The sequence below is a fragment of the Cibotium barometz genome, chromosome 59, assembly GCF_041138505.1.
Source record: "Cibotium barometz isolate CiBa-2024 chromosome 59, ASM4113850v1, whole genome shotgun sequence".
Classification (NCBI taxonomy): Eukaryota; Viridiplantae; Streptophyta; class Polypodiopsida; order Cyatheales; family Cibotiaceae; genus Cibotium; species Cibotium barometz.
The window spans coordinates 27,555,478-27,627,566 of record NC_141104.1 but is presented as its reverse complement, the minus strand read 5'-3'; the positions used below and the strand labels follow the sequence as shown (position 1 = coordinate 27,627,566).

The window sequence follows — 72,089 nt, the reverse complement described above, 5'->3', positions numbered from 1 at the left end:
TGATGAGTAGTTCAAAAAGTTATGGCTAGCTCCATCATCGATAAAAACTATGACTCTACGGCCACCTATGGTGCCATACATGTGCACCAAGTCATGCGGACCTACAATAGGCTGCCACATCACTGGTGTCACCGAACAAGCGTGATGCTCATCACAATGACACACTGTCACCTCTCTGAACTCTGCGAAACTGAGAGAGAGTCTCTGCACTGTATGCAACTGCCTAGAGGATTATATGCAACTGCCTAGAGGATTTACCATCTCTTTTGGGCTCGTTTGCCGCTCGTGCTGGCTTTAAGCTTTGGACACTCAGCCTTCATGTGCCCTACATCGTTGCAATTAAAGCAGTGATTTTCCTTTCGCGCTTTAATATACTCCTCTTTTTTTTGAACTACGCTATCTCTTTTCTTCCTGGATGGTCACGGTTTTTTAGACCAATGACCACCCTGTCCTCCCTGGTCCACCCTATCCCCCGGCTTATCACTACGGAACCCTTTTCTTTTAAGGCCTGACCTCCTTTTCTCACTACCCTTGGCCCTGCTCGAATCACCACGCACACTACGGCACTTGATGTCATCGAATATTTGCGCATACTTAATTGCCTCTGCAAGTCTTTAGGCTGTAAGGGCTCTACATACTCAAGGTAATCATCTTTGAGGCCTCTTTTAAAGCCTCGCAATGTCTGGAATTCATCGATCCCCTTTAGCTTGAGTTCTATCTCCCCATAATCTGAGATGTACTGAGTCAGGGATTTGTTCTCCATCTGAGCACTTGTCCATTGAGCACTTGTCTCATAACTCCCAGCTTCTCTCCACCTCATTAACAGGCAAAAACTCTTTTCGAAACATCGTTTCAAACTCTGTCCAAGTGGCAGGACGAGTTGTCAAACTCATCCACCACTTGTACGCTTTGCCGATTAATGAGAGGCTAGCCTCTATGGGGGCTGCACCCAGCTAGGCTGCTGTCGCAGTGCATGCAAGTCTGACCACTTTGCTAGAAACATGTTGACCGAGTCCTTGTTTCTCTCCTTCTCCTCACCACAAAAACTAGGCAGCTTCAAGTCGTTCAATAACGATGAAGCTGTCTCTACGGATGGCCTTACAGGCGCATCGGCCTGTACTCCTGCAACCACTGGCGAGGCTACGCTCATCCGTGCCGTAGGAGCTCGTCTATCACGAGGAGTCGGAGTACTAGCCGAGGCAGCTGTCAGTGCATCTAACCGTGTGTGGAGATGCTCTGTAGCATCGTGACTAAGCCAGCCTGGACTTTACCCATATTGTTCAGTTTTGCATTAAGATATTTAAAAAGTCCACTAAAGAGCTCCGTCTCTATCAGGACATCGGAAGGGTCCAATAGGTCATAATCGTCGTCGTCGTCATATTCCAAGAGGTCCTCCTCGGTCCCCTCGATGACGTCGGTGTTCATGTCACTTGGCTCATCGGCCAGAAAGGGGTCATTTACTACTGCGGTCGCTGCGGGCTCGCTGGGTCCTAAGGCGGGGTCAACAGATGAGGAGGGTGCTGGCGGATCACACGTGATCGACGAGCGCACTCCGGACCGGACAATGGTCGGGCGTATACGACCTGACAATTCGACCGGGGTCAAACTCGCGACCGAGGACAAGAGACCTGAAAACCCTAGAGAAGTAGAAGGCGGTGGGGACACACTACCCCTAGCAGACATATTTTAATTCTTGCACAAATAAAAATGCGAGAACTTGAAAATTACAAAAAAAACGCTAATAAAATGAGTAGTGGAGAGAGAATAGTCACCCCCCTTACGGTTGCCTACGACTGTTGTCGACTGCCGATTTGTGTTGCGCTGCGAGCCTCTACAAGCGTCGCTACTCCGGGATGATCTGAGAGAAAGGTGCATGCAACTCATAAAAAAATTATTCCCCATGGGAACCTGTGCTGTCTGAATCACCCTGGATTATCCCTCGCCGGGATTATCCCTCCACTGCCGGGACAGTGGTGTTCGTGGATTTAAAAAAAAACAAAACAAAAAAAATTTCTAGCTGGCCGCCGGCACTAGTTTGGCTGGTCTGGCTGGCCGCCGGCTGCGCTGGCCTGGCTGGCCGTCGGCTGCACCAGGTAGGCCGCCCCGCTGGGCAGCAGGCCGCAGCCCTTACAATGTTTGCTCCATAGAGTCGACAGCACCAAACAGCCGCCATTACAAGGTTCGCTAGGCAAGCCGCCGGTTCCCTCCACATACGACCTCTTCTACCGCAGACAAGCTCCAAAGCAAAAAAAAAAACACAGAAATTGCTTACCTACAATGGAGAGCTTGGGTGTGTGCAAGAGAGAGAGAGAGAGAGAGAGAGAGAGAGAGAGAGAGAGAGAGAGAGAGAGAGAGAGAGAGAGAGAGAGAGAGAGAGAGAGAGAGAGAGAGGAAAACCTTCCTTCCAGCTGTGGCCGCCTCCCTCCACACAGTCAATTGTACCCTGTAGAGAGATAAGGATAAGATTTTTTATTGATGGTTGAAAACCATTGAGTGGGCTCCGGTCCCCGATCACGCACAGACCCTGACCAAATGGAACTGATGCTCTGATACCAATGTTAGATCACCGTAACACCACTCTACGGGCGCTACCACAGGAGGGGATGGCCTCTAGCTCACCACCTAGCCACAGAGGAAGAATGAGGATTGCCCCTCATCCCCCAGGCTATATAAACAAAACAAAAAAAAAATTCTAGCTGGCCGCCGACACTAGTTTGGCTGGTCTGGCTAGCCGCTTGTAGGCTGGCCGCTGGTTGCGCTGGCCTGGCTGGCCGTCGGCTGCACCAGGTAGGCCGCCCCGCTGGGCAGCAGGCCGCAGCCCTTACAATGTTCGCTCCATAGAGTCGACAGCACCAAACAGCCGCCATTACAAGGTTTGCTAGGCAAGCCGCCGGTTCCCTCCACATACGACCTCTTCTACCGCGTAGACAAGCTCCAAAGCAAAAAAAAAAACACAGAAATTGCTTACCCACAATGGAGAGCTTGGGTGTGTGCAACACAGAGAGAGAGAGAGAGAGAGAGAGAGAGAGAGAGAGAGAGAGAGAGAGAGAGAGAGAGAGAGAGAGAGAGAGAGAGAGAGAGGAAAACCTTCCTTCCAGCTGTGGCCGCCTCCCTCCACACAGTCAATTGTACCCTGTAGAGAGATAAGGATAAGATTTTTTATTGATGGTTGAAAACCATTGAGTGGGCTCCGGTCCCCGATCACGCACAGACCCTGACCAAATGGAACTGATGCTCTGATACCAATGTTAGATCACCGTAACACCACTACGGGCGCTACCACAGGAGGGGATGGCCTCTAGCTCACCACCTAGCCACAGAGGAAGAATGAGGATTGCCCCTCATCCCCCAGGCTATATAGTGTGTGGGTTGCCGTCCACACTAGCCTGGCCGCCCATGACTCCGCATGGGTGTCCTCTCCCACTAAAGCCCAGATGGCCACGTCCTCGAGGCGTTGACGCTAAAGCCCCATTTGGCCATCCAGTTTGTCGTCCGTCAGGCGTTACAGCTTACGTGACATGGACAAAGTAAATGTGTACCTCAAATAAAAAGAGGAGACCAATCAAAAGCTTAACATAGAGTTAAACAAGGCCAAGGATGTTGTGGGTAGGGTTGACCATTCAATTAAAGACTCTGCAAAAATCTCTCAACAACGAGCATGAAGGCTCATTTGGATGCAAAGGATGAAAGAATCAGAAGACTAGATGCTAAGGTGGTAGCGCTAAAGAAAAGAGAAGTAGGAAGCCCCTCAACACTCTCCTCTCAAAGAGACAATTTTAAGCCAAATAGCCACATAGCTCCCAAACCTCATTCACCAAAACCAATGCCCAATAAAATTTCTAAAGTTAGTAAGGCATGCACTCAGCCTCATGGTCTTATATAAAAATATATCATTGGGAGTTCCTCAGTTTGTCAGCTTGGAAATCATTAAGAAGTAGGTGCCAGTGTTGATGGACAACTATATCACCATGCTGGTGTTTCAAGGGTCCATGTCACTGCTGCAAGATCCCATGGACATCTACACTTATGACCAACACCCGGATGCTCACCAACTACGTAGCTTGGTTTTGTCTCTTTGATAATGTAAGCCCATAGAAGTCAGATCAAAACTGACAATAGAGTTAGAAGCAGAGATACCATGTCACTGTAAGATCCCATGGACATTTACACATTTGAGACCAACACCCGATCCTCACTAACTATGTAGCTTGGTTTTGTCTCTTTGATAATGTAACCCCGGAGAATTCAAATCAAGAACAAAGAATAGAACTAGAAGCAGATATCCCATGTCACTATAAGATCCCATGGTCGTCACACTAATTAGATGACGAGGCATTTAGCTACCTTAAGAGAGTCATAGTTACTCCCGCCATTTACCCGTGCTTGGTTGAATTTCTTCATTTTGACATTCAGAGCACTGGGTAGAAATCACATTGCGTCAACATCCATGGGGACCATCACAATGCTTTGTTTTAATTAAGCAGTTGAATTCCCCTTGTCCGTAACTGTTCACCGCCTAGGGAGGGCCGCCCTCGAGGGGTGACGTTCTGCGCCCGTCGCCCGGTGGGCACGCGGAGGCCCACCCTCACACCCAATCCTCACTAACTACATAGCTTGGTTTTTTCTCTTTGATAATGTAACCCTAGAGAAGCCATATCAAGAATAGAGAATAGAGCTAGAAGCTGAGGTATACAGACAAAGGGCACCGTTTCAAGCAGAGCAGTGTAATAAAGATGTTGAGTGGCTAGCACACCGAGTCAAAAGGATGGAGATCACAAGTTATCAAAAGATAAATATACTTAAGTACCCATCCTAACCCCCTAAACTATTCCTCATGTTGTATTTAAGGATTTACAAGCAGATGGGAACAAAAATCCTACTTCTTCGACATAGAGCGCGTTGCCTACCTAGACCATCTAGAGCTTGATGAGCATAATGATATTGATGACCTACTGACAAAAATTAAAAATGCGACAACACCAAAGAAGGACAAGGATTCAGAGGGGGAGAAATTAGACAAAGATTAGATGCAGACAGTCATATGGCTCTTCCTCAAGAACATCAAAATTTAGAAGACTTCCATGTGTAGATGACCTGCAAATTTTTTGCAACCCTTCTAATCTACCTTGAGAATTTTGAAGATGTAAAGCATAACAAAGGTTGACACATTTACTATGGGCACCCTTGATTTCACCATCGATGTGACATATCGCTAGATTTATGGCTAGTACTAGCGAGCTCAATGCCTTCCAGCACACTGTATGTGGACCTTTGAAGAGTGTTTTTTGACATACTTTTTCAAATTTGGGATGTCCAGAATTATCCAATCCTTTTTTGTTAATCCACTCTCCGATTTGAAGCTCTCCGTAATTTTGTTACCAACCCAATGGTATTCAAATACCACTTATGAGGACAGAAGCTAGGGTAGGCAGCAAGGGAGGTTGTTACTCTTTTTCTAAACACTCTTTGAAATCCCCACCCTAGCTTAGATGTTTCACGTTATATATGGCCAAAGGCCCACCGTTGTAATGAGGACAGAAGCTAGGCTAGGCAAGGGAGGTTGTTAGTCTTTTTCTAAACACTCTTTGAAATCCCCACCCTAGCTTAGATGTTTCACGTTATATATGGCCAAAGGCCCACCGTTGTAATGAAAGTTGGCCAAATAAGGCTTGAGCATATAATGAGAACATGTTTTTGGCACCCCATAAGTGTGGGCAGTCATGCAAAGCTACAGTTGCATATAAGTGACTTACATTCTTGGTAGTACAATCAACATTGATCTCTAGCTTGGAGAGCTTCTCTACTACGTTATCTTGTGATTTCATGTCTTTTTGTGCTTCCATATCTTGTATATCTATGGCTATGAGTCTTGATTACATGCTTGTGTGAGTGTGTGTGTGTGTGTGTGTGTGTGTGTGCATGTTGAGAGCTTGATGCTTGCATAATTGTGTGAATGTGTGTGTGTGTGTGTGCATGTTGAGAGCTTGATGCTTGCATGATTCGTGTCTTATGATTAGCTATTTGTGGAGAGAGAGAGAGAGAGAGAGAGAGAGAGAGAGAGAGAGAGAGAGAGAGAGAGAGAGAGAGAGAGAGAGAGAGAGAGAGAGAGAGAGAGTAGGTGGAGAGAAAGCTTTCTAGCTTCCCTCTCGTGAGTTTGGATAATAAAGAGTCCAAGCAATTAGATTGGTAGAGCTTGAGGGTTGGCACCCCTTGAGGCTTCCATTCATGTGATCAATACACTTTCATGCTTTAGATGGGTTCATAATTTTGATGTAATATAGACAATGCTTGTTGTGAAGCTGCAACTTCCCTAAACACAAATATATGGGTAAGTACCTCCTCCTTTGATAGTAAATATGCCTTTTATTATTGGAGAGAGCTAGTGAGATGTGTTACCACTTGTTGGAGGCTATTCATTTACCATGGCCAACTGCTTTTTGTTTTCTATAAGTCTTGCATTATGTGCTTTATTACTTGTGCATGCTGCCTATTTAATTCCTCTTGCTCCTTCTCAAGATACTCAATCCTTTATTTCTTGACCTCCTCATCTTTGTGCAATTCTAAAATCCTCTCTTTCGCTAGATTCTTGCTTACTCGTAGTCTTTTATTTTGTTGTAATTTATCTTGAAACTCTTGGGCGCTCATCACACCTCCTATTTTGCAGTCTATGTTCACATTCTTTCTCTTACTTTGTAGCTCTTTGATGTGCACTAACTTGGGCTTGTAGCCTTTGAGACTCTTCTTCATGAGCCATAAATTTTGAAACCTTTTTGTCAAAATTTGCTTTTATAGCATCCATATGGCTATTGATCTCCAGCAAAGTTGTTTGATATACATGCTTCTATGCTTGGAGATTATGTTTGACTTCTTTCCTCCTTATGGCTTCTTCAAGCAACTCCTCTTTGGCCTTCTAGAATTCTTCTTCACAAAAGTAGATAGCCTTTGTCTGTGGAGTGTCTAAATCTTCACAGTTAGAAAGATTTACTGAGGAAAATTTTCATACTTGGCAGACTAGGCAAAGGTTTATCCTTCAAAAGAAAGATTTGTGGAAAGTAATTACTACATCTAAAAATGATAGACCCACCATAAGGGAAGGAAAAGCACAATGGGAACTCTCTGACACTAAGGCACTTGCTATTCTAGCACTTGGGCTTGGCGATCAATATTTACATCACATTTCAAACATAGAGTCAGCTAAAATAGCATGGCAAACTCTTAATAGACTTTTTGGTACTAGTGGAAAAAATTCAAAGATAAATGTGAAGCTACAAAGCTTTAGGCTCACTATGAAGACCGGTGGCTCCTTTCCCAATCGTCTTAATAAGATGAAAAGTCTACTTACACAATTAGAAGATATCAAGGCAATAGCTTTATTGCTAAACACTGAAACACTATGGCTGAAGGATATTATAATATTGTAACTACACTTCCGAATGTTCCGGATCTGAAAATTCAAGATGTGGAGTCCTCTCTTATGGGTGGAAGAATATAAAAAGAAACAACTACGACAGGAAGCCTCTGAAGAGAAGTTGATGGATTAAGCATATCTCACTTAAAAGAAGAATATTAAACCTCCTCAATGCACTCATTGTGGTAGGATTGGCCATCTTGCAAAGAATTGTTATCACAAGGATAAACCAAAGCTTCAATGCACAACATGTGGAAAGCTAGGACATCTTGCAGAAAAATGCTACAACAAAGGTGTAGCAAACGTTGCTAGTGCGTCTACACTTGAAGAAAACATTGCACTATGCAACCATGTAAATGCCAGGCTTATGATGATGAAGAGGAATCATGGGCTTTTTAAAAAGCCATGTACTACTCTCCATTTCCCATATGTAAAATCACCTCTAACCACCGATGATGTAGGTTATGTGATATGTCTATTCCCACATTGTCTCTCACTTGGCCATATAGCCCTCAAAGGGGAGATTGATGGGAGTGTTGGGTCTATATGCCCAACTCATGATAGTGCACATGAGGCACTATGTTTCATGGAGTGATTGTGTGAGGATATAAGTGATCACCATAGTCTGACACTAGCTTTTCACTCTCTTCATCCTCTTGAACTTTACCTTTGTATGAGATTTCATCTTTCTATCATTCTCCTAAACACATTATCCTAAACAATGCTCTAATTCTGACATATAGCTAAGGGAGCTTGGCTCAGTTTGTCACGGAGATAACATATGTATGGTTTTCAAGCTCTTTTAGTAAGGTATTTGTAAACGTGAGGTCCTTCAGCTAGAACATCCTTTGTGCCTTTCTTGGTCTTGTTTCCTCCTCGTCTATAACCTTATCATACTTCCTGGTGGATGGGCCAACTCATCTGATGCTATTGGGGTTGAGGCTTTGTCTTCCTTTAACAAGGGCACGGCCTCTGTCATCTTGATGTTGTTGAGGTTGAGGCTTTGACTTCCTTTGGCAAGGGCATGGCCTCTGTTTCACACGTTGGGGTTTTTCTTCTTGTGGTACGCCATCCTCTATCTTCTTCTCCTCTTTGTTTGGTATCTATACTTCCACAAATGAATCTTGGGGTAGGGAAGATACATGTTCTCTTGTATCTCTATGGGAGTGTCTTGGACAAAAGCTTCTTGAAATAAAAATGCTACCCTATTCTTGTACCATTTGTACATCTCCGACAAAGCATGGGTGGTGAAGGTGACAAACACAATCCCTATGCTAAACTCCGAGCCAAGGACCATGATTGGGGAGGGAGGGATTTCTAGGTTCTTCCCCTGTATCCTCTTGGCTAGACTTGGTTTTTTGAGGGCTTGGCTTGGCTTAATCGGGGTTTTCTTCATCTTGGGACCTTTTTTCTTTTTCTCTGAGTCCATCCATGCCAATAACTTCTTTTGTAGTTGCAATGAGCAAGTCTACTCCTCTAGTACATCCTCTTGTGTGCCTCGTTGGTGGCTTTATTATGACTTTCTCTTCTTTTGGGAGTGGTGTCTCTGTGATATGGCTTTAATATGACCTTCTCTTCTTGGTGAGGAGTTATGGATTGACCACTTTGTTATGATGCTAAGGTAATTAGATATAAAGGTCCTTGTGCAGATAGTACGCCTAGTCATTCTTCAAATTTATATGAACTTTTTGAAGTTTACATATGTCAATTTTGTTGTACTTGTCCATCGGCTTTATCTCCATGATCGTGGATATTGCTCGTCCGGTCATCTCATCTACTTTCCCCACATTTTTATATCTCACCCCATTGTTGTTGAATATCTTTTCCTTCAGCATGGTATTGAATGACACATCTTTCTTTTTTACTCAATGAGTGTGGGTGGAAGGGAGTAGTTGCACATGGTCATTTTCTCGGATCATAACCCTTTTTGTGCTTCCATTTGGCATGTTCACCTCCCTTGTTTTTCGTCCTCTTGACATATGACTTGACGAACTTGGCACAGAGAGGGGGGCATAGATATTTCGTGGGAGGTCTTAAGTGTATTGGTCCGAGCCAATAACTTATAGTTTCTCTTTTACCTACTCGATTTGCCTCCAAGAAAAGCAAGCACTCTGGGAGTGGTATTGGAAAAGCAACTTTCCCCTTTTATGAAGATACCTCCCTGTTGATGATAGTCCCGGCCACATCTCATAAGTATGGCCTAAGATGAGTGAGATTTTGGGACTAAGACACCTTCTTCTTTGTAGGGGTAGTGCTAGTGCCTGCTGAAGCCTATGGATTTGAAGATGCACAGTTAAAATCTTCAGTCTCTTTAGTAGGGGGAGCCATCTTGTAACATTAAACATCAATTATGTCAGCCTTCATTGGTTGGTAGGGAATCCTCCTTAGTTGTATACCTTGATTTTCTTATCTTCTTCTTCTTTTCTCTCTTTTCTTCTTTTCTCTCTTTTCTTCTTTTAAGGGAGTTAGTATGTTAGTTGGTGCAAATTTTTGGAACATGGAGCTACTTTGGACTTTGTTTGGTTAGGCATGGAAAAAGCAGTATGGTTTTTCATGGTTGTGAATATCACAGATATCCACATTGTGTTTGCTATTGTTAGTAAAATGCTACTAGTATGATTCTAATTTAATGATGTATGTAAAGTGAAGATTAAGCACTCTTGAACCATCTGAGGAAACTTGAGGTGGTGTGAAAAACCAATCTGGTTTTTTATAGCTATAAATATCATGAGATATTCACGCTAAAACAATATAAGTGTTAATGGCAAATGAGTTAGCTTTAAGAGCATGGAACTAGTAGAAAACCAAGCAATTAAGCATACTTTTTTCTGGCATGAAAAACCAGCCTGGTTTTTCATGGCCGTGAATTTCAAGAGATATTCACGGTAGAAAAATGGTTTCTTTTCTACATAAGTAATGCATAATAGTTGCAATGATTACTTATTGGAAAGATGAAGTTAAGAACTAATGCAAAGTTTAGAGATTTTAGGGGTGTGAAAAACCAGACTAGTTTTTCATGTGTGAATTTCGCGACTAAGGAAAGTCTATTTTATGGTAAGAGATGATGTTAATAAGAGTGTAGAGGTGTCAAAAGGCTTTTTTGTTGCTTTTTGGTTGGTCAGTCGTGCGGCATGAGAAACTAGTCATTAGTTCTTCTTGGACATGAGTATTAGAGATATTCATGCCAAAATTTGAGGGATAAAAACACCATATTTATATGGGGAGTGCTAATGGTTGATTTAGGTCATTTTCCCTCTTTATATTCATGCCAATATTTGAGGGATAAAAGCAAGATATTTATGCTCTGGGGGGTGCTAATGGTTGATTTAGGTCATTTTCCCTCTTTCTAAGGATGGTTGATTTGGCATAAAAAACTAGTCTGGTGTAAAACCCATGCTAGTTTTTCACAGGTGTGAAAAACCATACTAGTTTTTCATGGCCAAGATGATTTTTTACATAATTGTTTTTGGTTACAGAGGGGGTGCACAAAGACATCCCCTATGTGTTATAACGACAAATATAGCTTTTTATGGGGTACATCTACACGACTGTTATTATGGTTTTGCTCCCTTTTTAGTTATTGAAGCAAGACACGGTGGCCAAGATTTTTGGGTAGGTTTAAGCAAGAAGTAAGGGAGTATGGACAAGTTAATGCAAGAACCAAGGGTGCATGGTTATGAGAGAGTAGATTAGCATGGTGTGCATGAAAGATGGGGATAAGGAATACAGAGCACAAACATTGCAACCATTGTAAATAGAATATGCATGAAAAGGAGATGAACCCCTACCTTGCTATGAACAAGGGGCGCTTTGGTGCACGCAATAGAGGAGCATTGTAAAGCCACCAGCAATGGAGGAGTGTTGGTGGCGAGCAAGAAGCCAAAAAAGTAGTTTTGAAAAAGATAGCTAAAAAGAGGAGGACAAGCGGGTTTAAATACAAGTAATGAGTGATAAGTATGGGTAGCTAAGTCGTCATAAATAAGGGTGACATGTGTCAACTTGTCAGTGGTGGTTAGTTTTTCCATACATGAAAAAATGCTTTCACGGCCATGACAATCTAGGTTTTTCATGATCGTGAAAAGGTTAGATTTCACGCCAAAATTTTATCATTTTATTCTCTTTTTAAACTAATATAGAGCTTTCCCACACCCTATGGAATCCTCTTGTTACCTGCGATCATTGTTTTGATGCATTTTTAGGCGTGAAAAAACTTAAATTTTTAAGGTCATAAGTATCTACTTGTTTTTCATGGTCAAATAATATTTTGATTTTTCTTAATCTAATCTCAGCTTATGAATTCCAATGTCACACTGAAGCATCTTGCATGATTTTTTTTGCCTTTAAAACCAACTTTTTTAGGTGTGAAAAATTGGAGTCACGGTCTGGTTTTTTGCGTTAAACAATCTTTTAAGTTTTCATATTTTAAAGTGATTACACTTTGGGATATGAATGGTGGGTATCATGACATCAATGATTGCAGCTTGACTTACATCACCAATTCTCAAACAAATTACATTGCGTATTCACTCTAGTGTAGCGAAACTACTAACTTCTTGAGTTCATCCCAAGATGATGGAATGGATATAGGCACAAATCCACTCCAACTCACTAGGTACTCCACTCTCTCTCGTAAATTTCATCATCTCCTATAATCTCTCTCTCTCTCTCTCTCTCTCTCTCTCTCTCTCTCTCTCTCTCACACACACACACACACACACACACACACACACACACACACACACACACACACACACACACACACACACACGAAACTTCAAATTTTGTAAATGACCAAAATGATAATTAGAATTTTGAATAAACATTGTTCATAAAAGATAATACGTTTGAAAACTATACAAAAACGTGGTTCTTCTCAAAATGCTTTATATACAAAAGTCCCCATAAGCTATATAGTGGTCACCAAAAAATATCATATATAGTAAACTAAACTGAAATGTGGTAACCAAAATATTTCAAATAGAAAGTTCATCATAACCTATATAAGGACCACAAAAAAACCTTATATACAACAACCCTAAATTGGAATGTATAAAAAGACATAATACATCTAAGTAGAATTAAATGGCACCACAAAATCTTGGTGTATTTCAAATGTAGAGATTCTCTCGTAAAAAAGGTGATGTCTACACGTGCCTGCAATGCGCCTATACTCAAAATTGCTAACTCTACTCTAAAATTGACCTGTACCTAGGTAATACATAAAAAACCATTAAAAACTTTGGATTTTTGAGACAAAAGAGATTTACAATCATGATATTTAACATACCATGGTCAATAGCGACATACTTTCATGGACATGCATACAAGTAGGCCTCAAAAAGCTATACATATAGTCATCATCATAACCATGCCCAATAGCTTGCTAGATAGTAAGCTCTCGATAGCCTAAGTAAGACACAATGATGCAATTTGGATTGCTAGGGCGGCTTGCAACCCTATGAAGATATACCCCCTATAAAACCCAAGTGAAATATATTCTCCATCGAAGAACCAATAATGTATAGAGAGTTCCAATATAAACGTAGCCAGATCAAGAATAAACTTGTTAGAAAAATAACATCCCTCGTACTCACTCATGCATGAACCAAACAACACTCTCTTCTTCACAAATAATAATTAGCAATAAAAGATTAGAATATGTACCCTCAAAGACTTACTATCTTGTCAACTAACGATTGAGCAAAGACATGAGCTCTCCATCGAAAGGGATATACATATTTTCTTAGGTAAAGAACTTTAGTATTATTATTAAAAGCACATAAGCTACATGCTTAGCACTTACACAATTGTGTACCTTCAACTTGAGCAACAGAGTCAATGGGGACAAACATAAAAGATCTCATCATATTAATCCTATTTAAAGTAAACACGTGTCAATGTGTATGCACAAGAGCTAAAAGAGGAATCTTTATAAGCACAAGAAAAACTTCTTAAACTTAATCCATATCACACAAATAGCTAACAAAATAGATTGCCTATACTATGGACTTAACTTGTACTTAGCTACTAATACATAAAACCCATAGAAACTTTGAATTCTCAAAAACAAAGAGCTCTACAATCAAACAATCACGATATTTAACCAACATTGGTCAATGTGTATGCACAAAAATTGTAGAGGAAGGTCTTTCCAAATTCTCCAAGACCATCATTTAAGAATACATCAGTAATATTATTGTCAATTGTATTAAGAATATGATTGAAAGCATCATGACAATCGTTGAGAGTCATTTGCATCTGATTGGCCATTTTTGCTTATTGCATAAGATCAACCATTATCGTTTCTTGCAACAATCCATTCACAACTCTTACCCCATCCAATCTATCAATCAAATGCATTCTTGAACAACCTTCGCTCACTCGACTCTACTAAAGAATTTATAACAAACCCTCGTTTTTTTTGCCATAGCTTAGATATTAATATTTTGCATTGTACCTTCTAAATCATGGAAGATATCCTTCGAAAGATATGATGAAAAAGTTTCCCACAAATGCTCGAGAAATGCAGGCTCACTCACAAAAGACCTAAATTGTTGCAAATAACTATCTCGATTATTTGGCACTTTGATGAAATGCGACCTCTCGCATATCCACTCCTTCTCACTTTCCAATAGACCTTTGGCTATGCAAGTAGCCTTGAAAGTCGGATAAAGTAGATCGTTAACAGTATGTAAGTCATTAAAAGACTTGCAACCTCTACAAATAGTAAGCAAGATACACAAAAAATTACTTCTCGTCGCTAGCACATGGAGAAACATTGTACATGCGGCCAATGATATTACCCACCTTTCTTATAGTCCACTTTTTTGTGCATTTGTTCCAAACCCAATTGCAAGGGAAGTCACTATACATCAGATTGTTTGCATCGGCATGAAGCTCATTAGTTACAAACCACATTGTAAGAGTAGTTTTCTTATTGTTATCCTCCTCAACTACATCGCAAGTTATTAGTATCTCGAAACATCATGTTATTTTGCAACGACAGATGAACTTGCAATCTTTGGATATCCGGCTTCTCCTTATGCAAATCACATTAACAGATTCTCCAGCATGCATCTAATGTTGATACATACTGTGCATCCAAGTACATAGCAAATGGATGCACAACTTGGTGTGCAAGAATGGGAAGCCAATGGTCAATCTCAAAACTAAGGATTGGAGCAAATGAATTCACCTAGAGTAAGCTAGCTCTCCCAACAATTGTTAGCAAATGGAAATCTAGGGATCCATTAATGTTGCAAGAATCGATTAAACTAGAGTTTGTAAGGCCATAAAAATCGCTAAACCAAACCTCCTCCTTTGGGTGGCAAGTCCTACACCAGAAGCTTTCTTCTAGAGAGAGAATAAAGAAGTGGGTCGATGACATGTTCTGGGAATGTTATGTTGCCAAAGGTGTATGGAGAAGCATCTAGACTTTGGCACACATAATTGACTCAATCGGAAGCATGCCCCTTTTGGGAGATGTTAAGGATCTTATCTTGGCTTTAGTGACATCGTGTCAATTGATCCAAGGTTGTGCCATTGATAGCATATGGGCCGCGCGAAACAACTTGGTGTTTGGCACTTCCTTGAAAACTTAAGTGTAGAACTCCTTAGCATCAAGACGATTCAAAAGATGTTCAAAGAGCTATCAACTACGAAGACCCACTCACGTGAGTGTGAGGAACCTATCCCTCCCTCCAGCTTTTCAAGAGCTAAGATAGCTGATGGGAATGTATATGACCATGTACGTTTAATTCAATCATATCCTTTTCTATGCTATTTTTTTGACACGTGGGCACTAAGAAATGCCTGTGGCCGTCCGATAGCAGAGATCGACGGCGTCAAAGAGGGAAAATAAAATTGGGCGGGAAACATCCAGTTGTGAAAAATTAGCACTGATTGATGCTATTCGGAAATCGCATTCGGCATACAACAAAATTGAGGGCGAAATCCTGCCTCTTCTGTGTCGATCTACCACAGCTGGCTGAGTTTCGAAGCAATTAGAGAGTCAAGGTATGTGTTTTCTAGTGCACTCTTTGCTGTGTCAGCTGTCGATTAGGGTTTGGATTTCTGTCTGCTGTCTTCTGTTTCTTTGACATTGCCTGTGCTGCGGTATTAGGATTTTGATCTCTGCGGCTGCAAAACCTGCTCGCGGAGCTTTCCGATCCTTCCAGTAGATTGTTTGTCTCGCAACCCTTGGTTAGCTGGAAAACTTACACGGTAAGGGTTGCTTCTGTGCCATGGTTTACATTTCCAAGGTTTGCTTTTCCCTCTACACATGCGTAGGGTTTTACTGTCTTATTCTGTTGTTTGGATTGAGTTAGGTTCTTCATCTCACATGCATTTTCTAGAATTTTCCTGCTATACAGATTTTCTCCAGAGTTTTACTTTGCTGGGGTTTTCTTCCCTGCAGGGCTGCGTCTTATCTTCATTGTTTTCAACGCAGTCCCACACTTTGACCTCCCTAGCCCATGGCTCGTGGCCGTCGTTCCCCCTCTTATGAAGATGATGAGCCACCTGCTTCTGATGCTGCTGAAGAGGAAACCAGTGCTGATGACGAAGAGGAGCAAGAGGAACTGGATGCAGAAGAATTGGAAGCCATCGAAGCTGTAGGTGCTGATGAAGAGGAAGCACCTGCTGCAGAATCTCCTGCCAGTGACGAAGATATGGGCGAGGATGACGAGGATGATGCTGAGACTGATGATGAGGTATTGCTTTCAATTTTGATTTATGCAATGCATAGATCATACAGAATCTCACTGCAGGCATTTGGCTTCTATGTTTATGAATGCAGTCACATATCCACTGTAAGTCAAGTCATGACCTCTAGTGTAAGGGAAATTTGAAGCCATGAATAAAGAAGCTTGATTTTTTGGGTGGATATGGCTTGGGAAAATCTGCTTAAGGATATGTCCTTGGTCATAAGGGTTGTTCTTCTTTAACAAGTTAGGCATGCATGTGTTGACCTTTCATACAAGCACGGTGACATCAGATAGGCAAGGCAATTAAGGCTTTCATGGCTGGCCTACTCTTGGATTATGGGCATGCATGATTGTGTGCACCAGGGCAAGTCCTCAACTGTTCTCGACATGTCTTTGCAGAATCCCAAATCTCCTTCCAAGCGTGCAATTGCACGAAGAGAGAAACGACGACTTAGGGAGATGAAAAAGAAGAAGAAAGAAGAGCTTGATAAGTTTTACAAGGAACAAAATGCATCTGTGGATGCTGACATGGTAGTCTCTTTGACTGTATTTTCTACCTGGTGGAAAGCCAACTCTTTCTGGCATCCCTTTATGGCTGAGCAATGTGTTGATAAATGTTTGCAGAATAGCAAAGCTAAGGGCCGTTTAAAGTTTCTTCTTCAGCAGACTGAAATATTTGCTCATTTTGCCCAAGGTGCCCAAGCAGCTTCAGGTTCCAAAGCACCGAAGGGCAGGTAAACACTCTATTCCACGCCATTTTTTACCGAGTATCTAATCAATCGGCGACCTTTGACCTTCCTAGCACTACGGTGATCTTTTTTGTGCAAGCAACCATTTGATATCACACAAAGTTAAAATTTACATTATGCTTCTCAACCCTAGATCTCTACTTTAGTGCTGGCTTCTGAGCCAAGAAGAGCAATGATAATGGAGGAGATGTATGTGTGTTGAGGAATTGAGCTCAGACATAGAAAGATTTGAGTATGATGCAGAAAACCATGAAGCTCTTGGTAATATGGTGGACACATGTTTGTTTCTTAGCATGGCAGTTTTCTCCATGCGGATTTCTCAAACTAGTGCATATTTGATACACATAGTTGCTTTGATAGACAAAATTTTGATGTTAAAGATACTACGGAAAGGAATCTTTAATAAAAGTTCTAGTTTATTCCTTTCAAAACACCTTTCGATGCAATGGTGGATTAATGGAAGGCTAATTGCTTGCATTAGTCCTTTTTAAGGGTAAGCACTACATTGGTTCCAAAGTAGTATCATGTCTTATCAGAGTGACCTTGTAAAGCTATACTCATTGTTAATGCTAGTTTTATGCTCGAAGTAGACTTCAATACTATCCCTAGACTATGTCTATCCCAAGTTACCGTTGCCAAAGCAGATCTTTCTACGAGTGGGTATATTGGGTCTAAGATATATCCTTTTATTTGGGCCATTTTGTCCGCTTTGCTTATACTCACTTGGATCTGGCCCTTTCTCTTGGTCTAGCAAGAAGCAAGATACCGTTGCAGGTTCTTCCGTTGAGGCTGAGTACTGAGCCCTCTATGATGCCACCATTGAGGCTTTGTATCTCTGTCAGCTTCCTGAGGAGATACCATCTTTGTCGATAGTCAGAGTGCGATTGCCCTCGTTGGCAATCCTATTTTTTCTAACTGTACCAAGTATGTTGGTGTCCATTTTCATTTTACCAGGGAACAGGTTGAGCTTGGTACCATCGGGCTCTAGTACATTCCTACGGCGGATAACCATGCCGACATGCTTACAAAGTCCGTCAATCGGCCTATTCTTGAGCGTCTTCTTGAGTGGATTGGCATTAGTCCTCTCCTCCACCATCACCTTAGCATCTTGAGAGGGGGACCATCCTCACCGTTTGAATTATTATCATTGTTGTAACGGGCGCATGAGTAAGTGAACCCAGTGAGGGTACTCCTCATGTGAAAACCCATAGCATAGCATTTACCATTTTGCATACCCTTTGCATCGCATTCTGTTTTTTGTGTTTGGGACGCATGTGAATGAAAATCCATACGAGCGTTCATGCATGTGAAAACCTCTTGCATTGTGGCATTGATCCAGTACATCCCAAACACAAAAGACTCTACAAAAGATGAACACATGATCTACACCCGCAACACCCAACCCTATCCAAAGCCAAATACTTCATCATGTTTCTCTTCGCCCAATTACCATCTTCTTCATCTTCTCTCATGGTCTGCTTTTGGCCTGAGAGGGGGTGTGTGACTACCAACCCAAAGGCCTTCAATTAATGGCCTCATTATTTACCTAAAAAGGTTTTTCTCTTGGTAGGTTGGGGTTGACTGATAGGGCCAACCAGCACTATATAAATGTGCTCCAACGCGATCTTCCACAATCAACCAATATTCCATCTAGCCGCACCAACAGCTCGACAACCATAAGCAGATCATATCGATCTTGACCAACGAAACATCAACCAACGTCATTAAGCAGCTGTTGGCTCAGCATATTATTGCAACAGCCACTATCAATGCAAGGCCTCCTGCACATCATACGACAGTAGCAGGTGGCTGAACCTTCATCAACGCATCCATCAGTAGTAGCGTTTTCTGCCCACACTATCCAGCTGGTGCTCTACTCCCTGCGTACTGCAACAGCTCGGCAACCAATACCAACACATCATCTTCATCGCCGGCTCTACCCTTTGCACATGGCAACAACTCGGTGATCAGTGCAGCGCCTTGCTTCATCTTCATCAGCAACATATCTACGTTTTTTCTCAGTTTGCGTTTTGCAGCCTCTACCTCCTCACGCCTTTCCACCGCTGTCCTCGACACGAGTCTTCGTCACCTCAAGCCTCTTGCTTCGATTTTGTCTTTGCTTCTTCACCGGTCTACTACTCACAATCACCTTACATTAGAGGGCCTCTTGTATTGGATTACATTCACCATTATACATACATTCATTCATCCATTTCATGCTGTGTTGATTTGCTCTTATTCTCGCACATCCGGTCCTTTCAATTTGGGTCGTAGTTGACCGATTGACGAAGATGTCTAGATTTATCCCTACCAAGTCATCGGTAAAGAGTCACGAGTTGGCTTAGCTCTTCGTGGAGCAACTGTATAAGCTCTATAGATTGCATGAAGAGATTGCAAGTGACAAGGATTTCAAATTCACTGCACAATTCTGGCAATCGGTTTTTCCCAAAATGGAAACACGTTTGAGCATGTCATCTTTGGATCATCTTGAGTTGGATGGATAGACAGAGAGGACGAACGAGACCATCAGGATATGGTGAGGGTGTATGTCCAAGAGACCGTGTGAGTGGGAAAGGTATCTTCCACATTCAGTTTGCTTATAAGAGTAGTAAGCATGTGGCTATAGGTTTTAGCTCATTTATGCAATCAACAATGGATTTCTTGCAAGATATGTAGGATGTGTCGAACATTGCAAGGGAAAGGGTCAAGAGTGCTCAAGATCATGCTCAATATTACGCTAACCTCGAGAGTTTTACCAGAGGACATGTGAGTGTATCTTAGAAGATTACACAGGCATGGAAAGATGGCAACACAACCTGCATTTAAGAAGCTACACACGTGCAAACAGCTCAGCCATTGCTTAAAAATGCATGGCCAGCTGTTGAGGAATCTTGTGTACAAGCGCGCAGCATTTATACAGGCCTTGTGAGAGACTGGGCAGTTTGTTTTGCAGGCAGAAGTTAAGCTTGATATATCTATTAAGGATCTAATCTTTTACTTGGAAACGATAGAATTTACATGTATGAGTTTAATATGGGATTCCAACCTACAGGGCTAAAATAAGTCTGAACTGCAAAATAATGTGCTTATAAAAATAAATTTGTTTTTTTTTCATAACGCTGCTTGTAGTTTAGGGAAGGGAAATTAGTTTTTTCAGTTTCTGTTTTGATAATGCCTACTCGATTTTGAGCATATAGCTTTCCATGCAGGGGAAGGCACAGCTCAAAGCACACAGAGGAGGAAGAGGACCAGGAGTATTTGAAGGAGGAAGAAGATGCTCTTGGCAGCAACGTTGGAGGTGGTGGTACACGACTTTTAGTGCAACCGTCTTGTGAGTAGTGAAGCTACCTAAGCTCTTTAATGCATATCTTATTTTTATGATTCTGCTTATTCTCCAGCCCCGTCTTCTATTTTGTACTGGCTTTTACAGTTCTAGTGAGGTATTACTGTACTCAGTTCTGTATGCTGCCAATGCCTGCCATGTTCTGAATTGGTACCTCTAGTGTAGCAAGGGGAAGATTTCCTGTATTGTATTTCTCGTATCACGCAAGGGGAAGATTTTCCATCCCTGAGTCGGAATCTAGCTTTTGCATTTTAGTTGAAGATTTTTAAATCATGTGTAAACAACACTCATGATGTGTTCTGTGGATCTATCTATCTGTGTTTTTCTTGTCTGTGGTCTAAGTGCAAGGTTATGCTTTGTGAATTTATGAGAGGATTCTTAAGTGTTAAACTTGTGCTTGGGAATGGATTACATCAAGTGAATATGTGAGGCCCCTTTTATAGTGAAGGGAGTGAGCTGGCCGACTGCTCATAGAGCAGGGTGGCTGCTCACGACTTCTTGAAAAAGGAGAAGTATCTAAAAATACCCAAAAATAGGTAAAGCCGATAAATACATTGAAATGCACAATTCTAACACCCCCTCTGCAGCTCATAGTGTGCAAGGGTCTGAAGAAGATAAGCTGATGAAGATGCAACCATGGACCCTCTAGTATTGTAGATACTGGAATCACCTCAGAGAGAGCACTCGCCAACCTGTTTTCTCGAAACAAAAATGTTACCACGAAGAGCAAGGAACTTTGCTTGGCTTCGAATTCCCACATAAGTGTGCAGTGAACTCCAAGAATAAGATGATGAGCTGTTGGACACACCGCGTCCATAATCCCCAAGAGTGGACTGTGAACACATCACGTTCCAAAAAGCCTTGAACAATGAACTTGGAACAAATCCAGTCCATAATCTTTGCTACACAAAAGATGACCATGTCATGTCAGATTTTTAATGCTTGGAACTCCAACTCACAATTTCCATGCACCAACAAATGGAGCTGCTACTAGTTCTCTCTTCTCTGGCTGGAAGCACATCGGGGAAGCTGCATGTCCCAAGCAGGAAGCGCCTTGGGAGTCTTAGATGTGTTACTGGAAGTAGACTCACCCTTGGTCTTGTCCTACTTCTTGGGCAAACAATCTTTGGACAGATGTCCTCTCTTCCCACATGAGAAGCAACGACTCCGACCTTTTTTTTGAAATGAAGTAAGTGCTTGATTAGAACTGTTAAGAGACACCTTCATCTTTCCCTGAGAAACGAGGATGGACTCTTCTTCCAAGAGAAAGGAGCTAAGGTCATCAAAATCCTGTTGAGTGGTTGTGACCTGGCACTGCAAAGCTCGAGAAACCACATCATACTCCGGAGGAAGCTTGGTGAGGATAAGTGCAGCTAGCTGAGCAGAGGACAAAGCAACACCCATTGCCAATAACTAGTCATGGATAACTTTGGCCTTCATGAGAAAGGACTGCATAGAACTGCCAGCAAGAAGTAACAAACCGTAGAGTTGCCCTTGCAAAGTAATTGCCCTCATTGACGAATCTCGAGCAAAGGGATCCTTCAATTTGGACCATACCTGATGAGTATTGGTAAGAGTTTGTACGGCCGGTGAGACCTCCTTTGTGATGGTCCGCACAAGCATTGAACGTGGCTTTGAATCACAATTCTCCTAGTCTTGTAATTCCGCAAGGAATTCGTCCTCTTGATCCTGGGTCCACCTCCTAGAGTTCTAAGGACGCTCGGGCTTCTTCTCAGTGCCTTGAACAATCTCCCACAAACCCTTGTGGATGAACCAGATCCGCATATTCAGCTTCGAATGGGCATAGTTGGTTCCGTCCAACTTGTCATCCTTGTTCGTACAAGGGGGGAAGCCATATCCACAACAACAAAGTACACAAATCAGCACTCCAAGACTCCACTCAAGCACTCTCCAACGAAGCGAGGCACCAGGACCAATCAGCCCCCTCTCAAATCTGAGAGAGAGAGGCTGGACATCAGCACAATAGTCCTCCAAAACTAACCGAAAACACCCAACCGGAGGGAGGGGAGGCCGGGGAAGAAGTAGAGATGTCGGGGCCGCTTGTCGGGATGCACCACACGCGAGAAAACACCTTCCACTGCAGTCCACGCTGTAAAAACAGAGAAAACAGCTCTTTCACCGTGATCAATGCTGAAAAAACAGCACCAAGAAGCTTGCCAATGATGCTTGGCACGAAGCAGCAGCAACAGGGCAGCCCGGGGAGTGAAACACTGATGAGGAAGAGCACGGGGAGCAGAAAACACAGCTATGTAGAGAAAATGCAGCCATTGTTTGGTTCTCTAGAAAAAATGCAGCAGATGGAAGGAGAAACTGCTGCCTTCAGTAGCCAGAAACGCAGCCAATTGAGGAGGAGATACAGCCACCTTCAGGAGCCAGAAATTGATTCTTGATGTTGCCAGTTTATTTATGCCAATTGGTCAGTGACTCAGTTGGGTGCCCACTTTAACTGGGTCACCCAGATTCTTTAGCTTTAGCTTGTAAACATGTTTTAATGTGTAAATGATGCATGTTTAATATTGTTTTGCAGGGAAGGCAACATATTTTTAACATATTATAAACCTGTATATAAATTTTGAGGCATGCACCCCCCCTTTTAGTATGAAACGTTTTTGAAACTTCTGGAAAATGAATGAAACGTTTATGAAACACGTTTCATGAAACGCCTGGCAACTATGCCTGTAGCCCTTTACTTGCAATCGGACAAGAGAAGCTGTTGTTGATCCACCACTGTGTCCTTGTTGCCTTGCAGACTCTGACAAATCGATCCTCTTGATCTTTGAATGATGATTCTAATGGTTATTAAGGGGGGATGTATGTTACATTTCTATCCCTAAGTTGGGTTAACATGTCTAACTATAGGTTAGGTTAACCAAGGATTGTTTGTTGGAGAGGTTCGTGGTATTTATAAGGCATGGGCTTTTTATGGCTCTTGGTTTATAGGAGGCCTATATAAGTGACTCTTGGGGTCAGTTTGAGAGAGATTTCTTGAGACCTGGACTTGTGGCCCGTGAGATTACTCTGTGTGTACATTGGATGGGGTGTCGTCTGGTAGCATAGTTCCTAGGCGTTTCATAAACGTTTCAGAAACGTTTTATTCATTTTCCAGAAGTTTCAAAAACGTTTCATACAAAAGGGGGAGGTACATGCCTCAAAATTTATATACAGGTTTATAATATGTTAAAAATATGTTGCTTTCCGTGCAAAACAATATTAAACATGCATCATTTACACATTAAAACATGTTACAAGCTAAAACTAAAGAATCTGGGTGACCCAGTTACAGTGGGCACCCAACTGAGTCAATAAACTGGCAACATCAAGAATCAAGATCTGGATTTCATCATCAATAATGGCAACTACTCAATAATGGCACTCAAAGTGATCACAAAAACTTTGAATCCTGAGCTGATACAAAAAAAATAAAGTGAAGTCTGAAATACACAAAGTAAAGCATGCTGAAGCCTGCTAGATGCAATCATGCATGAATGATGAATGCTCGCTTTTGCATGCTTGCTTGAATGCTTGCTCTCTTTAGAGAGGCTTTGGTTGCTGCGGGCAAAGGGGTTCGTGTTGCCGTGGGAGTGGAACTACCAGCACCCCCAAATCTTGCTTGGCTCTATGCATCTTTCTCTGAACCCAACCGTGTTTTCTTTGATGCTTCACATGTATCCTCACTAGTCCCAATATCCTCAAGCACAGGCCCACAACCGCGTCCTACCAGTTGCTGTCTTTTCCATTCTTGTAGCTCGGCTTTGATGTTTGCAAGCTCAAGTTTGCATGCACCAATGCCTTCCCTGGTTAAACTTGTGAACTGGGCCTTAACACAGATTATGGACCTTCCTGAGCAAACCTCGCAAAAATTGCATTTACACTTTTGTGTGCATGAACCACCATATTTAGATATGAGAGTGACATGGGCCCACATGGCATCCTTAGTACAAGGCATCTTGACAAAAGTAGGGTTGGATTGGCGCCCTGGCATGAAAACCCCCAAATTTTAAAATCTATGTGTTTTTTACAAAATCAAAGAAAAAAAGCACAAATCAGCACAACCAACCTGAGAGTTGGCGGGCACGGAACCTTGGAAGTGCGGGAGGAGCTGATTTGTGCAAAGCAGGAGCTCCTTCAATCAATTTCCTAGCCGCCTGTAGACGTTTTTTCAAAAAACGTGCTCTCTGGATAGAAAACGTTGAAAAATGTAGGTTTTCCTAGGCAACATGAAAGAAACGCGTTTCATTTCAATGAAACGTTTCATTTTATTTAGATGGAATGAAACGCATTTCATTGCAACACTGTCTGGTAGTATGTGACGCCAATGCTTTGCATGAGGAGTCATGTCTCGGATGCTACTAACCTCCATTCTTGGGGGTGAGCTTGATTGGTTTGCTTAATTACAAGGTCTATTAGCTTGGGGGCTTTACACCCATCATTTCGTTGTCAAGCTTCATTTTCTCCTCTTCACAGCGAACACAAGGCTCACATATTCATCTTGCATAGTAAGGAGCTTGGTATCTCTGAACAAATCAACAATCTTGTAGAGGGGATGGAGCAATGCATCCATATTATGGATGGGACTACGCATCTAATCTCACCTCCTATCTACAAGTTGCATGATCTCCTCCATCTTGGATAAGCAATTAACACTATGTTACAAGGTTTAAGATGAAAATTCATTGCTAAAGGAAACTTAAAAGCAATGAAGAAGTGCTTGATTTATTGTGTTCGATGCCAAGAGAGTTTAGAAAGGATAATCTGTCCTTGGAGACGGCGGTGTTGGCACATATCTTTGTCTGTATCTTTTAGAAAAGATGGTAGAGAAGTCCCATTGTGGATCTTTCCATGTTTGCGACATGTAGGAGGACAAATAAAGGCTTAAAAACCTTGCATAGGCCATGCACATCTAACCAAAAGTCCTCATCCAACGTCTTTCTCTGGATGTTTCTAGTTGCTTCATTGTTGGCATCGTGCATTAGTCTCCAAGGTGTGTCTGTTAGAATTTGTGCATCTCTGTGTTTTGGGGCTTTACTATTTATCTGGTATTTTATTGGATTCTACTTCTATTTATTTGTCCAGGGTCAGTCGGCTAGCCCTAGAGGCAGTCGGCCAGGTCCCTACTGCACTATATAAGGAGTTCCCCATTATTCACTCATTCATCCACTTCCCTTGCACAGTGTGTTCTGTCCATTGTTGGGGATTACGGGCACAGTGTGTCCAGCTGCTCATCATCTATTCTTGGAGTTCACTGCACACTTGTGTAGGAATTCGTAGCCAAGTAAAGTTCCTTGCTGTTCGTGGTGGCATCTTGTTTCGAGGAAACATGTTGGTGGTGCTTTGTTCGAGGTGATTCCAGTATTCACAGTGCTAAAGGGTCCATGGTTGCATCTTCATCGACTTATCTTCTTCCGACTCTTGTATACTATGAGCTGCAGAGGGGGTGTTAGAATTTGTGCATCTCTGTGTTTTGGGGCTTTACCATTTATCTGGTATTCTACTCCTATTTATTTGTCCAGGGCCAGTCGGCCAATCCTAGAGGCAGTCGGCCAAGTCCCTACTGCACTATATAACGAGTTCCCCATTATTCACTCATTCATCCACTTCCCTTGCACATAGCTCAACACTCAGTTGCTGGCCATTGCCATTGTAAAGCTTTACTACTGTTGTAAAAGGTGATCTTGTCCAACTCTCTCAATCTCCTTTGCACTCTCTCATATGTTAAATGTTTATGCTTCTGTCTATGCTATCTCCTTCAGTGTCAACTATTGTCTGGCAAAGAGGATTATGTGTGTCATACAAACGCTTAAAGACCAAATACATACATGCAAATTTGGTCTTGGTGGGCTGCACACTATCCTTCTGGCTATGTGAGCGAAAGATATCCAGAGTTTGATTCTTCTTACTAAAGAAAGAAGCAATGCGTGTCACATCATCAACAACCGGTCTGATCCAAGGCAACTCCTCGACGAGAAGATCGAAGGAACGAGTTGCACAAGGGGTCCACACACTACCATATCTCCTGAGTCCTATCCTCTTACAGTTGAAGGTGTTATCCATCACTACTTGGGCCACATTTTCAACCCGTACATTCACAATGGCCCAACGAATATGGTTGAAAATGAATTCAGCTGTGATGTGCTCACCAACCTTGTCGGCATTGATTGCACGCAAGAAGTGCTGAGACAAGAGTGACACCAAGATGTTAATATTGTGTCTACGCTTGTCACTCCATCTATATGAAATTATCATTCAATTAGATTTCTTCCAGTCATCCTTCATTGATTGAAGAGCTATCTCAATCTTCTCCTTCTTTTCCTTAAGCATGGTCATTGGTGGTCCTCATCCTATTGTAATCAAGACTTGTCCACCCATCTGAAGTCCCATAGCTATAACTGTAACATGCAGCGGAATTATGCGTAATAAGGGATCTTGTCACACAAAGTCTCGCACCGCCTTCTTTATCATGAATTTCGTGAGTCTTTAGCAATCCATAGTCCATACTATGCATAATGGAGTTGATAGTTATATAGTCTTGTGGGTTGACTACCATGAGTATATAACATGCACGTTCCTAAAAGGTGAATTTGGGCATGTTCTTGGATTCATCTAGGTATATATATTTAAGAGAGGAGAGAGAGAAATAGATATGTATACCGTATTGGGTCCCAAATTACCCACTGAAGGGCCCCCTCCTATTGCTAGGAGTATTTGCTTTATTATCTTTGAAGAGAATGACTGAGGGACTGACTTTGGACTGTAGATAAGCCAAACACAAGATCTTTGAAAGACCAAGAGTTGGGCTGAACTTTACACGGCTTAGAAGCACCAATGATGACCAATCTCAAGCCTATGCACTCTTCCAATGGAATGTAGGAAGGCTGTAAATCTTAGGCTGAGAGATGGGCAGCTTTGGGACTGTTCTACGCTGAGTGTATGTGCTGAATATGAATGAATGCATGTGTTTTACCTTCACTGGAATGGCTGTAGCAAAACGATGAATGGATGAATGCTGAAAACTGTGTATATGCTGAAAACGCTGAGCTCTGAAGTGGCTGAATGCTGAACGGTGCTGCATTTTGCCGATGGAAGGCTGATGGTACAAGCGATGATGCTTCTAGTGTTGTAGGACTGAAACGCTTGCTCCTAACGATGATGAATGATGAGATCTACTTGCTGTAGGCTGAATCGTTGATGAGCCAACTGTTGAATGATGAGATGCAAGCGATGGCTATTTATATGAGCAAGGATTGGTTGGCTGGCTGCAAAAACTGGTCGATGCTACACGACTTGCTAATGGAATAAATAGAATAATGATGTTATTAAATGCTGGAAAAATATAGGAAAAATGCCAAATACTTAGGATAAAATATTTGATGATATCTCAGTAGTCTATATGCATATGGGATGAATGCTATGCAAAATGCAAACATGTCTTGATGGAACTCGCGGTGCCCGGGGGACTAGGGCCTTTCACACACTTGTTGATACCATCAATGCATATTAAAACATTTAAACATGGCCACAACCTTAACACATATTCATCATCACTTTGCATAAAACATAAAGCTGGACAAAACATCTACAAATGTTGAAAATGGAGCTCGCACATGTGACCGTTGACACCGCATAGAGGCTGGAATGGGCCAACCCCCCCTTGGAGTATTTTATTACCCAAGGAGAATAATATCATGTACAAGCTTTAAGGGCCTTACTCTCCCGAACGGGAGATGTTGGATTATCTATATACAAATGCCATAACACAGCCCAACATGAGGCTACCAAGCCGGAACACAGGCTGTAGAAATGCTGAGCCAACAATATAATCCATATACCTCTGTGTGGGTACTGATTCTTTTCCAAAAACCACGGGTCTTCATGCAATAGAGCTGGTACAACAGGTTCAGCTCTCCATTCAGCCGGTACAAGTACAATGGCTAGTACAGTAGGTACATTGATTGGTACAACAGGTACAGTGGTTGGTATAGCCGGTACAAGGGTTGGTACAGTTAGAATAGTGGTTGGGGGAAATTGTATAAATAGGATGAAGTTGGAGGAAATTTTGTCAATTAGATAAAATTGAAAACAAGTTAAAATTATTGGGACAAATTGTGTAAATGAGGGAAATATGTAAAATTGTTCCTACTTGAGAGAGAGAGAGAGAGGGAGAGCTTGCAAGAGTTTTTGGTTGAAGGAGTCAACCACCAGAGGAGCCAAAAAAGTGCGGGGCAATGTATGGGACTTTTTCAAAATGAATAAGACGTTTTTTCAATAAAATTTTTAAATTTGAAAGTCAAAACTAAGAAAGAAACCTGTATTGGGCTCTTTCCATACCCATATGTAACATACGGTCTGGTATAGTACGGATCTGTATGCATACAAAATACAACCTTACTTAAGGCAGGGAGAGCTGGAAATGATATGCAATTATCGTTGTTGGGCTGAGCTGTCATGTGCAGAGTGTGTATCTACCGTGTGCTACACACACGCAAGACTAGCTTCGAGGTTTGGGGAAGCTTGGAGCTAGGCAGGCTGATTGGCGAGCTGAGTTAGGGATAGACTAACGGGCGGGCACCCAAGTATAGACGGGCGGGCGTCCACACTGCAGGCTGATTGGCGAGCTGAGTTAGGGATAGACTAACGGGCGGACACCCAAGTATGGACGGGCGGGCGCTCAAGTGTGGACACTCGATGACCGGCCAAGAGACTATAAAAGGGTGGCCAAGGTTAGTCATTAATCATATAGAGTCTCGCGAGATTTGTGAGAGCTCTATGGTCTGGAGCTTGGATCTAGTGCAAACGTGCACCTGCTTTACGCAGTCAAGGCCGGCAGCAATCTCGGCCCGCGAGGGTAGCTTCGTGGCGGTATGGAACGTCGAGGCCATCGGGTTTACCACCTGAAAGAGCAATAGATCATCGTATTGACTTGATCCCTGGTACTCATCTTGTTAGTATTCCACCTTATAGGATGAGCCAAGCTGAGGAAGATGAGTTGGCTAAACAACTCGAAGATTATTTGAGGATGGGCCAGATCCGTCCAATTGGGGTGCACCTGTGTTGCTTAGGAGAAAGAAGGACAATACCTGGAGAATGTGTATAGATTACAAGAGATTGAACAGGCTGACAATTAAGAACCGTTATCCTCTCCCTAGATCAGATGACCTGATTGACCAGTTAGCAGGAGCGAAATATTTCACGAAGATAGATTTACGTACTGGCTATCACCAGATACGTATTCATGAAAGGCATGTCGAAAGAACCGCCTTTCGGACTAGGTATGGCCATTACGAGTTTCTCGTATTACCTTTTGGGTTAACCAATGCTCCAGCCACTTTCGAGCAAATGATGAACGATCTTTTTCGTGAACATTTGGGGAAATTTGTGGTGGTGTTCTTGGATGATATTTTGATATATAGTCGTACTCTTGAGGATCATGTTAGACACCTCACGATTGTCTTATCTATTTTAAGACAGAATCAACTATATGCTAAATTAAGTAAATGTGAGTTTTTTATGACAGAAATCATTTACTTGGGACACAAGATCACTAGAGATGGATTGAGCATTGACTATGACTGAGTTCAGAAGGTTCTGGATTGGCCTATACCGCGAACAGTGAAACAACTTCGTTCTTTTCTCGGTTTTGTTGTTTTTCTTCGGAAATCTGTGCAGCTGTACTCTCAGCTCACACTACTGATGACCGACTTGTTGAAAGGTCGTGGACGTAAGTCAAATCAGCCTATCACTTGGAATAACGATCTGGATATGGTCTTCAGACTTTTGAAAGATAAAGTCAAGGAAGCACCTATCTTAGCATTACCCGATCCTAGTCGGCCTTATGTTCTTGAAACTGATGCCAGTGACTATGCCATTGGGGCTGCTCTATTTCAAGATGGTAGACCGGTTGCTTTTGAAAGTAAAAAGCTAGACGACACTCAGGCTGAGTTAATGCAAGATTTTGATTTTGAGATCCGTTATCGGAAAGGGTCCATGAATAGTGTTGCAGATGTGCTTAGTCGAATTAGAGAGGTGAATACTTTGTCGTTCACTGAGATTTCTACTGACTTATTTCAGTCATTGAGAGGGCTTTGCAGGACTGATAGTTATTTTGGTCCATTTTGGCAGAAGATCCAGGACGGGAGCTCATTGATTGACCAAGACTCAATGACTGAGCAGTCTACTGTGCAGGAGGCCAATGGATGATTCGGAATGGTTTACTATTCCGTAATGACAAAATTTGTGTACCACAGATCCTGGACATTCGGTCCAAGATTCTTAAGGAGTGTCACGACGCCCCTTGTGCTGGACACCCTGGGATACACAGGACACTATCATTAGTGCAACACACTTTTTATTGGCCAAAGATGAAAGGATATGTAGAAGATTATGTTCTTAAGTGTCAAATTTGTCAAGCAAATAAAGTTGAACGCTTTAGACAGGCTGGGTTGTTACATCCTTTGTAAATCCCAGGTAATAAATGGAAAAGTATTTCCATGGATTTTATTACCGGATTGCCAAGAACACATCAAGGCCACGATTCTATTTGGGTTGTGGTAGATCGCTTGACAAAAATGGCTAGATTTTTCACGACCCGGAAGACTATTACAGCTACGCAATTAGCACGGCAGTTTATCGAGCAATTGTTTAGATTGTACGGGTTACCGCAGGACATAGTCAGTGATAGGGACTCTAAGTTTACAAGTGATTTTTGGAAGCTTGTTTTTGAGAAGTTGGAAACAACTTTGAATTTGAGTTCCTCATATCATCCTCAATCTGATGGCCAGACTGAAAGAGTGAATCAGATTTTGGAGGATATGCTTTGAGCATATGTATCCAAAAGACAGATTTCGTGGGAGGATTATCTTCCTATGTTAGAATTTGCATATAACAGTACTAAGCATACGAGTACAAGATTTAGTCCTTTCATGCTTATGTATGGTTTTCAACCTAGATCACCTGTTACAGTAGGATTCTCAGGACTTCAACATGATGCGGCACGTAATTTTTTGTAAGATATGCAAGAAATGTTACAAGTTGCGAAGGAATCTATTAGAAGCGCCCAAGACCGAGACAGATTTTATTCTTATAGACATTGTTCACCCAGAGAGTTCTCTGAAGGAACGATGGTGTATTTGCGAGTTCCGAAAGATTCCGAGACTTTACGGACAGGTTGATCTCCGAAATTATCCCCTAGATACTGTGGACCATTTCGTATTACACGAAGGATTGGTTCAGTGGCATATGAATTGGATTTGCCTTCTCATGTGAAAGTTCATCTCGTATTTCATGTCAGTAGACTTAAGGAAGTACTGGGTGGAACAGACCAGTTAGTTACTCCTCAAGAAATCATAGATGTCGAGGACATGACATTTGTTCCGCACGAACCTGAAAAGATTCTTGGATTTCGTGAAAGAAATTGCGTAATACGCTTATCACGGAATACAAGATCAAGTGGAAGGATCGTGTTGAGGAGAGGACGCTACATGGGAGACATTGACTACTCTTCAGAGAGATTACCCTGGCTTTTTAGTGAGCTCAGGACTGAGCTCTTAGAGGAAGGGGAGTATGTCATGTGCACAGTGTGTATCTACCGTATGCTACACGCACGCAAGACTAGCTTCGAGGTTTGGGGAAGCTTGGAGCTAGGCAAGCTGATTGGCGAGCTGAGTTAGGGATAGATTAACGGGCGGGCACCCAAGTATGGACGGGCGGGCGTCCAAGTGTGGACGCTCGATGACCGGCCAAGAGACTATAAAAGGGTGGCCAAGGTTAGTTATTCATCATATAGAGTCTCGCGAGATTTGTGAGAGCTCTATGGTCTGGAGCCTGGATCTAGTGCAGATGTGCACCTGCTTTACGCAGCCGAGACCGGCAACAGTCTCGAGGCCCGCGAGGGTAGCTTCGTGGCGGTATGGGACGTCTCGAGGTAGAGATTGGTCGGTATGTCAACCTAGTTAGCTCAGCTCGTGGCTCGGTGGGGACAGCCAAGACTGTGGGCTTGCCCATGGCTGTCATGGTTGGGAGGTGAGTCAGGCCTGCACCCCCCTTCTTGTTTGTTTGGTTTGTTTGCAGGTTTCGAGTCTTGTACCAGGAGCGTTCTACGAGGAGATCCTATGGGGTTTTGACATGAGCACTGGCATCTAATAACTGCGTTGAGCAGAGAGCAGTAGAAACACCTTTTGGTTACATTTTGTATCGAGGAAACATTTAGTTGTATTTCTTTTCATTGTACATAAAACAATGAGTAGAGTAGGATACTTATGTGTTGAGGTCTTCCTTTGTTCATTCCATCTCTATTCACACTTGCATTGCACCAGCAGTCTTACAAGTTGTATACTTTGGATTAAAGCTTGCACAATTCACTTGTTCACACAGGTAATTAAGTGGCAAGAAGACATGATATATTTTATCCTCTTGGTTGTGAGTAAAATTGGCCATATTAAACATCATTAGGACTGAATCTTGAAAATGCAGACTTTTCTTTTGGAAGTGATGATATTTTGTCCCACTTCACAGGCATCCAAGGAAAGATGAGGGACTATCAGCTTGCTGGTTTGAACTGGATGATCAAACTTTATGAGAATGGCATCAACGGTATTCTTGCTGATGAAATGGTATTGGATGAGCTTTCAGCATACTCCCCCCCTGCTTCCTGTTTTTTAAATGGAGTTTGCTCGTTTTGACTTGATAAGTCAACATGCAGGCTAACAGTGTGCCCATGAGTTTGCAGGGTCTTGGCAAAACATTACAAACTATCTCCTTGCTGGGCTATTTGCATGAATTTCGTGGTATTACAGGCCCTCATATGGTGGTTACACCGAAGTCCACACTGGGCAATTGGATGAATGAGATTCGCAGATTTTGTCCTGTTCTTAGAGCCGTAAAATTTCATGGGAATCAACAGGAACGGGTAAGATGTTTCCATTAACTTTGGTAGAATTTGACGTGTGGATTTTTTAAAATCTTACTGTTGTATTGTTGTACTGTTGCATTTTCTTTTGAGCCTCGCAATGCAACTCCTTGGTGGAAAAGATTGATAAAGTTACACAATGCGGAAGCAAAACATAGGAGAGAGGGAGAGCAAAGGAGACAGAGAGCCATTAGACAATGAAGATGCAACCATGGACAGTCTGGTATTGCGCAGTACTGGATACACCTCGAAAAGAGCACCTCCTCGAAACAAAATGCCACCCTGAACAGCAAAGAACTTTGCTGGGCTCCGAATTTCCACACAAGTGTGCAGTGAACTCCAAGAATAAAATGATGAGCTGGTGGACACACCGCTTCCATTATCCCCAATAGTGGACTATGAACACACCACGTCCTCAAAAACCTCAAACAATGAACTTAGAACACATCCAGTCCATAATCTTTGCTACACCATGCAATAGACGTGGAACACATCCAGACCATAGCTCCAAAATGAACTTGTCTCGCCATATATTTTTAATGCTTGGAACTCCGACTCATGGTTCCCATGCACCAAAAATGGAGCTACTAACAGCCTCCTCTCCCACCCACAAGCCTCCTCTGGCTGGAAGCACATGGGGGAGAACTATCTCTATAACTATAGAAGTTGACCATCCAGGTCCTCCTTGGCTTTTGCAGCCTTGGGAACACTAGAAGTATCAGAGTCATCATCTTGTATATAATCATTGCCCGACACCGTCCTGTCTGTTGCATTGTAGCAAGTGCCTGATCTTGTCCACTAGGAGGGAACCTTACCTGCTCTTGAGAAACAAGGATAGATGCCTCCTCCAAGAGGGAATCCATATCCACGGCAATAGCACACCTCTGCAAACAAGCCTTTGTGCCACTGATGATTTGAACACTCCACAACCAATCTCCAACACTTCTCCAATGGAACGAGGTACGAGGAACAAGCAGCCCCCTCTCAAATCTGAGAGAGAAGATGCCACAAGTCTATGGCGCTCCACACGCGAAGAAGAGGACCACCAACTGCTATCTAGGGCTCTGCTCCAAATGCCAACACTGCGAAAGCACAGGACCGACAGCCCCCTCAAGTGAAGGCTAGGCTGAATTCAGCACACGGGAAGAAACACCTCCACTGCTACCAGGGCTGAAAATGCAGCCCACGCACCATCAACGGATGATGGAGAAGATAGCATAGGAGACAAAGAGCTGCTGCAACCACAAAAACGCAGCCACCAAAGCTGAAGCACAGCACCCTAGAAGAAAAAACGCAGCCACCAATGTGAAAAACGCAGCCTTTAGGATGAAAATGCAGCAACCAGAGGAAATCGCGGCCACTAAGTGGTGAGGAAAGCTACCTAGAAAATTGCACAAAACGCAGTCTTCTGCTGTATATGTAGCAAAAAACGTACGTCGTCTTCTGCTCCCCAAAAAAAAAAAAACGCTGAACCTCTTACAGTAAAGAACTTACCACCGTTGCCTTGAAGTGCCGGTGACCTAAGCGATTATACCATGATAAAGCTGCACAATGTGGAAGCAAAACATAGGAGAGAGGGAGAGCACAGGAGAGACAGAGACATCAGACAATGAACATCATGTTATTTAGCAAGAGGCTTTTACAATGGCAATATCAGCTAACAAATGGTGTAGAACATGTGCCTTTCAAATAGGTTAGATGATAAAAAGTGAATATGGGAGGGCCCCTTTTATAGTGATGCAAGGGAGCTGGCCGACTGCCCACGACCAACTAAAAAAGAGATAAATAGATAAAACCTCATAAATAGGCAATACCCCAAATACACTGAGATGCACAATTTCTAACAAAGATTCGTGCCTAAATTTGATTTATATAGGCCATTAGAACACGTTTTTGCCTTAGTTATGGAAAGGTAGTGTACATAAGTTCTAATTTGAGTTAGCTTGAAGCCACTTTGGGGTTATAGGCAGTAGGAGCTCCAATATTTATGGGGCTGTAAAGTTTCTTGGAAGTCTTAACCAGATAGTTGTTTTTCTTTAGGTCTAGAGACATAGTTTACTCCCCTCCCCTCTCCCCCTCCCCCCTTTTTTTTGCAAGTGGGTGCTTCCATCATACTGTTTTCAGTCTTGCTTACAGAACTTGAAGGTGCTCTCTCTCTCTCTCTCTCACACACACACACACACACACACACACACACACACACACTTTTTTTTTTAGTGAAACCACTGATTTTAATTAACTTAATGTAGAACCGCTACCCCCCACACACACTTTTTTTGTTTGGGTAATATCCAGTGCAGTATATTTATATGCTCATAAATTTACATGATGGGAGGTCTCCGAAATGGAGAGTATCCCAAAGATCAGAAACATAAAAAGAAAAGCTCTATGCAAGAAGCATCCATATCACCCTCATGGGAGGCATCATATAAGGATTGCCGCAATGAGGCTCGGAAAGATTCATATGACTTGTGAATCTGCCGACCCAAGTATGCCAAATTATGCTCACTCCAGATTGTCCAAAGAGCCCAATATCTCACCCAAGAGAGAAATAGTGAGTATTGAGACAAAGACCTCATAAATCTGCCAAAGAGCCAGAAATGTTTCCCAAATCTGTGACTCGGGAAACGGAGCCGAAGATAATCTGAAATTCTTCTGAGGAGGATCCTAGAACACGGGCAGTGCCAAAGCAAATGAAGAATAGTGTCTGAAGGAGCCTGACATCTTAAACATGTGGATGGTGCAATGCGACGTTTAGCAAGTGTGACCCCCACTGACAATGTGCCTGTCATACATCTCCAAAGAAAAAGTCTTTGTTTCAATGGCATTTTACACTTCCATAACATCCCGAGATTCTTCCGCCACCATGAGAGGGGCTTCCTTATATGCCACAGAGAATTAGCATGTTGCTGAATTCATGGAGCAGGCTGAAGAAACCTGTAAGCTTTGATGGAGGTTAAGGCGGGAAGAGGAACAGGATGAGTGCATGTAGCAGAGGGTTGCAATTGCCAATCCGTAAGCCTGTCTGTGTCAGCCACAGGAGGAACATGTAGAAAAGGATGTAATAAATCAGCAATTTTCTTCCATATAGACCTATGATGCATTCCCAATGCATAGGAAGCAGTGGCCTGAGGAAAAGATAAGACATAGCCCTGATCATCTACCACATCATGTATGTATCTAATTCCCAATTTCATGAGATTGTATGCCCGAACAGGTTCGTGTAAAGCGAGTGGAATGTCAAAGATGGCACTCCAATGAATACTTTCTTTCCTCATTGAGTTTGTCCCCGAGCAATTATCAGGAGCCCATTTGACCTTAGAAAGTACTTGTTTCTAGTCAAGTATCAGAGCAGTGGAGAAAGGACAGCCAGGTATCTTCCCTACAAATCTCCCAATGACAACCTCCCAATGATCAGTAATCCAATGACCATAAGCACAAGTCCTCATGTTGACACACATGGATGCTAGCATACAAGTCCATGGCTGTTGTTGGTGGAAAAAAGTATGCAGCATAGTCGCCTTCCTTGCAAGTACATGATATCTTATATTGAGGACATTAAGTCCACCATGCATCCTAGGAGAGCACACCATTTCCATCTTCATCAGTCTCAATGCTTTCACAGCAGTTTTTGTCCTCCATAACATCTCCATAGCTTGAGACATAAAGGTTGAAATATCCCTGGAGGACCAATGCAACAAAGGCAAATAGAACTGGACATAGGACATTACAATGGACTGTACTATTCTGAGCCTGACATGAAGAGGCTAAGTAGAAATCTTCCAGTATTCCAGTTTATGTTGAAGTCTTTGGAAGATCCATTTTAGCTGCTGCTTCCTGGTGATATGCCATCCTATGGGATATCCCAAATGTCTGACTACATCTTTGGAATGCACCACCTGACCCGGCCAAAGAATAGAATGCCAATCACATTGTTTCATGGGAAGTAATTTAGATTTGTCAAAATTGACATGCAATCCCGCTGCCAAGCCATACAATGAAAGAGTGGTCATAAGCATTTGAACTTCCCGGGAAGAATTCTGTGGCATAAAGAAGGAATCATCAGCATATGCTTGTGCCGAAAACGATGCAGCTCCAGGGATTTTAAGACCAGTCATCTGTCCTGTGTTTGTAAGATGATCAAGATACATTAAAAGGGGATGGGTCGCAATGGCATATAAGAGAGCACTAAGAGGACAGCCCTGTCTAACTGATCGACCCAATGTCCATGACCGAGACAGATGACCCCCAAGAATGCAGTGAGAAGTAGAGCCAGAATAAAGCCAGTAAACTGCATTTGCCATCTTGGGACCAAAGCCCAACTTGGTCATGATTTGAGAGAGAAAATCCCATTGAACAGTGTCAAATGCCTTAGCAATATCCACCTGCAATATAAGCACATCGTGATGCGAATACTTAGCATATTCAATTGCAGTCAAGGCATTGGATATATTGTCATGGATTTGTCTTCGCGGCACAAACCCATACTGATGAGGATGAAGTTCCGCATCCAGTATCCTTTGAAGCCTATGCACAATCATTTTGGTAATGAGTTTGTAAACTACAGGCATCAAAGTAATAGGCCTCCAATCTGACATATGGTCACACAGATGTTTTTTGGGCACAAGTTTGACTATGCCATGCTTCCAAGAGTGCGGCAACTGATTTTCTTGCCAGGCAACATTGATCATTTGCAAGAGGACTTCTTTCAAATCATCCCAAAAAGAAATATAAAATTCCACCGTAAGGCCATCCCAGCCAGGGGACTTGTATTTGCTGAGGTGGAACAATGCATTATCAAGTTCTGTGTCAGTAAAAGGTCTCTCCAAGGTAAGAGCTTCATCCATTTCCACTATTCCAGAAACATATTGGAGAAATTCAGTCCTAGCCTCAGTCATTTGATTTGATGGGGAACCAGGAGCGGAGAATAATTTCTGGAAATAATTCTGGCATTCATCTTGGAGATCAGAGAAAGAGTGCGTCCAAGAGCCATCTAGCTTCCTTACCCTTAGGCATGAGTTTTTCTTTCGAGTAGCATGCCCCCCCCCCCCCCACACACACACACTACAAGTTGGTGGTCCCTCCTTCAATTCCGTCTCTTTCTATTCTTATTGACTTATTTCAGAAAACAAAATAGCAAGCCTGGGCTGATGTGAATATTTTCTTGTTTTCAATTGAGTTACAATTGTGGATTGTGTGGAAGTACTTGACTTTGTAATTTACATTTCTTTAGCGTTTGGTAGTTACTGATGTAATGGTCTTGGCCATTCATTACTCTGGGCTTTTGTTGATGGAAAATAGTGCTATTTCTTTTCTGATATGATAGCTTTTCATTCAACTGTCAAGGATTCTAGCGTATTAGACTCTAGCGTATAGAGTTAGTTTGTGTGCTCTACAAACATGGTGTGCTTTATGAGAGGGTGAAAAGCAGAGTTTCAATGACAAACAACACTACAGGTGATGCTGGATGAGTTTTAAATCTGGATGATGCTATGCTATGAGACTCTCAAAGGGCAATTAGGCAGCACAAGTTGTGTAGTGTTTTAGAGCTTTGACAATAAGCAACTGTGAAAGTGGGGTTTGATGGTTTGTATGATGCTTGGATTTTCCCCATGGATTATATCAGATTCTCAGCTATGATAAGTCATTGAGACAGGCTTTGTAATTATATTTCAATGTTTTGCTCTCAACTGGGTCTGATAGACGAGAGTTTGTAAATGAACTTCAACACCAAGTCTTCACGTCTGTAATTCATTAGCAGTTTTATAGATTCTTTTCCAACCTCTCTATGGGTGCAGACTTTTCAAAAAGACAACCTTTTAGTACCTGGAAAGTTTGATATCTGTGTTACAAGTTATGAAATGGCCATCAAAGAGAAGGGCGCTCTGAAGAAGTTCAGCTGGAGGTACATCATTATTGATGAGGCACACCGGATAAAGAATGAAAACTCATTGCTTTCCAAAACTATGCGTATCTTCTCGACGAATTATCGGATGCTCATAACTGGAACTCCTTTGCAGGTTTTCGATGGCTGTCCTACACGTTTGTGGTTTGATTGGTGTGGTTAATGCTTATTCATCAAATTAATAATATGCTGTTTTCCATTTTTTCATTCCTTTGTCAGAATAATTTGCACGAACTCTGGGCACTTTTGAACTTCTTGTTGCCTGAGATCTTTAGTTCTGCTGAAACCTTTGATGAATGGTTTCAAATAACGGGTGAAAATGACCAACATGAAGTTGTCCAGCAGCTTCATAAGGTTACAGTCCTGCTTTACCTGGATTTCTTTAACAGCAATCAATCCTTAATCTGGCCTTTCCATTGGATTTTCTTGGGTTCTGCAGCCAACCAATCCTTATTGGTTTATCGCAGGTTCTGCGGCCATTTCTTCTACGAAGGCTGAAGTCCGATGTTGAAAGGGGGCTACCTCCTAAGAAGGAAACAATTTTAAAGGTGGGGATGTCGCAAATGCAAAAACATTATTATCGAGCTCTGCTTCAGAAAGACTTAGATGCTATTAATACTGGTGGAGAACGGAAAAGACTGCTGAACATAGCCATGCAATTACGCAAATGCTGTAATCATCCTTACCTGTTTCAAGGTGCTGAGCCTGGCCCCCCATACACAACTGGGGATCATCTTATTGAAAATGCAGGTTTGAAGGATTCTGGCTTCTTTTTGCTTGAGTAAACTGTATTTATAGACTGTATAGTGAGCCCTCACATGAAGGCTAGAGTGCTTGAGAGATTCTTCTTGATTGTCCTTTTTCCTGTACTAAGAGGTAGAGCTTCTTTGCAGGGAAGATGGTTCTGCTAGACAAACTTTTACCCAAGTTGAAAGAACGTGATTCACGGGTTCTAATCTTCTCACAGGTATTCTTGTGACACTATCTGTATGTTTCTCACTAGCAAGCTCCAAGGCTGGCTTTTCTCCAGTTCATTCTAAGATGTTATTTTGTTGAAATAGATGACAAGACTGCTGGATATTTTGGAGGATTATTGTGTCTATCGTGGATACCTATATTGCCGTATTGATGGGGACACTGGTGGTGATGAAAGGGAGAGTTTTATCGAAGCTTTCAATAAGCCAGGAAGTGACAAGTTTATCTTCCTGCTCTCGACAAGAGCTGGAGGTTTGGGAATCAATTTGGCAACTGCGGATATTGTTATTCTTTATGACAGTGATTGGTAAGGGCATGCTTATCTCTGTAAAAGCAAGTCTCCAAGATGGGACTGTATCTTTGAAGTTGAACATTACTCTCTTGTATGACATTACCTGAATTCCCTTTTCTTCTACAGGAATCCTCAGGTGGATTTGCAAGCGCAGGATCGGGCTCATCGTATTGGACAGAAGAAAGAAGTTCAAGTGTTCCGTTTTTGTACAGAGGTATGTATATGTGGATGAAAGAACTTAACTAACTTGGTGTAAGTTTGACATTAGCACGTTCTGATGAAAAATTGGGCCACAGTTGACTATTGAAGAGAAAGTTATCGAGCGTGCATACAAGAAGCTTGCCTTGGATGCACTAGTAATTCAACAAGGTCGACTTGCTGAACAGAAAGGTATGTCTCTTTTGACCAGCTATAATTGTGTGCGTAAATTTTCAAGCAACTCATTTGGTTTTGAGGCATACATACGTGCAGCATACCAGACTGTTTTTCAGAATAATGTAGTTGACAGATGGTGCAAATTCTCTGCAGCTTCACATGTTTTATACAACATTAAAAACGTGCAGCTTACCCTCGCACAAACCAAGGCTTGCAAGCGACAAAAGTATGCCAGCCCACTGTTATATGCACCATGTCTTTGCAGAACTAAAAGTTGAGCTGGGGTTGTATCATCTCTAGGAAGCATGAAGGTTGAGAAACCCTCTGGTTCTTGTCCATGGTGTGCCGCACCACTTGCCTCTTTTCTATGGGTCTGATCCATCTAGTATGCCTCTGTATCCTCACGGATCTCAGGGTTGAGGGCATGCTGATTTTTGGCAGTACAATTCAGTTTCTCAAGTCAACTTGTGCATTATCTGGATGTGCAGCTGTCAACAAAGATGAGTTGCTGCAAATGGTGCGGTTTGGAGCTGAAATGGTTTTCAGCTCTAAAGACAGCACTATTACCGATGAGGATATCGATCGCATTATTGCAAAGGGGGAGGAGGCAACAGCTGAGCTTGATGCAAAGATGAAGAAGTTTACAGAGGATGCGATCAAATTCAAGATGGATGACAGTGAGTTTTATGGCTTACTTGAACTCTCAAGTATATTAAAGTTATAAGCATTGCAGAAATCACCTATTTTTGGACTTCCACAAGGGTCTAGCTTTTTTTAAAAACTGCAGATGGGACTTTCAAGAGTGCTTGTAACATCTTACAATGGGCCTTCTTTTTGTAACAGCTGCTGGGCTCTATGATTTTGATAATGAAGAAAAGGTAAATGTATTCTCTGTCTTGCATGCCCTTATCTAGCCCTTTTCGACTTTAAAGCAACTTAGTGACACTGGATTATGGCGTTTGATACTATAATGCTAGGATGAGGGAAAGCTTGATTTGAAGAAAGTAATCACAGAGAACTGGATTGAGCCACCTAAACGAGAGCGCAAGCGGAAGTAAGTTGACCCATGTGCTGTAGTGGCATACATGGTCAACAGTAATCTTGTGATTATGTGAATGCTAATGTTATTATGTTAGTGCTAATGCTATCTTTGGTTAATTATGGATGGATCAGTTATTCTGACTCTGATTATTTCAAGCAAGCTCTCCGACAAGGAGGCCCAACAAAGCCAAGGGAACCTCGCATCCCAAGAATGCCACAACTGTATGCTGCTTAACACATGGCACTTGTTTGAGACTTTAGTTACAGGATAAACTCAGTCAGTGCATCTTTATGTGGTTGCAGTTCATCTTATGTGAATTGGTTGCAGGCATGATTTTCAATTTTTCAACACACAGCGACTAACAGAGCTTTATGAGAAAGAAGTCCGGTTTCGTCTGGTAAGGGTTGATATTCTTTTCCCACATTAAAGTTTATGAAGCAATGTTGATTATATTAAAATACAAGCAGGTGCCTGTTCAGAATCCAGATTTAACTGGTGCCTGTCCTTGCTTTGAAATGCTCTTTAGGTGCTTGGTGATTCTTTTTAGGCAGTCTTCGTGTCTTACTGCAACCTGAAAGCTGTATATCGGTGAAGAGGACTCCATGCAAGGGCCTTCCCCGTGCTTATATTATACTTGGATTATTGTGAATTTTGGAAGTATGTCAAAAGAAGTGCCTTTTGTGTATCTTGCTAGTGTAGTACAGGCAGCCTGAATCTCTGAACTCTACACGCTAAACACGATTGTCCTGGGTGTGTACATTACAAAGCTACAGTATTTGAAGCCTTATTTTTCGGTATTCTTTAATACAAATTTGCCCACACTTCTTTCACACAAATTTGCCCAAAGTTCTCCATGAATCCAATCTGGCCAGTTTCAAAGATTTATCTTCATCCTTTATTTGGTTGTTGCTGAAAAGTTTCAAATCACCTAAAAAATACAATCTGAGGTACTGTGAGACAAGTAGAAACTGCATGTTCCATGTGAAGGCTAATTGGATACAAAAGCTTCCAGTAGACAATGGGTATACTTCTGTTTAGATTGAACTGGTACTATGATTGCAAGCGCTACAACTCTTACACCACCCCTACAGAGCCATTGTAAACCCTATATGTTGGTGTTTCCTGAAAGAAGCCAACCCTTTTATGGACATCACTTTATAAATTACTGAGTACTTGAGTAGGAACTGGTCTACCGTGCATGATTTAGTTGATGTGAGTAGACCCTGGTGGTGTCATACTTTTTTGAAATTTGAATGAGAAAATGTTTGTATGGTTGTAGAGTGTAAGCTTTTTTTTTTTACATCTCTTATTTTAGGTTAAGTTTGCTGACATTTCTATGGGGTTTGTTGCAGTCTCAAAAGAATCAGGCCAAAGATGCTTTTGGGGAAGGTGATGATGTGGAAGGTAGGTTTGGACGCTCATAATTGGCAAAGACCTTTAATCAATCCAATCCCAGCTCCTCTAACTTAGGTTGTGTGTGTGCGCATATAAAGAGGTTGGAGAAGCGTTTACACTAGAAGAGCAGGAGGAAAAAGAACAGCTGCTGGAAGAGGTGAGGGTGTGCTATTCAGATTAACAGACGTTATTCAAGGCATTTGATTTGTTTGTTTGTTTGTTTGTTTGTTTTTTTTTGGGTGTTTGGCAGGGATTTGCTAACTGGACCAGGCGGGACTTCAATACCTTTGTAAGAACTTGTGAGAAGTATGGGAGAAATGACATTCGGAGCATTGCAAGCGAAATGGAAGGAAAGACGGAAGAGGAGGTTGAGCGATATGCCAAAGTGTTCAGGGAGCGATACAAAGAATTGAACGGTATCTATCATGCTTGCATGTTTATATCAATATGGGGTGGGTGCCAGGGGTGGGGGGTTAGGGATGTCCACATATACAAACCAAGATCAACTCTTGTTTCTCTGCTCAAGTTTTGGGAGCAGTCAAGTGCCCTAAGAAAATCTTTTTTGGTTTAGCAGATTATGATAGAATAATAAAAAATATTGAAAGAGGGGAAGCCAGGATTTCACGCAAGGATGAGATCATGAGAGCAATTGGAAAGAAGCTGGACCGATATAAGAACCCTTGGCTAGACCTGAAGATTCAGTATGGCCAGAACAAGGGCAAACTCTACAATGAAGAATGTGACAGGTTTATGGTATGTTGTCTCAGAAGCAAATGTCAGTTCATGCAGTTATGAAGAAATATATACCAGTCCAGTCCATGTACGTTTGTGGTGTTCAGAGTAACGGCTGCATGACAGGATACTTGATTTGATCTCTGCTATTTATTGCAGATCTGTATGGTAAATAAACTTGGTTATGGTAACTGGGATGAACTGAAGGCAGCATTCCGAATGTCTCCTCAGTTTCGGTTTGATTGGTTTGTTAAGTCACGAACTGCAGCTGAACTTGCAAGACGCTGTGATGCTCTCATCCGGCTGATAGAGAAGGAGATGCAGGAGTTGGATGAGAGGGAACGGCAAGCTCGGAAGGATCAGAGTAAGATGAACAAGGTAAAGTTCAATATTGTCCGTCTGATTATGGATGTCTTGAACTTGCTGGTTGCCTAGTTAGGGAAGTGAGATCCTTTTAAGGAGGCATGCCTTGAATATATATATATATATATATATATATATAGAGAGAGAGAGAGAGAGAGAGAGAGAGAGAGAGAGAGAGAGAGAAAAGAGAAGAGAACTTTTTAACGTCGTAGGAAACTATCCCAAGAGACCAAATTGATCTATCCGACAAGATTTGAACTCAAGACCTTTGATTCAAGAGGGAAATGAGCTAACCAATCTATATATATATATATATATATATATATATATATATATATATATATATATATATATATATATATATATATATATATATATAGAGAGAGAGAGAGAGAGAGAGAGAGAGAGAGAGAGAGAGAGAGAGAGAGAGAGATTATCTCAAAAGTGTGCGTGTCTGAGAGAATATATTTTTGAAACGATTAGTTATGTGGCTGTTATTGCAGGGCAGAAAAAGAAAACTCATTGAGTGAGCATCCGCTACAACTTCATTACTTTTCTCCCCTCGTTTTGAGGCTATGTACCTGGTTAGCAGACACTGGAAAAGATGTTGGCAATCTCCTTGTATTTTTACCCAGGTTTACATGGGTAGTCCTTATATTTTAGGTGTGGCTTTAGCTCTCTGTAGACCAATTGTCTCAGGGACTATGTATTAAAAGTACTTACATTCATGGTTATTTATCTGTTGCAAGTTCAGACTTGATTAGATGCATGCTATTGCCTCCTTTTTATCTTCAGGTGTAAAAACGAGTTCTAAATCTCACTGTTTGTGCTAATTATAAGTTCAGATCATGTCTTGCACCAAATATTGACTTGTTTACTGTAAGGATTCGAGTTCTATAACGCTTTGTGTGCCAATTATACAATTAATCTTATATTGTATGTCGATGCTATATTGTACATGAGCAAAGCACTCACGCGTTCCAAGTCTCTAAGCACTTCAACATTTTTAAGCCCTATTGATTTGTCAATGTACTACATTATCTAAATGCTGAAACCAAGTTCCCATATTTCTATTGCATTGCTGTTGTTAAATCTCAAAAGGGTTAATTTTTCAAGAGATGCTTTCTCAAAAGACACAGTCCCCAAGTCAAGAAGCATTAAAAACCCTTGAAGTTTCTTGGGTGAGGTTAACTAAAAGAAATGCTAAAAGAAAAGGTTGTCTATATTTTTAGATCGAGATTTTGAATTTACTCCTCCAATGATTATAAAACATAATATACGGTATTGAAAGCTGAAGTAGATGTTGCTTTGAAATGATTAGGTTTACTAGTTTATAGGGAGGTGAGTAGATCATAGAATTCACATTTTGTGCCTAGAGATAACCCTGAGGACTACAGAGTACCGATATTACCCAACATTGTCATTCTTTTTCTCTGCTTACTCGAAGTAAAAGCACAAAGTAAAACATGTAGGTGTTTTCTTAAGTACAATTGACTAAATCAATCATTGTAGTCGATTTGGATGGGGAAAAGATGTGCAAATTTAACAAAAAATCTGCAAAACAAATGCGACCATCCTTGATTTAAAATTGCAAAAGAAAATCTTTTTTTTTTTGGAGCCCGTCCATACACCCTTAAAGTAACACAGCTTATTCCCTAGAGCGTTGTCCACAAGGACACTTTTAAGTATTCCATGGAGTTGGAGGTATGCCAACTTTTCAATGCTGCATTTGCAAGGGATTGTGTGGTAGAGGCATTTTATTTAGGGGATTTTCTCAACATTATGTTGGAAAAGTATTTGTTCAATGCTCCACCATTGTGTTGTTACATCACATGTGACGGATGTGCTCTATTTTGCAAGGCCTCCTATATGAGACGTAGCCTTTGTGGTGAGCACTCAATGCTTAGAAGTTTCCAATTTGAGATTGGATGGTGGCCAAATATGTGACTATATGGTTGGGAGATGACTTATGTAGACTTGGCACTTTGCTAAGTAGGATACATGCTTGTGTAGGCTATGTGATCGTATTAGTTAGCGTTGGACACAACAAATCAAAGAAACATAGTTCTTGGGTTGCAGTGCTTGTTTTGAGGATCCATATAGTCTCATATGGTTGTGGGAGCTGCACAGTCTCTATGGAACCATGTTGTGGTCTAACATGGTTCTAGTGATGATATAGTCGGTTGGTCATTTTGGACAAGTCGTTTGGTCAACATGGCTGATCTATTACAACTATGCTGACCTTGGCCATTATATATAAACTAGTTTGGCAGCCTTTGTTAATCATCAAGTTCTGTGTTAAAGCACTCTTGTAAGAAAGACATCCTTTATCTAGAGTATGTCTAGATCGTCATCAAAGCTTCGTATCTAGAGCATAGGGGTGGGGTAGAAAACCTTCACTTTTTAATCGAAGTTTGCAAGCAGTAATATTGTTTACTCTCTACTTCTTTATGCAACTCAATGCTGTATATTGTAAAGATCTTGCTTTAGCTATTGTGTTTTTTTAAAAATATTTTATTAGAGCTTAACTTATTTTGGTAGTTTTTTTATTTGAAGGCAAATTGGAGAGATGGACCAATCTGCAAGTAATGCAGTCGCTCATGTCTGTTCTCCACCATTCCGTGATGAAAAGTTAGATGGGACAAATTACACTCTTTGGAAGTTTAAGATTAGGTTCATATGTGTTGTGAGAAACTGTCAACATAGGGGTGGATGCAAAGTCGGATCTTGCTCCAAATTAAGCTGATCTAATACATACCATATTGTCAGATCCTGTTTTTGCTTTTGGCATGGAGACGAAGGAATGCAGATACTTTGGTGCTATCCTCACCAATGTCATGATTTAGTGATGACCTTGATTCAACATACTACCACATCTTATGAAGCATGGCAAGTTCTTAAGAACCAGTATTATCAGATGAGAAATCAGACAAGGATACAAAACCTTGAGAATTAGCTTGCAACAAAAAGGCATTTTGAAGGAGAAGCAATAGAGAAATTCATAACATGGACAAAGAAGGCCAGATGCTAGTGGTGGGGGATCACTAAGACTAGTAAGGAACTGGCACGCACTTTGGTGACCTCACTGAACAAGTAGGTGTGTGAGCCACCTCTTACTTTTGAAGAGTTTGGCGCAATGTTGGTGGACGAGGAGATGTGTTTTAAATTCAAAGATAGCAAGACATTGCATTCTTTGCAAATGCAAAGGAAGGCAAGGGGAAGAACTCCACTAACCTCAATGCTTTCTTAGAAGAAGAAGAAATCCAAGGTAAAGTGTTTCTATTTGCGAGACAGGCTTGGTCATGTGATGAAATCATGTAGACTGAAGGAAGTAGATGAGAAGAATGACACTTTGAAGTCTTTGAAGAAGAGTATGGAGAACAATGCTAAAGTAGAATTGGAACTGTTTGTGGATCGATAAAATCTGTGTAAAGACATAACATTTCTCCACATCCGATGATTCATGGATCATTGACAATGGAGCATCCTGACATATGACCAGTCAAAAGGTCTAGTATAGCTCTCTCAAGCTTGTAGGGCAGTCCATTGTGGTACCAGTTAAGTGTTGGGAATCAAGGTCTTACCTGTGCATGTGAACCACCTCTTAGAGGGCTCACTTATGTGTTTATGTATGTGTGCGTGTGTGTGAACCACCTCTGAGAGGGGTCACAATAATATCTAGATATTTGTGTGAGTGACATAAGTAGTGATGTCAAGAGGCAACCTTTATAAACCTATAAAGGTACGTGCACTTCCATTGAAATAATCAATCAACCATCATATCATTGTAGTCATGTTCTACACACTCTCTCTCTCTCTCTCTCTCTCTCTCTCTCTCTCTCGCATTGTCTTCTCTCTCTAACTCTCTCTCCCCCCCTGTCTATTGCTCACTAGCCATGGCTGCCTTCCTATTCAAGACACCATAGCCACTCGCTCCCTTCTCATAACCCTTCAATTGTATTAGAGTTCTGATCTCTACACTTAGCTTCCTGCTTGAACTTGCGGTGGGCGACGAATCCTTGCTTGACTATTTTTTCTTTTTTCGGCCATGTGTGCCATCTACCTTCACCTCCACATGCTCAACCACATCATCTGCCCAACTTTGATTTCAAGGGTTTCAATAACCTTATTAAAATCAGCCACATGTCATCCTCAAAGTTTTTGTTGTCGTTTTCAAACCTGTCGACTGTCCTCACCAGCTCCAATGATGTGCCATTGTAAGCACAAGCTTAGTAGAAGCTTAGCCTAAGCTCTTAAAGAGAGTCAGCCAAATATTTTCAACATAGTACTTGAAAAAAAGGGAGAGCCAAATTGACTTCAACATCTCCTTTTGAAAAAGCAACTAAAGTAGCAAAAAGAGGTCCAAGGGCTTCTACAAACATCACTCTTGAAGAGAGTTACATAACAAATTTGGGGCTTTTCAATTTTTCTGTAGATCTAGCTTAATTAGGGGATTAATGCTAAATTTTACATCATTCTTCGAAATTGAGGGTGCATTTACAACATTAGAGGGTTGCTACATCATGCTATATCATTTTGATTAGAAACCCAATTTCCAAAACTCTAATTTTTAGAAACCCTATTTTCGGGCTTTATTTGTGAGAGTAGACACTGGCTCATCTATAAGAGCTAAGATCCCACGTCTCCATCATTATGGATTCACATTATTCGTTGAAAAGTTTGATGGTTGGGGACAACTTTCACACTTGCCAGGCCAAGTCAAAATTCAGCTTGATGCGTGAAGGCCTCTGGGTGAGGGGGGAGAAAAAATGCAACATTAAAAGCCTGGAAGCTTAGTGATCAGAACACTTTTAGTCTAATAGCCTTAGGATTATCTGCAACTTTATACATCATATAGCGGATCTCATGACTTTCAAGGAAGCTTATGAGATGTTGTACAAGCTCTTAGGAGCTCAAGTTTCCATGTAGATTGAGTTCTATGGACTCATGATGTAGTCACATGAGAGCTTCGACACTCAAGTGAATAAGATGAAGTCCCTCGTGGAGCAACTTGTAGCACTCAAAGCAAATGTGGAGGAAGATGTGGCCGTAACTGTGCTTATCAAGTTCATGCCAAAAGAACCCTATGGTACCCTCATAACCACACTTAAAAACCTCATGAAACTTACCTTGGAAGGAGGCATAAACTCCTTCAAAGAAAAGAAAACAAGGGTACTGCCAAAACAACAAGAGGGGACAACTCCTTCTACACAAAGAAGCACATCTTCAAAGGTCCAAAGTGTTCCTTGTGTGGCAAGAACAATCATGAAGAGAAGGACCATTACTCGCGCAAAAGCCATGCAAACATTATGGTAAAGATAACCACAATGAAAAGTATTGCTACCACAAAAAGGAAGATGCCAACATCATCAACAAGGACAAAGAACTTCCCATAGAGGAAGCAAATATAGTAATGATGAATGGGCTTTCAAAAGTCCCAATGTGTGTGTGTGTGTGTGTGTATGTGTTCTATTTAGTTATGTGTTGTGTTTTGTGTTTGTGACTAGATCCTGTGTGTACTCTACCCATCGGATCCCATAACTAGCATGTGATACTAGAGCCATGTGATTTATCCTCGACCAAGAAACAAAAATTGGCATGAGAAATCATGTGCCTAGATTTATCCTTGACACAATGTGAGGTAATCCCTTGAGAGGGGGAATCAAGGTCTTACATGTGCATGTGAACCACCTCTTGGAGGGGTCACTTATGTGTTTGTGTATGTGTGTGTGTGTGAACCACCTCTTAGAGGGGTCACAATAATATCTAGATATTTGTGTGAGAGTGATATAAGCAGTGATGTTAGGAGGTAACCTTTGTAAACCTATAAATGTATTTGTATTTTCATTGAAATAATCAATCAACCATCACATCATTGAGTCATGTTCTATACTCTCTCTCTTGATTATTGTCTCTCTATAAAGGCATTTGTATTTTCATTTAAATAATCAATTAACCATTACATCATTGAGTCATGTTCTATACTCTCTCTCTTGAGCATTATCTTCTCTCTCTAACTCTCTTTCTCCTTGTCTATTGCTCACTAATCATGGCTACCTTCCTATTCATGCCACCATAGCCACTCTCTCCCTCTCCCAATCCCTTCATTGGGAATGATGGCAAATGCCCAACCAATGGGAATAAGTATCATTTTTTTTTCTAGAAGTGGTGATACTAAGAAGTTTCCAACGTCATTTATGTGCTAGACTTTCAAAGGAATTTGATGTCAGTTACAACCATACCTGACTGTGACTTGAGGGTTCTCTTTGATAAGGTGGTGCAATCATCACAGATGTCAACAACAACGTTGCAGGAAGAGGAATCTGGAGCAACAACCTGTATGAGCTATCGGCTTTTACAACCCAACTCGGTGTTGGGACTGTAAAAGCAACAACTTAGGGTGCACATGCACATGAGGCATGCGTTTAGACACATGGGATTAGGGCATCTCTATAATTGTTAGATTAGGGCACACGTGGCCTTCAGACTATAAAAGACACATGCCCTATGTACTTTGTACTTTTGGATGACAATTTGATATCGAGGCTTACACAATTTGGGATTATGAAAGGTTTTTTCCATCTTCTTGGTGAGAGGCTAAACCGATTATCATCTTAATTACATGCAAGCTTTCATGGTGGTGATTTCCCATATCTTAATTTCATTTTCAAGGACAAGCAAACTATGGCATAAAAGATTTGGGAACTTGAGTTTTATAGTCTTAAAAGAGATGTAAAGGGTTAGGATTGTTACACATCTACTAGCATTTTCTGAGATGTCAAATGTATGTGAAGCTTGTATGATGGGCAAGGAGCATCGGAATGCATAAATCAAGAATCATGCAACGGCTTCGTGCTGCATATCTTTATCATAAAACACAAACCACTGCATTGGGTGGTCCTGTCTACTTTTACTATTGATCGATGCCTTCAATAGAGGAAGACATGGGAATATTTTCTTTGGGATAAGGTTGAAGTTTTTGGGAAATTCGAAATGGGATATAGCTTGGTAGAGAATGAGAAAGGAAAGAAGCTAAAGAAGTTTTAAACAAATCAAGGAGGAGAATTCACATCATGTGAATTCAATGCCTATTGCAAGGAGCAAGAGATGAAGAGAGATTTGATAGTTGCTTATACTCTCCAAAATAGAATGATATTGCAGAGGCCAAGAATCACACAATTGTGGAGATGGCGCGGAGTATGCTTCAAGGGAAAGGAATATCGAATTCTTTTTGGGTCGAGGTAGTTAACACTTTAGTGCATATCCTTAACAGGAGTTACACAAAGGCAATGAAGGCATGACACCTTAACAAGCTTATTCTAATAAGAAACCTTCAGTTGCATATTTCATGACATTTGGATTTGATTGTTTTGTGCTTGTTCCATACTCATCCCGAACCAAGGAGAATTCCAAGAGCAGGCAATGCATTTTCTTGAGGTAAAGCATGAGTCAAAGGGTTACGGACTACATGACCTGGAGGAAAAGAAGATAATTGTCAGCTATGATGTAGTGATTGAGGAATAACCTTATTAGGTGGAGGAGAAGGCTCCGTCCACACTATCATTCAATGAAGAAGTAGCCCAATAGATACAACCACCAATGATAGTACCAACTCCACAAGAGATGGATTCATTAGATGATGAAGAAGGGAAGCCTACAACACCATAGAAGGGACTATATCCTAAATGGGTGAAGTGCTCTTGGATCGAAAAGTTTTGCTAGTAAATATAGAAGAGCCAATAGTTGTTCGTAGATGCAAGAGAATAGAGGAGAAGAAGATGACCTACACTCACACTGGCAATATGTCCTTAGATGGCTAAGATAATGAAAATACAGAAGCCAGCTGAGGAAGCATTATAGCAGATTCGATTTGGAGTGGGGACCATGTAGTTAGAGTATGACTCATTTATTAGAAACCACACTTAGACACCGAGTGGTTTTGGAAGGGCAAGCACAAGTTGATGGCACATTGGGTAAGTACACGGTCAGGCACGTGGCTCAAGGGTTGAAGGTTTTGCATAGTTTTAAGGGTTCAACTTTCAGGAGACATTCATTCACACAACTAGATTGACCACTATTTGTACTAGCCTTAGTTGCTCATGGGCGGCAAGTGATAGGTATTGAAAATGAATGTGATGTGAAGTCAACATTTCTAAATGGTTCTACTTTCAGGAGACATTCATCTTTCCCACAACTAGGTTGACCACTATTTGTACTAGCCTTAGCTGCTCATGGTAAGTGCTGGTATTGCAAATGGATGTGAGGTCAGCATTTCTGAATGGCCTTCTTAAGGAGGAGGTTTATGTGGTGCAGCCACTCGGGTTTGAGATACCTAGTTTAGAGAACAAAGCGTGCAGACTCCGGAAGGCATTGTATGGGCTAAATCAAACCCCTCGGACATGGCTCCAATGGATAGATGCTTTCTTTGTAAGTATTTGTCTTTCTAAAAGCCCGTCCAAAGAAAATTTATAAATTTTCACTAAGCAAGACATGTACATGATCATTGTCCTATATATGGATGATCTCATATAGAAAACCATAAAGTGAAGATCCTACAAACACATGAGATGCCGAGTTTGGAGTTTGAAATGACAGACCTTGGACTTATGCATTTTTGTTTGGGGATTGAGGTATGGCAAGAGAGTCAATGGAATCTTCATTTCTCAGTTAAAGTATACAAGAGAAATTATAAAGGCATTTGGCATGCCTGAGTGTATGTTGGTGGTTACACCCATGGAGGCTGATGCGAAGCTATCTATGCAAGATGCTTCTCCACTTGTGAAGATAAATGAGTACAAGAAGTTGGTGGGAGTTTGATCTTTCTATGGCACTACGTGACTTGATATCAACTTTACAGTTGGTGTCCTTTTAGCAAGTTCTCAAATTAGCCTCAAGAGAACCATTGGAAGGTAGTGATGCCAATGTTAAAAGTACATCAAAGGTACGCATCACTTACACAGCATCACTTACACATTAAACAATACCCTGACTGGATTTTGAGACTTAGATTGGGCAAGAGATCGTAGTATTAGAAAATTTGATTAGTGTTTTCTTATTGGGTCTAAAATTACATCCTGGATAAGCAAGAAGCAATCTACAGTAACACTTTCTTCTATAACAAAGACTGGGTACAAGGCAACATGCTTTGTTTTACATGAAGTTGTATAGTGGGAGTTTGTCCTTTTTATGGAAATACATGGCTTGACATCATCTTTGCAGTTGGTGTTCTTAGCAAGTTTTCAAATTAGCCTCAAGAGAACCACTGGAAGATAGAGATGCCGGTGTTAAACGTACATTAAAGGTACCATTATATGGTATCACTTGCATATTAAACAATATCTTGACTGGATTTTATGACTACTCAAATTGGACAAGAGATTGTGATATTAGAAAATCTGTTTTTGGTTAATGTTTTCTTATCGGGTCTGGAATTACATCCTGAATTTGCAAGAAGCAACCTATAGTAATACTTTATTCTATAACAAAGATGGAGTACAAGACAACATGCTTTGTTTTACATGGAGTTACCTAGTTGAGAAAAAATTTAGAAGACATGGATGTTGCTCAGAAGGGAGCAACAATGTTGCTATGCAACAATCAGAGTTGCATGTCAATTGCCAAGAACCTTGGTGCTTCATGCTCGCACGAAGCACATTTAGATACATCATCATTTTGTACGACTTGATCATGAATGGAGAGGTGGAGCTTATCTATTGCCAGACGACAAAGAATTGCATATATATTTTCACGAAGGCTCTTGGAAATGATATAATCGATTGGTCATTTTGGACCAAGTCGTGGGTTGGTCATTTTAGACCACGTTGTGGGTTGGTCAACATAGCTAACTATACCGACCCTCTGCACTTTATATAGACTAGATTGGCAACCTTTGTTAATCATCGAGTTCATATTGTTCAAGCACTCTCATATGCAAGACATCCTCCGACCAGAGTCTATTTAGATCACCATAAAAGCTCCGTATTCGGAGTGCATGGGTGGGCAAACAACCATCAGTTTGTAATCAAAGTTTGCACACACTAATATTGCTCACTCTCCAGTTCTTTCTGCAATTCAATGCTTTGTATTTAAAGATCTTGCTTCCGCTATCCTGTTTTATTACACACTGTATTTTCAAGAGGTGGCACCTCTGCACCTAAGTAGATACGAGCTTCATATGAAGTAAAATGTTTACTCCTAAATGGGGATGTGATACTTCAAGGCTATTTAGCTAAGGCTACCTGCAAGGAAGAATAATGTGAGATTCTTCTCCACTAAATATCCACAACAATCTGTGAATCTTCGACATGTGAGCAGAAATTGGTCTTGTTTCACTAGGATGAACACAACAAAGTGGGCTGCCCATGAAAAAACAAATGGTAGACCAAAAACCAACAATCGCCGCTCCACCTGTCAACTTGCAAATCCATAAAATCTAGCTATATTATTAATGCAACTATATATTAGATAACAAGATAGCTCTCATCCCCTAAATGTTCTGAAAGCAAATAAAACATATACAGAGACAAGGGGATGCATCTTATTGAAAACCTTACAAGATGCATTAGCCCTTGTTTTCAGATTTCTTCTTGCAAAAGTCCTCAATCCAGTCCAGGGTCACACTACTGGGCCTCTCAATGGGAAGGCAAAGAGCTCTATCCCACACGAGTTGTGAGAGGGCACCGATAGACCTAGCCACCCCTAGTATGACTGGGAAAAATCGCTCCTCATGCAGGCCAAAGTGGTTAAAGACAACTCCAATGATAGCATCCACATTGGGCCAAGGATTCCTTACCTTGCCCTGCTGTTTCATCACATGGGGCACAATCTCTCCAAGCTTGGCAAGCAACTGAAACTGTGGATCGTCAGGAAAATTGCTCTCACAAAATTGGTATAAACAAGTGTACCTGGGGTCGGTTTTCTTCAGCAGGGCATGTCCAAACCCAGGTATGATGTGGCCAGCCTCAAGTGTTCGCCGTACATAAACCTCCAGGTCCTCTGTGCTTGCATTTGGGCCACCAATTTCTGCAAAGACCTTGCTGAGCCATCTGAAAGACTCCTGAATGGCAAGGCCATGGAGTGGGCCTGCACAGCCATTCATCCCGGCCGCAAACGCGAGGTATGGGTCAGCTAGTGCACTGCCCACCAGCCGAACAGCATGTGCACTCACTGCACCGCCTTCATGGTCACTGTGAATCACCAGATACATCCTCATCATCTCATACATGTTGGGATCATCAAACCCTAGCATGTGGCAAAAATTGGCAGCAAAATCGAGGGCAGGGTCAGGGGGGATGACATGCCCATCTTTGTACACCCTTCTGTAGATGAAAGCTGCAAGAAGGGGCAGTTGGGCGATGAGGTTAAGGCAATCCTCCAATGCCGGGTGCCATAGCTGGCTGACTGGCATGCCGGTGGCATATGATTCGGCGAATTGGCTCTGTGATTGGAGGGCCATGATGGCAGAGACCAGTTGGGTCATGGGGTGGGCTGATGCGGGGAGTGCATTGATGGAGGCAAAGGCAAAATCGGGTATCTTCCTAGCACGGGCTTTGAGATCAAGTGACAAGGTAACAGTTTCTCCAGTAGAGGGCATTTGGGCAGTGAGAAGAAGCCACAAAACACCCTCAGGCAAAGGCTGCCCCCCTGGAAATGCAGTGGGGAGAGAAGTGAAGCACTGTGATATTGAAAAGCCTCTGTAGAGGATGCCATAGTCTGGATCAAGCTTGGATATGTCCCAGAGTATGCTTTTGATGCCCCTTGATCCTGCTATTATGTCTTGCACTGTGTGGGGATCCAGTTTAGTATTGCCATGATCCCTCTTTATCCCAGCGAGACGGTCTTTGAATGAAGGGATAAGGGAGCTTAGCTTTTCTTGCAGTGTAACCGACGACTCCTCTTCTTGCCCCTCCTTGCTTGCAGGAAGGTTGTTGGCCGCCTCCATGTTCAATTACTGCACAGTGCAAAACGAGGACATATTTTTAGAATTGGCCTCCTAATTGCTGCCCTTATAGAACTCTCTTCTTTTTCTCTTTCATCATGGTCTTGCGAGAGGACAAATATTTTTAGAATTGGCCTCCTAATTGCTCAATTTTAGCCCTTATAGAACTCTCTTCTTTTTCTCTTTCATCATGGTCTTGCGCCAAGGCTTGGGAAAATAAATCCAAGCCATCAAATCAACAAGCTTTGTTTTTAAAGAATGCACCATATGATATTGACACATCAGTAGTGCATGTGAGAGAGAGAGAGAGAGAGAGAGAGAGAGAGAGAGAGAGAGAGAGAGAACATTTGAGAGTGTGTACGTGACAGAGAGAGGGAGAGGGTCATATGCATGTGTGTGTGTGTGTGAGAGAGAGAGAGAGAGAGAGAGTGAGAGAGAGAGAGAGAGAGAGAGAGTGAGAGAGAGAGAGTAGGTGTGTATATGTGTGTGCATGTGAGAGAGAGAGAGAGAGAGAGAGAGAGAGAGAGAGAGAGTTTCAACATTTGAGAGTGTGTGTACGTGACAGAGAGAGGGAGAGGGTCATGTGCATGTGTGTGTGTGTGTGTGTGTGAGAGAGAGAGAGAGAGAGAGAGAGAGAGATGGTTGTAGAGAGGGAATAGTTCTTTTCTGGAACCTTGGTGGGTGCAATACTAGTTTTACTAAAATAAAAACAAATGAGTTGATGGCACATAAGCAGTTAAAAATAGAAGGCTAATAAAACCTTGCCACATCAGCACATGGACTGTTTAAAAAATAGAGCGCTAATAAATTTCTGCGACACCAACAAGGAGAATTAAAAAAAATTGTTCCACTACCCAAGACCATGATGGTCGGGAAAGGCCATGGGTTGGCCTTTCCTTAGGAAAATGGGTCACTAGCTAGCGCCAACTCCCCATTTCCTCTAGGGAAAGGCCTCCCCATGGCCTTTCCCTAGATGGTCCTCGGTCGGTCAAACTTTGAGGCAGCAAGTCATCATTGACCTGCAAACCTACTACAATGTGCTGATGTGGCAAACAGTGATTCGCAGTGACGCCCGCATTGGAATCTAACATTCCAAAAGTTTGTGTAAGGATCTCCTTCATTCTAGAAGTTGATGTGTACTCCTTGCATGATGGATGATTAGCCTCCTTGCATCTTCTGCCCTCCTGAGGACTATGACGGCCAGGAATAGTCCCCAGTTGGACCACACAGGCTCCCGGCTACGTTGTCGACTTCGCCGGTTGCTTGATCGGCTGGAATGGTCCTCCCGGGGACCATTCCCTACTCCTTCTCCCCCCCCCCCACGCGCACACTAATAACCACCTTCTCTCTCTCTCCAACAAAAGAAAGCCCTTAAAGAGAAAATTTTAGACTATTTTGGTATTCAAAATATTTTATTTTGACAAAGGGAAAACTCTCTTTCACTTGCATCCCATTGAGATTGCACATGCTTCAATTGTGTAAGAAAAGAAAGTTTCCTTTTCATAAGTGAGGCTCACAATAGTACGTTCCTCTCTTCTCTCATACTAGGGTTAATGGGCAAGTATTACAAGAGTTTCCAAAATTGGGCTTTAATGTGTAAGAAATGTGGGTATGCATCTTGTATTGAGTGTATTGAGGCAAGGATTACAAGAGTTTCCAAAATTGGGCTTCCATGTGTTGTACTTAAGGGGAGGGTTCTCGCATTTATATAGTTGTATTGCTCAAATATTGTCTGTAGAGATGGTGAATGAAAAAGATGTGAAGAAACATTAGGGAGCCTGGGAGGAGGTCAACCAAAAGAGCCTTCTAAGGAAATTTGCATATTTAGTCTCTCATGCTAGGTGAAATTTTCGGCTTAGTAAGGCAAGCCTAAAATGTAGGTTAACATTCTCTTGTAAAACCAAAAAACAAAGATATAAATAAAAGCATCATTCAATATATCACCTTTAATGATGCCTATTCCCTCTTGTCATATCAATGAATATGATTAGTGTAACATTTTAGCATTTTGATTGATTTAAACTCTCTTCATTCAAGCTAAAATTTAAATCTTTTAACAAGATAAATGAGAACACACCATTGTTTCATAGCCACATTATATGAAAAGAATCACTAATGCAAAACTTGAAAGCTAAGATATGGGAAATCACCATGAAAGTTTGCAAAGCCCAATCTATGGAAGCAAGGCTCCAAGATTGTTCAAAATCCAAAAGATAGCCATAGCGGCCCATGAGCCCTCTTTTATACTTGAGCCCATGACCATAATCCCTAAATCTCACTAATGAAGTTACTACTTCATTACAAACCATCCCTTCCCAAACATCTTATTCTCAAAATCTATCATACGTACAATTATACATCAATGAGAAGTGAAGTTCCATCATGTTCATAAGACCATAAAAATAAAAGGAAAGATCTCCAAAAGTAGCCATGCCAATAGCATAGTCGGTGTAGAACTAGATCCTCCAAGTATGAGAAAAGAAATCTCCTTGGTCTTCCATATAGTCCCATGAATAAAGCCTCTGAAGAAATGATTGAGCGAGCCTTGATTTCAAGTCTAGAAAATCTCATCCCATAAGCTTTGACTACCCAATGAAGAATAACCATCAATTTATATGTAGGAAACTATAATGACATCCATGTCATTGTTGAAAGCCCTTGCAATTCCTTCATGAAAAACACCTTGAGATGGGCTGCTGTAAATCAGTTATACACAATGTCAAAACATACCCACATCATAAATCTTTATCATAATAGCCATTGGACTCCATTAAGATAGAAAAAAAGACCCCTAAAAACATCTCAGCAGAATCTATCCAGAAAATCAAAGAATGTATATCTCCCCATATAAGAGGCAAAAAGTCCATGGAAATCATGCCACATGGTCAAGAAACATCCCCCATAGGTAGACCTTATTGTTGCACATAGGAAAGTGGTTGCCATGTAGCTTCATCCAAGGGTATATTCTTCTGTTTGATAAGGAATTCCTTTATGCTTCTATTCCTCAACTCTCTTGTCCTTCTTCCCACAATCCTCTCTTACTCATAAATGATTTCTCCCTCGTAATCCATAGATGGAGCTCTTACACTTCTTGAGGTATAGAACCCACATACTTCTTGAGATTAGATGTATGGAATACACCTTACATTAGCCCCAATTTTTCAAAGCCTTTCTATGTGAGAGCAGATGCAAGTGGAGGGGACTTGGGGCTACTTTATACCAAGATCATGGAGTCATTGCATTTGAGAGTAGAAAGCTTACTAACAAGGAGATGGGATTTCATGTTTATGAGCAAGAGATCCTTGCTATCCTTCATGCCATCAAGAAGTGGGATCACTACCTTTATGGTGTGCCCATTTCAAGGCGAGGAGTGACTATAGAGTGCTGAAAATTTTCCTATCCCAACCAAATCTCTCTCCCAATCAAAAGAGGTGGCTCACCACTCTTCACAGTTATGATTTTTAGATTACACTAGGCAAGGACAATGTGATAGTAGATGCATTGTCAAGGATGTAGACTTGCATAATGACATTAATCATGGAGGTTTATAATGATTGGGTTAAAGGAATTTAAGAGGAATATATTTTAAATGAGGGTGCTACCTATATTTATAGGAAATTATAGCAAGGTGATCATGACTATATCCCTTATTAGAAGCTTCACAATAACCTCTTATGGTACAAGGATAGAGTGTATCTTGTTTCTACTTCATCCTACATACCTAAGGTACTTCATGAGATGCATTCATCTCCCTTTGCGAGTGGGTCATTTTCCTGTGCTTAAGAGCTATGAAAAAGTGAGTAAGAGTTTCTTTTGGAAAGACATGGGAAGAGATGCCAAGCAGTTTGTGATGAAATGTTAACACTTCATGTTAAAGAAACAAGGATAGGGTGGTCCACTTTATCCTTTACCCATTCTGGATGTGAAGTGGATTGTAAGATTTCTCCCTCCAGCTTTTGAGATGTAAAGTTGTAAGAACCTCCCCTTCTATTCTTGTAATCATCCCCTCTCTGAAATAGAAGAAAGATTTTGTTTTACCCTTTTTGGCCTAGAGAGAGAAAATGTCTAGAGAGAGGTAATTCAAAATTGAGATATCTTTGGATACAAAAATTCTCCTAATGTCTAAAATGGATTCCCCTGAATCAGAAGTTCAAAATGAACTTTCTAATATGCATTAGGAATTAATTAAAAATGGTATAAGGGACCTTAGCCTAAGGGTCTACATTTTCAGAAATTTTTGGATTATGGTCCAATTAAGGTTCCAATGGGCCAATAAGAAGTGTTGGGATGAGATAAATCCAAAGAATAAAAGAAAATACCCAAAAATGAGTAAATGCTCACTTAAGATGAAGAGTTGGCTGAGTACAAGGTTTATTAGTTAAAAACTAAGGTATATTACTAAAAAAATGAGATATTTTGGAGAAATGATGCATTTTTGACACCTTGGTAAGGAGAGGGAGACTCTTGAGGTAGATGCCTTTTTCACATGTGTGCTTGGGTTTTTTAATTCAAAAAAATGTGATATTTTTTTCTCTCCTCTCTCCTGGAGCAAACTAGATCAAAAAGGGAGCCAAATTGATCCAAATCTTGTCCAAATTGAGTCAAACTGAAGCTGCAAAATTTTAGAACCCAGTTGGACTTGGTTAGTGGCCTCCCTCACCTATAAATAGACCCTCATTCCTTTGTATTCTTATCTTTGAGCTATACCATGCCAGTATTATCTTAAAATAATCATATTTCTATTATCCCTTAAATTTTCCTCTCTCTTGGGAGCTTGGAGCTTCCCTCTCTCTACAACAACTCTTGAAATTACTCTTCTCTTCCTGGTGGGCCAATAGATTGGTTGGGGGCTTCACTGCTAATTAGGAATCAAGCCAAACTTGGAGATAAAATTAAATTTTATGTTTTTTTTTTCAATTATCTCAATGACTTTCTTCTTCTCAATCCCTCTCAAGCTTGAGAAGCTTTCAAAATGATGGTTTTTATTCAAATAAAGCTTTCCCTAAGATTCTTAATGTCTAATTAGAATTAAGTTAATCTTTATGCTTATTTATAATGCTTTTCTTAAGTAAATCTCTCTCTCTCTCTCTCTCTCTCTCTCTCTCTCTCTCTCTCTCTCTCTCTAAAAGAGTAGTCATCTTTATGGCTAAATCTTTAGCAAAAGAATGCTTCTCAATGATAATCTCTTGTTTTAAATCTAATCTCTAAGCTTGATGAGCTAGAGGATGAGAATTGGTATTTTCATGATTTTGAGTTAGTAAAAATAATGGTCAATTCCTTTTAGATTGTTTATGAGTAGAAAAGAATTACTTTAACTCATTCTAAATGAGAAAAGGATTATCCTAATAAATTGGGAAAGGAAGAATGTTTAATTTAGCTTAATTAAGGAGAATAATCATAATTATGTTTATAATTATGGTTAAAATTAGGATATGATGTATACAAAAGAGGAATTCCCATGACATTCGAGATCCAAATAATTAAAGTTAAAAGAGGAATTTTTGGCATAGTTCAAAAAAATGAGTATTTATCAAAAGTGAAATTCTGAGTATTATCATTTTTATTGAGAAATATGGGAAGAATTGATTTTTGTAAATCCCATGAATCTTTTATTCAAAAAAAGAATATTTAATATATCTTATTTTGAGAAATTTGAGAAAGAATGTGAAAATATCCATCGAGAAAACTTGGATAATTCTTAATCAGAAAAGGGAATATGGAATCCTTGGGAGAATCAAGGATCCAATGAGTAAATGAAAGTTTAGAATTACTCCTCATTAATGAAGCTTAAGGAATGAAAACACAATACGTAAATGCTCTTTCTGAGTTTTTACTATAAAATTCTGATAAGGTTCATTTCTCCTTTTTAAACCTTCAACAACACTCTGATACTTCGATTTAATGGGATCGAGAAACAAGTTGCCTTTAGCTAAGCCAAGCAATTGGTAGAAACTTAGAAAAGTTCTACCAGTATCGAAAGTAGAGAAACTGTGATGGATGTGAATGTGATGTGATGATATGTCGATGAATGTAAATAGATGTGAATGGATGTGATGAGATGTGACGAGATGTGAATGCATGAGATGTGATGTGAATGGATGTGATGAGATGTGGATGGATGTAAATAGATGTGAATGTGATGTGATGATATGTGAATGGATGTGATGAGATGTGAATGGATGTGATGAGATGTGGGTGGATGTAAATAGATGTGAATGTGATGTGATGATATGTGAATGGATGTGATGAGATGTGAATGGATGTGACGAGATGTGAATGGATGAGATGTGATGTAAATGGATGTGATGAGATGTGGATGGATGTAAATATATGTGAATGTGATGTGATGAGATGTGGATGGATGTAAAGAGATGCGAATGTGATGTGATGAGATGTGAATGAATGTGATGAGATGTGGATGGATGTAAATAGATATGAATGTGATGTGATGAGATGTGGATGGATGTAAATAGATGTGAATGTGATGTGATGAGATCTGAATGGATGTAGATGGATGTGATGAGATGTGATATGGATCTGGATAAGTGTGAATAGATGTGATGGGATGTAAATGGATGTGATGAGATGTGTTCTGAATAGATGTAAATGGATGTGATGAAATGTGGTGTGGATGAATGTGATGTGATGTGGATAGATGTGATGAGATGTAATATGAAGTGAATGGATGAGAATGGATGAAGGACGATGGGAATAGATATGAATGGATGTGGAATAAGCAATGTTAAGTGATATAGAAGAATGTGGAATAACGAGAAATGACATGGAACGATGTGGAAAGATGAGAGTTCGTTAGAAACTGTATTTATGAAAACTGTTTTTAAAAGACTATTTTATGTCAAGAATGCTGGGAAGCATTTTGACTATCTTGTCGGTTATGGTCATGTGACGACCTAATTGAAAGTTGCAACAATAGCTGACGGAGAGTCAATGGAGGACGTCTCGCGTGGCAAGGTCGGCCGAGGTCTTGACCAGCCTCGGTTCGATTAAAATGGTGAGCTTCCAGCGGTGGATGAGGGACTAAGGAAGCGGCCTATGAGTGAAGCGCTAGGTGACCTGCGAAGGAGCCTAGAGGGTGCTAACCATACGGTGCTCGGGCTCTAGGTCGCCCTGAAGATACCCATGCGTGCATCGAGGACGAAAATGGAACAATGAGTTGGAGTTGTTTTCTGAACACGGGCATGGATCTCGTTGATTTGCCTTGCTGGTCTTTAACGGATGAGTCCATGGCTCTTTTATATGGATCCGTTGGTTGATCTTGCAACGGAGAGTCCATCTGGATTTTCTTATGTGATTATAATTTCGGGTACTATGAGCTAGGAACTATTGAAAAGGCCCCTGAGTGAGCAGGTGGTGTGAGCATTCTGGTTGCCAAATGATGCCATAGGTACACCGATGAAGGAATGATTGGAAATTGGAATTCAAGATAGATATTTTGGACGATTATGATCAGTGATACTACAGTTTCACCATTAAAAGATTGTTTTAAAGACAGTTGAATCTGTGAAAAAGGCAATTTCATATTGGGTGTGTAAGTGGTGTGACTATTTTGAATTTTGCTTGAAGCACCGGCTAGGGGGCGAATTGGCTAAAGTGGATTAACCAAGAAACAAGAAATGTCAAAAATTTATGAAGTACCAATAAAAGATTGTAATTGTGTGATGAAATTCATGCAAATTAATATTTAGAATAAAGATTCATAAATTGGAAATTGGGTCTTTAGAAGGAAGTACCGTAATTGTCTGGAATCCTTGACTTGCTTGAGGCCTAGATATGATGGTATTCACCTTATAGTTCCAAGGACCGTGATTACTCGTATATACTATGGGTATAAGTGCAGCTCTTTACTGACAATATATACGAGTAAATCTAAGACCTTGAAATTATAAGCAAAAATGCTATCCACATGATGAATTCGAATGCTGGTGGTTGATATGATTTTAGAATTTTGGTTGAGAATTGATGAATTGATTTGGATTCTGATTGAAAGATGATGATTTCTGAATTCTGGTTGAAAGAAGATAAGTTGAATAAAGCCACAATGAGGATGAATGGGGAGAATCCCAGTGATGATGTTAGTGGTTAAATATACAAGTGAATAGGGTGTGTGCGGGAACAAGCCCTTGGCAAGAGGCTATAAAAGAGAATCTGTAAATGTGAGAGAACCCGTGAAAAGGTGAGAAGTATCTACTGGGAGAGAATAAAGGGTAGCATGAGGAGCCTTAGGAGGTGTGGAGATATTCTGGGAGAGGTGGAGAGAATCAAGCAAAAGAGGTGGAGTGAATCAAGGAGAAATCAGTGGGATTGGATGCTTGGATGTAAACTCTATAAATTGAGGCATTAGCATAATGCTGGTTTTTGATTACCCATGCCTACATTAAGCTATCAGTTAATTGCTCACTAATCTCATCGTAATTATTGTCTAATCTCTTTGTTAATGATGTTGATTCTAGCATTTGATCCACCATAGCTCATCACATTACTGCAAATTTAACATGGTATCAGAGCCTAGCCTAGAATCCATCAAGTTTGTGAGCCCATTATCCTGCTAATCACCTGGCTAATTAGGATTAGTAGATAATTAGATTTTTTAAACCTCTTTTTCAACTAACCTTTGTACCCTTAGTTGGTGGAGGGGCTCTATCTCCCGTCATATATCAAATCAGCCCAAACCACTTTAGCCACACATAGCTATCACCCTTGTGCTCTAGCCCATTCAAGAATTTTGCCAAACCGCCTTCTACAGTTGTCGATTTTTGTTAATTTGCAGGTACCATTTTTCAGAGGAGAATCTGAGATTTCTGTTGCTCGAGTTGCAATCAAGTCTACAGTGAGATCCAAGCTCTTCATCAAATCTACAGGTGACTTTGGTAGAACAGAGATTAAGCATTCAATGTTTGGTCAAATCTTGTGTTTCTTAGCTTAATACTCTACTAGACTAATTGCTATTGATGGCCTTGAAAGGATTTGAGCTCATTTGAACTCTAAGGCCTCGGATCTGGACTCCCCCCATACTCTGCTTTCTCTGCACATAAAATAGAGGATTATTTTGCTAATCAATGATTTACCAGTACTAATCACTATTTTTTGGTATAATTGAGGGTTCAAATTAACCATTAGGTATCTGATACAGATCCCTATAACTTCAGATTGCAATTCGGAGATGGTTTGATACTCCAACCATTCCATACAGATTTGTTACCCTTTGTTTAATGTAATTTCTGGTAAAATTATGCTGATAAATTTGTGGTAATCATCATCTTGCATTTTACCCACACACAAATTCAAGTTATTCACAGCCAAAGTTGCATTTGGGAATGTGCATAAGAATGAATGCTATATGCATTATGTATTGGGCACATTACATCATTGTGTAAAAATGGGATCAGACACTACCCTTGTCCAGAATAAGGCAAGAGGCAAGACCTCCCGCATAGATTTAGGTTTGCATTGCATAATGACACAGGATAAACATTAAAAGCCCAAAAGAACTGTCAACAATACATTAAAACATGTTGCTCACATGGAGCAAGAATTGACGGTCAAGCTCATGGCCCCAGCCATGAAAGAAGAAGAACATCTCTTTCCAAGAGGAAGATCAACACCGAGAAGAAGAGCTAGATGAAGCATTGAAGGAAGACATGGACGCGTGAAGAGAAGCTGCCATGACAAGAAGACTGAATAGAGGATGTGAGGCTCCAAGAAGTGAGGAGCCATGTGAAAATCTGAGAGAGAGAGAGAGAGAGAGAGAGAGAGAGAGAGAGAGAGAGAGAGAGAGAGAGAGAAACCCCACAACCCAATGTAACCTGCCCCAAGAGAGTAAAACCACCTCTGAGCCACCGATGATGTAGGCCATGTGGTAGATGTATGTGTGAGCACTTTAGTCAAGGTCATGGGCACTTGTAGTAGCCTTGGACACATAGAGAGGGAGAGTGTCAAGGACTGTGAGTTTAGGGACTTGAGGCACTGGTCGCCGCAGACTATCAAGTAAGAAGGAAACTTGGTATAGGGTCCAGGTTTGCTAGGAGTATTCACTTGAGGGGAGGTGTGCTAGGCACTGGTCTCACAGACTATCAAGTAAGAGGGAAACTTGGTATAGGGTCCAGGTGTGCTAGGAGTATTCACTTGAGGGGAGGTGTTGAAATATACAAGTGAATAGGGTGTGTACAGGAACAAGCCCTTGGGGCAAGAGGCTGTAAAAGAGAATCTGTAAATTTGAGAGAACCTGTGAAAAGGTGAGATGTATCTACTGGGAGAGAATAAAGGGTAGCATGAGGAGATTTAGGAGGTGTGGAGATATTCTGGGAGAGGTGGAGAGAATCAAACAAAAGAGGTGGAGTGAATCAAGGAGAAATCAGTGGGATTGGATGCTTGGATGTAAACTCTATAAATTGAGGAATTTGATCCACCATAACTCATCACATTGCTGCAAATTTAACAGTTAGTAACTGGAAGACGATTATGACTTTCAGCATATCACTATGAGATTAGTGGATTGTGCTGACAGATTGTTGCTGTTTGACCTTTGACCTAGTGGATCTAATTAAGGAATGACAAATTGAGAACCTGCGAAACTGAAATTCCCGTGGGGAATGTTCAGATGGAATTTTCGGTCTGATGGACCATTATTGTGTTAAGAATATGAATGAATTATTCTCTAGTAATGAGTTTTGTATGTTCTTCTTTTAGAAGGGATCTTTATCCTAGGATTCTGTGGGGGGGCTGACCAAAGTATAAAGAACCCCATAATCAGTTGGATCTAAAGTTGGATTTGAATTATAAATAAGGTGGTCTTTTCACCTGAGTGTCTTGGTTAATTTGGAAAAAAGAGACTTAACAAGAATTTTTTGTATTGATAGGATCATGGATTGAGGTCGTGGTGGTGGGAATTTTAACCCCCAACTCGATGAGGAAGAGCTCGACCCGGATGTTCGTAAAACTCTTCATAGATCGCAGCCTAGACCTTTCAAGGGTGAAGGGGAAAACTTGGGTGAGACTGTGGAGAAGTGGATCGAAGCAATGGAAGAATACTTCGATGTCACTGGGTACAACGAGAAGAGTAAAATGGCTCTTGTAAGGCTGAAGATAGTAGAAACGGCCAAAGTGGCATGGAGAAACCACTACGAGACAAACCGTCTGGATCGGAACACCCAGACATGGAATGATCTCAAGTTTACCTAAGGAAGAGATTATGTCCTCCCCGATTTTTAAAAACCAAGATGAATGAATTCTTAGAGTTAACCCAGGGGAGCAGAACTATTGAAGTGTATCAGCAAGCGTTCGCTCTCCTCCTCAAGTACTTGCCACTGCTGGATGAAGAATAGCTGATGGGTGGCTAGGTTCATTCGGGGAATGAACGAACCCTTCAATACCTTGGTGAAGAATGCCAAGCCAGTTTCTATGGCTGAAGCCATACGTATGGCGAAGGATCTCGCCAAGGCCTTTGTTGTCAAGGTCCCACCGAAGCCAACACCATCATCTTTCAAAAGATTTCTAGCTCCGAAAAATGATTCCAACTTTCCACCGCCTAAGAGACAACAAGGTCAAACTTAGGATATGGAGTTCCAGAATGGAAGAAAGGTCCTTTTCTCGGAACTCAATCCCCTAGAATTCAACTTCAGAAGTTCCACCCTTGAACAAAGAAGTTAAATGCTATAACTGTCAAGGATTTGGACATCGCAGTATGGATTGCCCCCAACTCCTTTTGGATCAAAGTTTTCGGGGCAGGGAAGTTAGGGATCCAACTCCTTTTAGATCAAGGTTTTCGGGGCAGGGAAGTCAGGGAGAGACTCCATCTCCTTCCTTCTAGAGTAATCAGGTTCCTTTCTGTCAAAATCAGGGAAATCCTAGAGGTAGACCCTCTAACCAACCCTCAGCTTTGATGCAAAGTAAAACAAGACCTCTGCCTCAAAATAGGGGAACTCAAAGAGAGATGTTCCTAGATCGGCCGTCCACTTCCAAGGCAGTAATGCTGGAAGTGATTGAAGAAGAAGAAGAAGAAGAAAGAGATTATCCTACATTTGCGAGATGAGGACATCTCGCATTTTTTAAGTGGGGTAGGATGTAAGATTCCTCCCTCCAGCTTTTGAGATGTAAAGGTGTAAGAACCTCCCCTTCTGTTCTTGTAATCATCACCACTCTAAAAAGCCAACCGCCCAGTTAACCACCATCAGAGATGTGGTTAACATCTCCCCTTGCCTCAAGTAGGTCTGTTTTTAGAACTATGCAAAGAAAAGCAAAGTCTGGGGAAGTTGAAGATTAGCTGCACTAAAGACATCATTGGATTGTCATTTGTAGAATCATCAGTGTTGTTAAATTTTTGATTAACTTCAAAACCTCTCTTAAGTGTGTTTATAAATAAAGCCTTTGAAGTGGAAGAACCTTGCGAGTGATACTAAGACAACTTCATGATGTTGTGATACAGATTGGTTGTCGATGTCGAAATCGGTGAAGTAAAGATTAAGTGCATATGCATGTGCATAGGTATAAACAAATAAGAGTGCCTAATGCATGCACTTGGAAAATGCAAGTTTTTATATGCGCCATAGTAAAATGAACATCGTGTTGTGCAAGAAGAGAAATTGAGGGGTAATCGAGGCGATGGGTCGTATCTTGGGCCAAAAATATCCTGCCAAGATCCTCCCATCTAAAATGTACCTCGATGGCTTCTGATGTTAAGGCTTCTAGTCTTAAGATAAAATTGCACAGTGCATGAGTGTAGGGAGTTTCAAGATTTTAAGTTTTTATAATTTTTATGTTATTTTATTATATTTGGGTATGCAATATGCAGATATGTACAAGGAAATTCTTATGCATGACTCTGTGTCACAAGACTATGCCCTTGACCAGAAAATCTTAGGGGTGACGTTAGACTCTTATGCCAATGCCTAGATTGGCGATGCCTCTAGCATGCGAGAGGATTTTGGAAGCAAATACAGATGTAATATGGAAGGACTATGCTAATAATTGGAAAACCAACTAGAAACTTGATGTAACTTGCAAGACTATGCCAACGGTCAGAAAACCAACTGGCGCGCGACTAGATTTGAACTCTGATGCCTACCACTTTTAGGCTAGGAGACTCCAACTTACAAGAACTTATTGATAGCATGCTTCCAATATGTAAATGAATCAATTCCAAGGAGTATTGAGTTCTCCTGAAAGCTTTATGGTAGGGATGCCAAAATGTTGTATCCAACATAGTCTCAAAGTCATATAGCATGTACCCAGGTAGAAATCTGAGTCGATGGAAATATAAAGCCACAACATCCTCATTTGGTCCTTCATTGAGATCATATAGTAACTGATCTTTGCCCCATCTTGTGCCTATTTTTGGAACATCTAAAAGTGTTATAATAAGCTATATAAATCTAACAGTTGCCACAAAAGCAAGATTAGGTATCTACCTCCATGCATAGTACACTTTTTTAAGGTGGCTCCTCATTGCATGTATATCTGCGAAGGTTGACAAGTGGAACTTAGGATAGTTAAAGATATAGTGGGGATTCCTACCTCATTTAGCTTTGAAGGCTTCCCTAGTCCACCCTCTAGGGTAGGGCATGAAGCATGGATTGACACGAAGGTTCCTTGGCAAATAATAATAGGCATTAGCATATAGTGATCCAACTGTAGGTAGCTTCATCTCCATTCTAGTTGTGCACCCTCCCATCCTATTGGCCTTTCACTATACCTTGGAGGTAGTGTATAACCACCTCTTTCCTCCACTGGATATTCCTGCTTCCATCTTTCAAAAAGAATATTATATTAAGAAAGCAACCACATGTATCAAGAAGATCCGCCATGTGAGGGTTCTTGAATTGTGTGTTTTTTCCTATGGGCTCCCATAGGTCGCTAGCTTTCCATCTGTGCTTTTCTAAATGCTCTGCCATATCACCCCTAGGAGGATTGGCCAAATAAGACCTCTTGTTCATCATTTCTACAGCAGGTGTTTTGACACCTACAATAAGATCATAAGAGCAGTGAGGATCAAAGGTGATTACCTGCATGAGTTCTTCAAAGAAAAGGTGTGGGGTTTCCAACCTTGATAACCTCCAAATATGTTTCCTCTGGCATTTACGCAAACATGTACTCCTTTGCATAAAGTTTAACAACAGTGTCAGGAGCTACTTGTGCTGTGTGGAAGATATTGTACCTAGGCTGCTCTTCAGCTTCTAAATCTTCAGTGTGATCAGAAAAATCCATTTGCTGATTCAGCTGGTTCACCGATGGGTACTTGTGATGCTGCTTCCCACCAAGCTGTATCTTCTTCTTGTTAAGCATTATCCTCCTCTTATTGTAGACCCTCACAGCACTATCTGAAATCCTCCAGAGTCCTGAACTATAGCCACAACCCCCATGTTATTCCTTTCCACAAGGAAATGATAAGTAAATTATGCAAGCCTCTATTCATCTCCTTGAGATTCCTGCCTTGGTTCCCATAGTTGGTTAAGAATGCATATGTGGAACCTCTATGGATTCTCCTCTAGGGTAATTAATAAGGTCCACTATCCAATCTAATCCTTGGGCTATCCCTGAGAGCATTCCTTTTAGGAAGTGATAGATTTCATAAACAGTTTTACTATACCCAAAGGGTAATAGAGAACACTATTGGCATTCCTCAAGTGATTATAAACATGCCTAACTTCTTGCACACCATAGACCTCCCCAACCACTAGACAATGTACTCTATCCCACTGGGAGTGACTTTGAAATCGTACAATACTATTGGGGCTTCCAACTGTATTGGTGTTGAAATATACAAGTGAATAGGGTGTGTGCGGGAATAAGCCCTTAGCAAGAGGCTGTAAAAGAGAATCTGTAAATGTGAGAGAAGCTGTGAAAAGGTTAGAAGTATCTACTGGGAGAGAATAAAGGGTAGCATGAGGAGATTTAGGAGGTGTGGAGATATTTTGGGAAGAGGTGGAGAGAATCAAGCAAAAGAGGTGGAGTGAATCAAGGAGAAATTAGTGGGATTGGATGCTTGGATGTAAACTCTATAAATTGAGGCATTTGCCCAATGAGAATTTGTTGGTTTTTGATTATCCATGCCTACATTAAGCTATTGGTTAATTGCTGACTAATCACATCTTAATTATCATCTAATCTCTTTGTTAATGATTATCCATGCCTACATTAAGCTATCAGTTAATTGCTCACTAATCACATCTTAATTATCATCTAATCTCTTTGTTAATAATGTTGATTCTAGCATTTGATCCACCATAGCTCATCACATTGTTGCAAATTTAACATGGTATCAAAGCCTAGCCTAGAATCCATCAAATTTATGAGCCCGTTATCTTGCTAATTAGGATTAGTAGATGATTAAGAAATAATCAAATTTTTAGTTGTTTTCAACAAGCTCTCTATACCCCCAGCTAGTGGAGGGGATTGATCTTCCTCCAGGAGTAACATTAGGGCAAAAGCTTCTAGGCAAGCATAGCCAACCTCGCCACCATTGAGCTCATCAAATCGGTGCATCAAACTGCCATGCGCTGTTGCAGTTCTATGCGTTTTTGCAGGCGCCTATTTTTTGAGGGAAAAATGAGATTTCTCCTTGACTAGATGCAATGGCTCTAATTCCTCTTGGCCCTAGGGGTTTTCAAGGGTGCTCTACAAGAAGCTGGTGAAGACAGATTTTGATTTGATCAAGTCTACACTGAGATCCAAGCTCTTCATCAAATCTGCAGGTGACTTTGGTAAAACAGAGATTAAGCATTCAATGTTTGGTCAAATCTTGTGTTTCTTGGTTTAATCCTCTACTAGACTAATTGCTATTGATGGCCCTGAAAGGATTTGAGCTCATTTGAACTATAAGGCCTCAGATCTGGACTCCCCGTATACTCTGTTTTCTGCACACAAAAGAGAGGATTAATTTGCTAATCAATGATTAATCAACACTAATCATTATATTTTGGTGCAATTGAG

General features: G+C 41.2%; 1 protein-coding gene and 1 pseudogene across 3 annotated transcripts; one reads left to right on the top strand and one right to left on the bottom strand.

The window, feature by feature from the left end:
- The first annotated feature begins 15,067 nt into the window (after positions 1-15,067).
- Positions 15,068-45,024, top strand: LOC147605666 (putative chromatin-remodeling complex ATPase chain). 2 transcript variants are annotated; one of them, XM_086793441.1, is made up of 26 exons: positions 15,068-15,424; positions 15,531-15,631; positions 15,825-16,119; positions 16,513-16,644; positions 16,738-16,847; positions 20,072-20,193; positions 32,734-32,831; positions 32,948-33,127; positions 38,926-39,147; positions 39,252-39,386; positions 39,500-39,782; positions 39,926-39,999; positions 40,094-40,314; positions 40,426-40,513; positions 40,596-40,689; positions 41,163-41,351; positions 41,518-41,552; positions 41,652-41,728; positions 41,848-41,937; positions 42,044-42,113; positions 43,069-43,120; positions 43,210-43,268; positions 43,362-43,527; positions 43,686-43,864; positions 44,003-44,221; positions 44,710-45,024. In XM_086793441.1, the coding sequence occupies exons 3-26, from the start codon at positions 15,883-15,885 to the stop codon at positions 44,734-44,736; spliced, it is 3,159 nt and encodes a 1,052-aa protein (XP_086649567.1). In that variant the 5' UTR covers positions 15,068-15,424; positions 15,531-15,631; positions 15,825-15,882; the 3' UTR covers positions 44,737-45,024. The 2 variants fall into 2 exon arrangements, with proteins under 2 accessions (XP_086649567.1, XP_086649568.1); XM_086793442.1 differs by having other exon boundaries at positions 15,289-15,424; positions 15,858-16,119.
- A 9,626-nt stretch (positions 45,025-54,650) lies between these two features.
- On the bottom strand, positions 54,651-56,249 carry LOC147605665 (citrate synthase, mitochondrial pseudogene; annotated as a pseudogene). Its single transcript, XR_015265173.1, has one exon. The product of XR_015265173.1 is annotated as a citrate synthase, mitochondrial pseudogene (transcript).
- Between the last annotated feature and the right edge of the window lie 15,840 nt (positions 56,250-72,089).

Excerpts from the sequence above, each read along its gene's own strand:
- LOC147605666 (XM_086793441.1), top strand. The coding sequence starts at position 15,883 with ATGGCTCGTGGCCGTCGTTCCCCCTCTTATGAAGATGATGAGCCACCT. Across the intron at positions 40,514-40,595 it reads TGTTCCGTTTTTGTACAGAG|TTGACTATTGAAGAGAAAGT; the intron begins GTATGTATATGT and ends ATTGGGCCACAG. Across the intron at positions 44,222-44,709 it reads ATCAGAGTAAGATGAACAAG|GGCAGAAAAAGAAAACTCAT; the intron begins GTAAAGTTCAAT and ends CTGTTATTGCAG.